At 41.0% G+C, this 62,134-nt stretch overlaps 3 protein-coding genes across 4 annotated transcripts in view; 2 read left to right on the top strand and 1 right to left on the bottom strand.

The window, feature by feature from the left end:
- Positions 1-13,365: 13,365 nt before the first annotated feature.
- LOC310984422 (retinal Mueller cells isomerohydrolase-like) lies at positions 13,366-20,618 on the top strand (the record flags this gene model as incomplete). Its single annotated transcript, XM_083969622.1, has 14 exons — positions 13,366-13,431; positions 14,021-14,103; positions 14,654-14,804; positions 15,452-15,559; positions 16,017-16,158; positions 16,395-16,542; positions 16,632-16,713; positions 16,867-16,999; positions 17,975-18,117; positions 18,214-18,343; positions 19,268-19,382; positions 19,469-19,563; positions 19,665-19,776; positions 20,473-20,618. The coding sequence occupies exons 1-14, from the start codon at positions 13,421-13,423 to the stop codon at positions 20,616-20,618; spliced, it is 1,599 nt and encodes a 532-aa protein (XP_083825748.1). The 5' UTR covers positions 13,366-13,420.
- A 1,048-nt stretch (positions 20,619-21,666) lies between these two features.
- On the bottom strand, positions 21,667-31,845 carry LOC310984420 (methylcrotonoyl-CoA carboxylase beta chain, mitochondrial). The gene is made up of 12 exons (XM_083969619.1): positions 31,723-31,845; positions 30,186-30,350; positions 29,875-30,071; positions 29,025-29,203; positions 28,835-28,915; positions 28,309-28,487; positions 27,363-27,582; positions 27,127-27,218; positions 24,212-24,368; positions 23,987-24,109; positions 22,585-22,857; positions 21,667-22,476 (listed from the first exon to the last, which is right to left on the bottom strand). The coding sequence occupies exons 1-12, from the start codon at positions 31,740-31,742 to the stop codon at positions 22,390-22,392; spliced, it is 1,773 nt and encodes a 590-aa protein (XP_083825745.1). The 5' UTR covers positions 31,743-31,845; the 3' UTR covers positions 21,667-22,389.
- Positions 31,846-34,082: 2,237 nt separating this feature from the next.
- Positions 34,083-62,134, top strand: part of fnbp1l (formin binding protein 1-like) — a 51,936-nt gene continuing 23,884 nt past the window's right edge. For both annotated transcript variants that reach the window (XM_083969621.1, XM_083969620.1), the window contains exon 1: positions 34,083-34,215. In XM_083969621.1, the coding sequence (XP_083825747.1) occupies positions 34,192-34,215 (24 nt within the window). In that variant the 5' untranslated portion in view covers positions 34,083-34,191. The remainder of the gene's footprint in view (positions 34,216-62,134) is intronic.

The raw sequence follows: 62,134 nt of genomic DNA, 5'->3' as shown, positions 1-62,134 counted from the left end.
TCCTTTAAAGGAAGGCTTTCATTGTGTGTTTTCTTCATATTGCATTGCAATATCCTGTTTAAAGTGATCATATAATAAACAACTAATCAATACTGTATAGATAGCCTACAGTAAATGCTTTGAATCTCTTAGATATAGCTGTGCAGTATCCTTAGTAGACCGGATAGCAGCAGATGATAGAAGGGTCATTACAACCAGAAGAGACAGGAGACTTTTATTTTTTAGAGACTTGAGACTTGACTTGGACTCGTGACCAAAGACTTGAGACTTGATGAAGTCTCACCCCTCAAAGACTTGAGACTTGACTTGGACTCGTGACCAAAGACTTGAGACTTGACTTGGACTTGCAAAAAAAGACTTGTGAACATCTCTGCTCTCTACTTTGCATTTTGGCCAGATGCTGGCAAATTAATTATTGCTTTCCTTTCTCTAGATTAAGTTAAATGAAGTTCAGTTTAGTGTTTATTTGTGACAGAGTTGTTTTCGAGGCAAATGCAGAGACTGCTTGCTAAAAAACTGCTCCTGACGGGAACCTGCATCAGCGGTTTTGCATGAATTTACCTCTAAAACAACTCTGTCTGGTAACATTACGTTATTATCTCATAGCGTGGTGAATGTGCAGGTCACAACTTGTCCACCAGAGCGTTTTGGAGTTGTTGGATTGTGTATTTGATGAGTTTGATGAGGGAAACCAAGAAATCCCATTAGCCTCCGTAGCGTAGCTCTGTTCTAAAAAATAGCTTGCACCGACAATTAAAGGTAACGAACCTACTGCTAAAACTACAGGGATTATGGCAATGGGCCAATTTGCCAAAATGTTGAATATCCCTTTAATTTAGACTTCAGAAAGGATTCATCGTGTTCTCTTCTTTCTAAAGGATGATTAAAATGTGTTGCTGACATGTGAACTGTCTATTACATTTATATTTTCGACCAACAGTACCTCATCTAACCTTCCTCCTCCTTCTCTCCCCCAGTGCCGTGCACGCCCACCAACGTGAAGGCGTCTCTGCGGTGCCGCTCGAACTCTGCCGCTGTGACGTGGGAGCGAGCGAGTGGTGCAGTGTCGTACCTGGCGGTGGGTGTCACAGCAGACGGCCGTCACCGGACTGAGTGCAACAACACGGTGACGTTCTGCGACCTGACGGACCTGCAGTGTGGACAGACCTACAACGTGAGCGTGTTCGGCCAGGATGAGTTCTGTTCCAGCAAGGAGAGCGACAAGGCGTATGTGCGGACAGGTACTGTAAATAAATCTTATTATCGTTAGATTGGCAGAGTCTAAAAGTTGTCATACCTCAGTGTGACTTAAAGGGATATTTCCGCCTCTTTGGACTTGGGTTGTATGAGGTGCAAATGGCCATTAAGTATAATATCTGCTAGGGCTGGGACGATATGCTTTTCTCCCGATTCGATTCTTCTACGATTTTTTGGATGGCGATTCGATTTAAATTGCGATTCTACGATATTGCAGATTCTCTCGATTTTTAGTCTGCATTTTTAACATTTATCTGCACACAAATACTGTAGGAGCCTATAAATTAACATAGCCTACTCCATTATAAAGTGAACTTAAACCCTTTTCAAAACCTGTACTCTCTGTATGTAAAAAAGGCTAACAAATGCACATTGCACAATATTAAAAAAAATTCCCCCCCAAAAAGAAAAATCGATTTAAAAATCGTCAAAAAAGATATCGCGATATTTATGTGAATTGATTTTTTCTCCCACCCCTAATATCTGCAGTAGAAAGGTCTCTGCTCCCCCACACTGAGAAACATCGGTGCATCGTGCTACGCTGAGACACCTGCAGTACACTGTTGTCAAAAAAGCTGAACTATCCCTTTAACTTGCCAGTCTCTCCTCTCTTTTTCTCCCCACAGCCCCTTGTGAACCCCAGAACGTGACCGTTGAATCACAGTGTGCAGAAGATGCCATCACCGTGTCCTGGTCTCCCAACCCTGACGCTCAGTACTTCCACGTGGCGGCGATAAGCAACACGATGGCGAGACTCTACTGCAACTCCACCGGCGCCGCCTGCACCATCAACGACCTGCCGTGTGGACGGACGTACAACGTTACTGTGCTGTCTGTACGGGACGGCTGTGAGAGCCAGAAGAGTCCTGTGATACAGACCTCCTCAGGTACTGACTGTCAGTTGTTTGTTCAGATCCATTGATCACGCAGGTATAAATTTGTAGCTCAACCTGCCTGAACGCACTTGTGTTGCGATTATGCTAATTATCACGTCTGAACAACTCATCTAACAACGTTTTTAACCAATAGGGTGTCATGTGTAAGTTGAAACACAATCGGAAGTGACACCAAAGTTACCATCAAATATAAGATGAAAAGCAAAAGAAAGAAACAGCAGCTACAGAGTACAAGTGTTTCAACAGCAGTTTTTTTAGTTCTTTTTTTATATCAGGTTTTATAAAAGTAACAGTTCAACATTTTGGAGATACTTATTTTATACTTTTTTTTTTTAAACTTAAAGGGACAATGAGGACGAAAACATTTGCCAAGAATGTTTTCATTGATCAAGAATGAAAGTCAGAGATTCGAAGACGATCAGATACCGTCGTAGTTCCGTTATTCCCATGACCCACCGGGCAGCGTCCGGGAAACTGAAACTCGGAAATTCTGGGCGAGCCGACCACTAAATAATAATAACAAAATAACGATAAAGACAAAACGATATATTTATCGAAAATGGACCCATTAACAAGGGTGGGTAACGTAGATTCATCCAGATTAATATGAGACTCTTTTATAACCAAAAGCAAACTCTTCGGGGTCTCATTAATTTTTTTACAAGGTTACACTTTAATTTGTTTATATCAAAAGAAATTAAATGTTTTTCTACATAAGGTTCATTTTCTGGAATATGATGAATTAGTGCTTTATTCAAATATTGATTGTTAAAAAAGTCACAAGCTAACACATTGTCATCTTTGGCCCTTGCTGCTGTTGCTGCCATTGAAACAGAAACCTTATTTTTATGTCTCTAGAGATAGAGAATGTTTTCAAATAGACAAAGGAATGCAAAATAATTGGTGAAGATATGAAGAGAGAAACAATTTGATAATATCTGCAAACAGCAGACAGGGTCAAGTGATCACAGCGACATTGAAGTTTGCATTTGGCTCGATCTTTGTGCTCAGTCTTTTCCATTTCCCCCTCCTCCACAGTCCCATGTGTGCCCAGGAACGTCAACGGCTACCTGGACTGCGTGACGAACTCGGCCTGGGTGACGTGGGACGACGCAGAAGGAGCCCTCAGCTACTACGTTCACGCCGAGGGGGAGAACGGACACAACTCCAGCTCCGTCTCCGCCTCCTCTCCCTGTAACGTCCCTGATCTGAAGTGTGGGGCGCTCTACACGTTCCACGTCACTGCTCGCAACAAACACTGCAGCAGTAACTACAGCAGCACCTTCGACCTCGAAACAGGTATTCAACAGGATTATATAGATACTAACTATGTGAAGAGTTTATTATCTTTGATGTCAAAATCATCCAGCTGGTGTTTTACCACATGACGCATCTGCATCAACCAAACTCTAAATCTTGTTGGGCACAAATCTCCTCGTTCTTGGCTCAACCCTTTGAAACGAAACACTGTTGAGCTGCAAAACTGTGATGCATTTCAAGATTCAAAGTGTTTATTGTCATTTGCACAGTACATAAATGCCAACATACAGTAAGCAATACAAAAACGAAGTACAAAAACAGAAAGACAACTAAAGAGTAACAATAATAATATAGTAATACAAAAATACAAAACTAAAAGTAACAGTTGGCAGTAGTAGAGGTGTTTTTTTAAGCACTTTATTTGTAATTTTTCAATTATCATAAACAATCATATTCTCTGTTTTACAAATAACTGTAGAAAAACAGTCCCGACAATAAACAGAGACAGATCAAACCCAAAATCAACGTGACTAGTCATAGACAACAGACAGGCAAAGACAGGAGGATAAAAAACAACAACTAGTGCACCTAATACTTGCAATAATGTGCAATTTGCATGTGCAAACTGAAGGTGCTGTTACATATTAGTGGTGTGGACTCTCATTCATCAAGTGATTTTCCACTCCACAAATCTCTGATTGTTTAATTTGAATATTTTTTAGGAATAAAACGTTTCAATACCTCGCAATAAGTAAAGATTAGTGTAAAAACGGCAGGTATTTGTGTAGGAAAACAAGCATTTAATAGGTTTAGTGTTACAGGACAGGGTGTAGAAGTTACTCTGACTTGTACAACTTTGTACATTAAAATGCATGAAGTTATTAATCATATATCTCAACACAGGAGCTCAGAGTCAGAATGAAAGTAACATCAGTGAAATACAGCGTTGTCTCATTATCGACTCTTCTTCTAGGTCCTTGTGCTCTGACGTCCATCAGTGCAGTGACACAGTGCCACAGCGACACCATCCTGGTTGAGTGGGAGATCACTCTGGACACGCCCCTCTACCTGGTGACCGCCGAGGGTCACGACCAAAGCATCATTTCCTGCAACAGCTCCTCCAGTTTCTGTGAACTCCAGGACGCCAGCTGCGGCATGCAATACAGCATCATCGTATCAGCTTCCTCCGACAAGTGCAGCAGCCTCAGAAGTCCACCCAAGAAGATCAAAACAGGTGCTTTTTTCTTGTTTGCATCTCATTAATGACAATTTTTTTTAGCAAGATCAAAACTTTAAACCAAGGTTATTATAGTTTTAACATTTTCATTAGTTTTTATTTTTATTTCGTTTTTTTGGTTTGCTTTTTTATTTCAGTTTAGTTTTAGTTAGTTCAACAAGTCATTAAACAGTTTTAGTTTAGTTTTCATCTTTGAGGAATTAACTAGTTTTTATTTCGTTGTAGTCTTAGTTTTAGTTTTTCAGGTTTTAGGAGAAAGTCTCTAAGACCTCTGAAGATGACCTTCCAAATTTGTGGGATTTTTACCTTTAAGTTGCATCCCATAATGTTCCCATCAGTCCTACATTCACTCTTATCTACCTGTGGGTCGTACTGTACTCCAAGTCGTTCCATATTGAGCCGTGGCGTTTTCTTCCTGCAACTTTAGACATCTCTAAGAAAACTAAGCTGTTATCTGATATTCAGTTTAGTTTTAGTTAGTTTTGCATTGTTCATTGCAGTTTTTATTTAGTTCTCATTTGCTGAAAAAATTGTCGTTTTTATTTTTATTTCAGTTTACTAAATTATTTTTTCACTGCTAGTTTTAGTTTTAGTTTTAGTCTTAGTTTTAGTTAACTATAATAACCTGGCCTTAAACTAATTGACTCTGCCTCCCTCAGCTCCCTGTGTACCAGACAACGTGACGGTGGTGCAGCTCTGTGAGGAGCGCGGGGCGGCGGTGGCGTGGGCGCCCTCCATCGTGGCCACGTCGTATCATCTGACGGCCACAGATATGGACGGGAGCGTCTCCAGCTTCAACACCTCGGTGAACAACCTCACCCTGGTCGATCTGCACTGCGGCCAGTGGTACAGCATCAGCATCACCGCCCGGGGAGACAACTGCACCAGCGAGGCCAGAACCTCGTCTTTCAGAACAGGTCGGGACACAATGAGACTTTATTTTTTTTCTGTGTTTGTTTCACTTTTCACTTCAGATCAGTTTGATCAAGTTCATTTTCACTGTTGCAACAGTTTTTGATTTGATGAGTCTGCAAATGATTATGAGTGATACAGTTTAAAAGTAGTTAGTGGATTGAATAGAAGATCAACAACAATTGTTAAATCATTTTTGGTAATTTTTCAACCAAAAAAGTATCAATACTTTGCTTTGATTCTCAGATGTGAAGATTTTCTTCATGACTTTGTCCGAATCTCTAGGACTGGGGCCATTTTTTCAGACAAAACAAATGCAAGATGTGTGTTTTTCTGAATTATTTCAACTTCAACTTCAACTTTATTCATTATGTCCCCCAGGGGGGCAAGTAATTCTGCAGTAGACAAGAACATAAAAATGACATATACCCTGTAACAGACACAAATCAAGAATTATTATTATTTGACACTGAATTGACAAAGTAGCTGCGTTTCCATTACAGATTTTACAGATTTTCGCAAAATAAAAGCGATATTTCTGAAACTTCGAAAAAGTGCAATTGCTACAGTATATTTGAGAGTTTTTTCGAAATGTAGGTGTTTCCATTACTAGTTTTTCATTTCGATATTTAGGTTTTGCGCATTTTAAGGGGTAATGGAAACGCACCTAATCAGTTAATTGATAAAATATGAAATTGTATCTTGCGCCCTGAAGAAATGATAGAAGAGAAAGCTTTAATTTCATGCAATAATTCATTACTAATTAGTGTTTGGTTAAAAAAGTAGCGTTTCCTGTTTGTGTTGATTTTATTGATATAACAGGCTGAGACAACATTGTCCTCAACATCTATAAACTGCAGCCCAGCTCCACGCCTGAGTCTCTGACAGGAGTTCCTCTCTCTTTCCCCTCAGTTCCCTGTGAGCCGTCTGTCCTCGCCGTGGATTTCGACTGCGAGACCAACTCCGCCTTCATGTCCTGGAACGCCAGTGAGGGCGCCGTGGAGTATTTTGGCTGCGCTCGAGCGAAGGATGGAGAGATGCTCTACTGCAACAGCACCGAATCCCCCTGCACCCTCGAAGGCCTAGAGTGCGGCAAAAAGTACAATTTCACCGTAGAGGCCTCTGATGGCGTCTGCAACAGTTCGTTCAGTGAAACTCTGGAGGCGGGAGCAGGTAAATATATAATCTGAGTCATTAAATTGTGCAGTCTAGGGCTGCAACTAACGATTATTTTCATTATCGATTAATCTGTTGATTATTTAAACGATTAATCAATTAGTTGTTTGGTCAATAAAATGTAAAAAAATGTTGAAAAAGGTCAATCAGTGTTTCCCAAACCACAAGATGACGTCCTCAAATGTCTTGTTTTGTCCACAAACTAAAGAAATTCTCAGTTTATTGTCGTGAAGAAACAAAGAAACCAGAAATATTCACATTTAAGAAGCTGAAATCAGAGAATTTTGACTTTTTTTCTTTAAAAAAAACTACCCAAACCAATTATTCAATAATCAAAATAGTTTAATTTAGCAATTTTTTTGTTTAATTAATTTAATAATTGATTATTGTTTGATTAATCGTAGTTCTAGAACATGCACTTCAACTGGAAGCAGCGAAGTCTGGTATCTCTTGAGTTTTTACTCAACCTTTGCTTTATTTTTTGTTGTGTTTTATCATTTTATATCATTGATATTATATCATTTTAGGTTATGTAAACTGCTGGACGATCTGAATTTCCCTCCTAGGGATTAATAAAGTATTTTCTGTTCTATTTTATTCTAGTTGCAGCAATCATAACAACACTTTTTGGGGCCTATAGTATTCCTAATCACGACTCCTGAAGAACTAATCCCTGTTATAAAAATAAGTTTCCTTCCTCCTCAGGGCCGTGTCCACCGACTACTCTCAAAGTCAAGATGCAGAAGATCGGCCAAAATTACTGGGCCAGGACGTCATGGGACAGCGTCAATTGCTCTGATGTCGAGTACCTGGCAGAGGTGACCGGTAGAATCGATAACAACCCTCTGACCCAGATGCACGTGGCTTCCTACTGGCTGCCCAGGAGATACTTTGAGTTCCCGATGCCTTGCAGCACAGCTTACAACCTCACTGTACGCGCCAGGAACTCGGTCGGGGTCAGCGCACCTTCCAGCGCCCACAGTGGAATCACAGGTAACTAATACTCATTCAGTGTTGTAATTAAGTAGAGATTTTAGTGGCTTTTACAAGTTTATGTGAAATTCGTATTACTTTATGTGTAGAAATTGAAATTTCCATATATAAACAAGGCATGTTTGGCCACATACAGTACGTTGTTGCAAGATTAACTGACTCTCAGACCCTTTTTTTTTTTTTCAAAGATCAAAAAGCAGCAAATACGTACACCCCAAAAATTCTACTTAATATTTAAAATAAAACACTTGTCTCTCTGTTTGTTAAGAGTATTTTCTCTGTTTCCCTCCCAGCCCCCTGTCCTCCACAGAATGTGATGTACAGTGGCAGCGAAAGGTCTGCAACGCTGTCCTGGGACGCGTCAGTGTTCGCCACCAGCTACACCGTCTACAGTACAGAAGGAGGAAGCCGCATGGAGCTCTGCAGCACCACCACGCTCTCCTGTCAGCTGACCGACTTCAACGCCACTACGACCGAAGTGACGGCCAGTAACGATGTGGGAGAGAGCAACCCGAACAGAAATATTACAGGTCAGACAACCTCATTTGCTCTGGAAGTAATTGTAGGTCATTACTGTATGTAATCTAGAAAAGACTATAGAAGAATAAACGCTGATAGCTCATGTTTTTACTAATGTCAGGATGGTATTTGACTTGTTTTCCCATTAAAGTAGAAATATATTAGTATTATATATTGCTATGGTTTGAAATCCATTTGTAAGATGTTGTTCTTATCTTCCTTAGGTCCAGTAAATGCTCGCAGAAGAAGAGATTTGCGGGCCACTCAAGTCTACGCCCATTTAGACAGAGGTAACTTAAAAATGTTATTATATATTACATATTGTATTACACATGTCACGATTATACATTTTCTTGGTACAATTATTGTCAGAGAAATAATCACAGTATTACGATTATTATGCATTAATTAATTTCACAACACTATGAGTGTTTAAAATCAAATATATTCAAAAATATAATTACATTACTCATTGTTTAAACAAAATATTTCAAGTATTTATTATGTCATATTATATGACCAATTATTAATCCCTTGAAAGGAAGTGTTTGAAATATTCAGGTCATAAATTGTTATTTATACCAAACGTTTACATTTATTTTAATAGTTTTTTGTTTTGTTTTGTTTTTTTAAATTACAAATGACACGCTAACATTTAAATTCCTACCAATTCAATGTTACGTTAGTTAAATGGACCAGTATCTGTGCAGTTACCTCTATTTTGGCACACATCTGCAGCAACATAATCTTTTTTGGAAAGTAACGGTATTTAGGAATCTTTACGATTCAATTAATTGTGGCATTTAATACCACGATTAATTGTGAAAACAAGTAATCGTGACATCCCTACGACCTATAGATGAGTGTTATACACATTAATCAATCAAATCCGACTGCATATTCATCACCAGTTCCTCTCTCTCTCTCTCTCTCTCTCTCAGAACTTGAAACTCCGAAGTTGCTGAGTGTAACAGTAAGTGAAGTTTCCCTGAGTGTGAAGTGGACGACGGTGAGCGGTGCAACCGAGTACACAGTTGTCACCGTGGAGGAGGGGGCCGCCGAGCCGCCGAGCGTGAGAACCGTGGAAGGTGATTACTACGTAGAGACTGATCTCAAGCCCTGGACCACCTACTGCGTCAGGGTCGCAGCCAAGAACGCCATCAACCAAAGCGCCTTCTCCAAGCCGGAGTGCAAAACCACCGGTGTCTCCTAATGAAATAGCACATGTGTCCTCTTTTTTTTTTCTTTTTTTTTTTTTTTAATGTACACTGGACTCAGAAGAAATACCATCATATGAGTTGTGTGTTTCGTCTTCTCCACTCTTTAGCGTCCGTATCAGAACTGGTTCGAGTTCAGTCTCTAAGAACTGTAGGGGGAAAGTGTGTAAAAAAATAAAGTAATAATTACAACTTTAGAGCTATAACAGACTTCTTATGTTTTGGGGGCGTCTTACACGTCACAATTAAATTATGATCAAATCTTTATATTTGGATGCTTATGAATCTTTGTTAGCAATAGCTTGTATACATTCTCCTAATTGTGGCTGGTGTCATACTGTAGCATCATGTGGCTTCATAGCTGTCTAACAAAGTGTTGCTGAAATAATATTTATCAGAAATGGATTTATTTTTGAGATAGTTATATTAGATTCTCTGGATGATTGTTAAAGTAGTGTAAACAAATAAACGGATATTTATCAAGCAATATTTTTAATACCATGCAGTATATTTTCTTTAAGATGTACTATATTTCTTTTCATTTTGTGTACACTTTGACAGATCTTTTTTTTTTTTTTTTTTTTTTACCAATCCCAGAAATGAAGGAATACAATAAAATCTGTCAAACATTAAAACACCACTTTGTGTAAAAATAACAGCTGGAAACTTTCCTTTTTTTAAAAAAGAAAAAGAAAAAAAAAGATCTTGACGTGTGTGTGACTGCTTGTTTAACTCATTGAGTCCCAGCCCTAAAATGGTCAGTGCTGTGTGCCAGCGTTTTGGGGCATTTTGAGTAATATTTCAAGACCCACAGAATATTTTGTACTATGACTCTGAAAACACAAAACTCTCTATTTAACTAGGGAAAAACATTAGTTTGTACCTTGTTCCATTCTTGATATATCTTAAAGCAGAAGTAAGCGATCCGGTCGTTTTGGCTAATGCTGCGTTCCAGGCAGGCTTTTGAAACCGTTACAGCTTCAAGTCACGACTTACGACTTTGTAGCGTTCCAGGCAACCCACTCGTGTTTTTCCGACCTGTTTTACCTGTGAAAGTCACTATAACGGCCACTCGTAACTTCCGACCCGTGAACTCGCACCAGATCGAACTGGTACGACTTCACAGGTCGGAAAAACACGAGTTACTGGTTGCCTTGAACGCACCATAACGTCTTGTCAGCCGATGGAGTTAGCAGCCCCCGCCCTCGTCATGGATCTATTGGTCCTCGTCCCTACGTCACCACATTCAGGTGCATCCATTGGCTGCACAGTGTGCACACACAGCCCTGCATGCCGTTCTCTCTCCTCATTGGATAAAACTTGTAGGATACAAGAAAAGTTTTCTCCTCGGCTCAGAGGAGAGCAGAATGACTGAGAGACCCGTGTTTCGGTCCAAACACTCTATGTAAGTGATTGCTGTCGGAAGATATAACTATTTAAGACTTATATTAACACAAAAATATCGCTTACTTCTGCTTTAAGTTGAATAGAGCCTGGTTGCACCAAAAAGACCACTTTTTTCTAGAAAGCTGAGAAAAATGCATTTTTGTGAAAGAGAGTCTCTCAAGAAAAACAGTGATTTGTCCGTTTTAATTTTGGCTTCAAAAACATGTAAGACATCTGAAAATTTCATTTCACGTGTTTTTTCATTGTACAAAAAAAAAAAACACAAAAAACCCCCAACTAAAATACAACAAGTAGGACTCCTACTCTGGGAAACCAAGAAATCCCATGAGCCTCCGTAGTGTAGCTTTGAGCAGCTTGCGGCTCTGCCCCGCCATTCAAAAAATAACTTGCACCGACAATTAAAGGTAATGAACCTACTGCTATGACTATAGGGATTATGGCAATGGGCCAATTTGCCAAAATGTTTAACTATCCCTTTAATATTTTAACTGTTATTACATTAGTTATATAGGTGCGTCTGTGAGGTTGTGTTTTACAGCCTTCATACTTCATATGAATGTATGGGAGAATGAGTCTGAAATATCAGTTAAATAGTTGATAAATTGCAGAGAAATGGGAGAACTGAAGTTCAGAGGTTCTGTCTTTGATCCTCTTTACTTTTTTTGAAATGAATAACAAACTAAACTAACCGTGCGTACTTATTATAAGGATGTAAATTACTGTTAATTCACCAACCACAACTGTGACTTTGTGTGAATATATTTTTGCTTTGCTGTGGATTATTGTGAGTTTATCGTGCTGCTGTCACCAGAGGAAGTTGACGACCTGAACTGCAAGACTCAGGTGAGGAAGAAACGAAGGCATCACCAGCCTGCCGCTAAAAAACGTGTAAAGCTAAAGGAAACATGGCTTAGGGGACCGTCCACATGAATACACGGTCAAGTTGTGTTTGGTTTTTGTATCGTCCACATTTGTTGGCTAATCTATAGACATGTTGGGTAATATAAAGAGAAAATGAAAATCCTACCCCAATACCCACTTGTAAATCAGAAATGTAAACCAGTCAACAAAAAAATGTAATATAAATACAAAAGAGGTAGCTAGACATATTCTAGATGGGTGTGTCTTGAACAACAATGTTAAAAACCATGACAGGAACTTCAGAGGCACTATAGCACTAGATGCCGGGGCAGAATCGCTTGTCGACACAACACGTGAGCACTCGCATTGACCAAAATTGTAGTTTTACCACAAAAAATGACCCAAAATTGTTGTTTTACTACAAAAAAATTACCCAAAAGGTAGTTGAAATACTTGACACAGCACAAAATCTGAATGGAGTTTAACTACTAGTCTCCCCAACACTGTGAGTAAGTCGTCGTAGATAGGAAAAATAAACACAGGACAAGACTTTAGAAGAATTTGGTGCCATGGTCTTTGTATACATGGGAGTTGTTGAGTCACACATTGTACAGACAGAGCTAAACAGTCATTAATCATCTCACTCTGTTTAACCGCTGACATGAAGAACTGTTTCGTTAAAGTACAATAAACTGACATATGATTCATATTCAGTACATTTCCTACATAACTACTCAATTAAATTAAATGACACGGGTTGTTTCGTAAGCACAGTGGTTTCAGTTCTGTGCGGATGCATGATTGCAGTTCAGATTTTCTATCAAACATTTGTTGCAATCAGCTAAAAAAAAAGAGTTTGAGTAGCATTTCAGACAGTTTGGCCTCCTACTGTTTGTTTTGTTGAGAGAAATCAGCATCAGTTGTCTTTAACTTGCAGCATCCAGACAGATCCGATGACAGATTACTTCATTTTTAAACCCACCCTTTCATCCTCCTATTCAGCATTTAGCTTTCATTTGTCAAAATGACAGTGGACAAAAAGGTAGACACTGTTAATCATTCACTCTCCCCTTCTCCCTCCCTGCCTGCCTGCTTCTCCCCCTCCCCCTCCAGACTTAGCCAATTAAAATACTTGAAGCTGTGTTTCTAGAAGCTGTCTGGAACTAATTAGACTGGATTCTCCCTCTACATGCATATCCACATCCAAACAACACCAGCACGCTGCTTTTAAAAGCCGACTTTACTAGTTTGACCCACATCATCAGTAGGTGTGTGTGTGTGTGTGTGTGTGTGTTTGAGTTTCCCAGGTTGACAAAGAACTTGTTCTGGGGCCTGGAGAACATTTTGCATGAGGCTGAGGGCCAGGCGGCTGAAAGGAGACGAGACAAAGCTGGCTTGTTCGGCTCGGGGTTAAGACCAGAGGAGGAGGAGGAGGAAGTGTAGAAGGGGAAAAGAAAAGAGGGAGCGGGGCAGCAAAAGGCATGAAAGCAGTGAACACAGACAGAGGGAGTGAGGAAGGATGGAAAAGGGGAGGAGAGACGGAGAGAGGAGGGGGTGGATGGGGGAGAGGAGGAGGGTTCAGTTTCCATCTCTCACCACAGGAAATATTTGTGTGGTTTAAATGCGAGCTGGAGTCTCTTTGACCAGCGACTTGAGAGCACAGAGTGTAAACAGCAAACAGCAGCATGGCCAGCCGGTGAGTACGACCCTCGCTCTCTCTTCTCTCCAATGATTTTACATTTTTGAGGATCAAAACTTCACTTTTTTTAAAACAACTTCTTCACTGCTTGAATTTATTGGGTTCCTAGGAATGAAATAATAGGAAGCAGCTTGCAGACGCCACTATGTGACTCTGGTTGTTTCACTGTAAGGGACTCAAGTCCTAATGAGTCAGCTATGTAGGTTTCTGTTTCTGATGATGCATGATGAGTTTTACACAATCCCGGAAAAACAGAGTGAGTTTCAACATGAAATTCTGAGAAAGAAAGAAGCTGCTACGCACTGGAAAAAAAAAACTTGGTTAAGTAACTTGGAAAGAGTTTCAACTGCTGTCTCTGCTCTACTCAAATGTCACTTTTATGTCATCAACTTTAAAGAGACCAGAGCAGCTGTGGTGTTTCATAATCATGTTTCATAAAGTCAAAATAAGGCAAATAATTGGCTTTATTCCCCCTTTATTCTTTCTTTCTTTTTTTTTTTTTACAGGTTTATACCCATAAACACAGTCTGACTAGACTATGTTGCAGAATTGTACTTTTAAACTAGTTCTTTGTTTTCCTCTCTAGTGTGGAGCATCCTGCTGCCGGCTATAAGAAGATCTTTGAGTCAGTGGAGGAGCTGAATGAACCGATTCCTGCAGAGATCACAGGTAGGACACTTCAGATAACATTGTTTATCTCTTAAAGGGCAATTCATTTGTTGGTCTCCCAGTGTAAACAGTGCATTAATGCATACAATGGACAATGCAATAATTAATTAGAGTGCTCGAATGCCTCCAAACTGAAAATCAGGAACAGATACATAGAAAGCACTATAATATAATACAAATAATATATGTAATTTGGTTTGTTTGTTTTATTTTTGCCCCTGTATTTTTATGCACTTTTCCCATTCTTTAAGTTTCTGCCATCGCAGGGTCATCACAAACATTGTGAATGTATGTAGTGCTTTAAATTCACTTCAAAAACACTTGCAACTATGTAGTAGTTGTTAGGTATATTAGAGTTAAAACGATGATGTGTATAAACCTTTAGACTTGTTAACACATTTTCTTGATACACGATGATATGCGTTTGTATTAGGATCAGAAAACTGACTGTTTTGTCATCAATTGCTTTGGTGTGTGTGTGTGTGTGTGTGTGTGTGTGTGTGTGTGTGTGTGTGTGTGTGTGTGTGTGTGTGTGTGTGTGTGTCTGCAGGAGATCTACCATCCTGGCTGGGCGGCAGTCTTCTCAGGATGGGTCCAGGTCTTTTCGAGGTGGGGGATGAACCTTTCTACCACCTGTTTGACGGACAGGCTATGATTCACAAGTTTGACCTGAAGAACGGTCAGGTGACCTACTACAGGAAGTAAGAGTCCTAATTATGACCTTAGACAATCAAACACAATCAATCATGTTTGTCTCATTCAGAAGTTATTCAAAATGATAATTCAAATTCACAGTTTTGATCTCTTTGAAGCATTTTGTTTTTCCTCATTCATTTTTGTTTCCTGCAACTAACAAATTGCAGAGAAGCTGGTGTGTATGTGTAAGTGCGTGTTAGTGTAAGTGCTGTATCAGGTGTGATTATATGGACACAGACAGTTTCTGACACAGAGGTAAAACTGTCTCCCGGACAGAGAAACAGATGAGCGAGGTTGTAGCCTATGGGAGCGCTACAGCCTCTTGTGGCCAAAATGAGTATTACAGTAGACAAACAGCTGGGGAAAATAAATCACTGGCCTTTCAAAGCTTTTTGTGGATTTGTGAATATTTTCTGTATTTTCCCCTGACGACAAAAAACATTACAAGTGTTCCCTTATTTATCACTTTTCACCGAGGACAGAATTGATGATAAATTATACTGAAATGAAGAGTGGAAACCAAAACAATAATCAGGCCTTACTGTGCAGAATCAGTGTATTTCTCAGATTTCGCATCTTTACTGGCTATGAAGGATTTCTTATGTGTTTATTTTTTAATAATTCATCACGTGTGTGTGATCTTTGTGCTCAGGTTCATCAGGACAGACGCATATGTCCGAGCCATGACTGAGAACAGAGTGGTCATCTCTGAGTTTGGAACAGTAGCCTACCCAGACCCCTGCAAAAACATCTTCTCCAGGTAAACCTGAGGCCTGTACATTGAGAATGTGCTCAAAAGATCAAATAAAAAATAGTGATTTATACTATTTGGTTGTTATTTCTGCAGTAATGTGTACATTTAATTTCATTTCATTTCGATTTATTCCATTCATGGTTTACATACTTAACATGATTGCACATATTTACATGATGAACACATAATCACCATAAATGAAAAGGAGCAGGATAAAGAAAAACGTATGGTTCCTGCCCCTTTCTATAGATATAATTGCATTGGCTTTGTATCAACACCAATATTACACACTATTTCAAAAAGTTAAAGATGATGAAACATATAATAATAACAACAAGAAAACACCTGCAACAGAAATCATGACAATAATTTATCTGTGATTAGAAGTAATCATGATATATGATAACACGCTGTTTTATTTTAATGTGTCATTATTACTTAGTTTTTCTCTGTGTCTGTTCAGATTCTTCACTTACTTCAGAGGCATCGAAGTGACTGATAACTGTTTAGTGAACATCTATCCAATCGGTGAGGACTTCTACGCCGTCACAGAGACCAATTACATCACCAAGGTTGATCCTGATTCGCTGGAAACGTTATCGAGGGTGAGAGCTGACTGGTTGGATTTAGCAATTCTATAAATAGTGTCAAGTTTTGCGATCATATTTTTCTGTGATGTACTTTTTGATTAGTTTTTCTTCTCTTTATCCTCTATTTGAGGTCTTGATATTGACAATAACAAATGATGAAGCCAGTTAAAGACAGTTTATACACCATTGTTTACGTAAACACAACTGATTGTCTCTTCACCCTCTGTCTTGTGTTTGTGTGCTGACACCAGGTCGACCTGTGCAAGTACCTCTCGGTGAACGGTGTGACCGCTCACCCCCACACCGACTCAGATGGTACGGTCTACAACATCGGAAACTGTTTTGGCAAGAATATGAGTCTGGCTTACAACATTGTCAAGATCCCACCTGCAAAGAAAGGTGAGGTCACGGTGTGTCACAAACACTCAGAGTCACTCAGGTTGATATTTAAATACACTGACTCTCTCTGCATCTCTTTGTGTCTCCAGATGAATCCGACTACTTTGAGAAATCCTCTGTGGTGGTTCAGCTGCCCAGCAGTGAGAGGTTAAAGCCGTCCTACATGCACAGGTACCGAGTTACCCCACAAAATACATCCACCAAACCAGCTGTGATGCTTTACGTCAATATAAACTGTGAACTTCTTCTGTATTTATATTAATGTGTCTCTCTCTCTGTGCCCTGCTCGTCTGTCTGTCTGTCTGTCTGTCTGTCTGTCTGTAGTTTCGGTATGACAGACAACTATTTTGTGTTTGTGGAGCAGCCGGTGAAGATCAACCTGCTCAAGTTCCTGTCGGCTTGGAGCATCACAGGAGCCACGTACATGGACTGCTTCGAATCCAACGACAGCATGGGGGTAAGGCTGGCAGAAAAAACACATGAACTTCACATGTGAAAAGTTTTGCACATGGGAAACATGTTATTTGCACATGGGAAACAAGTGGTTTTGGCCCAATTTTATGTGAATTACATGTGAATTCCCACGTGAACCGATTTTCCACATGCGATAACATGTTTTATACATGTGCTCTACATGGTAACACATGTAAAACCATAGATCACATGTGGAAAATGGGTTCATATGGTAATTCACATGTGATTCAAACAAAATTGGGCCAAAATCACTTGTTTCCCATGTGCAAATAACATGATTCCCATGTGCAAAATATATCACATGTGAAGTTAAAGGGATAGTTCACCCAAAATTCAAATTTCACTCATTATCTACTCACCCTCATGTCGACTAAGAGCTGGGAGAATTTTCAGAGTCCTCCGTTCCTTCTCTGAGTTACGGGGGGGTCCGTGCAGCAGTATTTGTCCATATAATGGTTGTGAATGGTGCTCACTTTTCTTCGTCCAAAAAGACACAACAAAAAACATCCAAATACCTCCATACTGCTCGTCTGTAATATCCCTCTTGTATTGAAGCCCCGACATGAGAAATTGTTCCGCCGGTGATTTGCACTGACACAGGAAGAGCAGTGAACTGAGACATAGGGAGCTTCCGCTACAAACAAGCTTAAAATATAGACTTATTTAATTTTTTTCGGAACAATTTCGGGGCAATGACAATGTCGGGGCTTCAATGAATGAAATTTGAATTTTGGGTGAACTATCCCTTTAATGTGTTTTTTCTATAGGGCTCCCCCAATGAGATCTGAGGCACAAAATGAACACAAAGAAACATAAAATGATCAGAAACAGACATAACATGAATCTGTGCCCTGGTCTGGTCGCTCATTTAGAAATTCTGCCTTTTACATTTCTGCTTCATGTGCACTGTTTGTGTGTGTGTGTGTGTGTGTGTGTGTGTGTGTGTGTGTGTGTGTAGACGTGGTTCCATGTGGCCACTAAAGAGCCAGCAGGTTATCTGAGCAGCCACAAGTTCAGGACGTCGGCCTTCAACCTCTTCCACCACATCAACACCTACGAGGACGAGGGATTCATCGTCGTCGACCTCTGCACGTGGAAAGGGCGAGTATGACCCCATGTGTGTGTTTGAGTGTGTGTGTGTGTTCTTTGTGTAATCATCCTGACCTCTCTTCTCTCTCTTCTCTTTCTACTCTGCAGTCATGACTTTGTGTACAACTACCTGTACCTGGCCAACATGAAGCAGGAGTGGGAGGAGGTGAAGAAAGCAGCGATGAGGGCTCCTCAGCCCGAGGTCAGACGATACGTCCTGCCGATTGACATACACAGGGTGAGCACACACACAAACACACACACACACACACACACACACACACACACACACACACACACACACACACACACACACACACACACACACACACACACACACACACACACACACACACACACACACACACACACACATCTTATAGGTATCACTCATTGTCTAACTAACAAATTAACCATCATTACACAGCTAAAAGACAGATAATGAAGGGGGCAGTTGAAGTGTAAAAACAACAAGTTGAACAAGTCTCTCTGGACCGTTTTAAACTATTCAAATAAACCACACCTCTTTGACATAACAAGAGTCTTTATTTATGTCCTATTGCCTCAACAGTTTCTACCCCACAGCAATAGCCACACTCAATACCACCAACAGCTAATCACAGTGCAATATGAGATGCTGTGCAATTCGGCAAACTGAATGTTGTGTGTGTTTGTTTTTGTTTTGTTTCATTATTAACATTATTTATTCTAGCGATTCTTTTTATTATTTCTTTCATTCTTTATATTATTTATTATTCTTTTTATGTGAATTTTTTAACTGAAATAGTGCGATGCTTGTGGTGTGTACTGGGTAGGCTACTGTGTACTTTTTATTCAGAGACATAGAGATGTACTTTTAATGGTGATATTTATTAGAATTTATTATTCCTCATGAGGTATTTATTCATATTCTTACATGTAACTAGCAGACTTTGCACACAGCTGCCAACCCTCTCTTTTATTTCCAGGTTTCTCTGTTACGTTATGTGTTTGTGCAAGCCGCCAAATGGAATTGCCCTTTAAGGGATTAATAAAGTAGTCTTGAGTCTTTTTATTATGGTTGCACCGTCTGGTTTGGCATTTTAATTTTCATTGTACATGTGATAATGACAATAAAGGATAATCTGTTCTATTCTGTGTGTGTGTGTGTGTGTGTGTGCAGGAGGAGCAGGGGAAGAACCTGGTGTCTCTGTCCTACACCACCGCCACCGCTGTTCTTAACAGCGACGGGACCATCTGGCTCGAACCTGAAATCCTCTTTTCTGGACCAAGACAGGGTGAGACACTCTGTACTCTGGACTGTAAACCATGACCAGCACAAAAACTAACTATTTGTTACATATGAAATGATTGTCTCTCTCAGCCTTTGAGTTTCCACAGATCAACTACTCTCGGTGTCGTGGGAAGAAGTATTCCTTCGCCTACGGACTTGGACTCAACCACTTCATCCCTGACAGGGTAGGACTAGGAGCTTTTTAACCTCCAGCTCATGCAGAGTAACTATGTGATGGTGTTGTAAACTGCTGCAGTTGATTCCAGCTGTTGGTCATTTGTTGTAGATAGTCAAGCTGAACGTTCAGACCAAAGAGACCCTGGTGTGGCAGGAGGAGGAGTGTTACCCGTCAGAGCCGCTGTTTGTCCCCACGCCTGGTGCTACAGAGGAGGACGATGGTAGGACGCACACACACATCATGCATACGATCGCTCAGAATTACACCTGCATTTATATATAACCTGAGATCTTAAAGAAAAGGCCTAAAAATGTAGGTTAAACTCATGTATTATCAATATCAGTATTCACCTAAATAAATGTAAGACCCAAATTAAATTAACTAATAAAGAGATGCAGCTCTTTTTTCAGCTCTGAATGTATTTTTATTATGACACAAAATTATATTTATCAAACAAAAAAATAACAGAGACATCAAAATGTTAATTTAACCCTCAGCCTAATAAAATTTCTATTCAAAGGGACACTAGAGTGATTCACAGTCGTATCTAATCTTACTTCCATAAACTCATTTAAATTAAACCAAGGATGGTCCAAACTGAAGCAGCAGAGACCAGAATATCAGAATATTTAAAACAAACTGTGTCTAATAGTAAATCTGTATAATGCGCCCTCACACCTTAAAGGTCCAGTGTGTAATAATTGGCAAGGTTTATTGGCAAAATGAACATAAGTGTATAAAGTAATCGCTATAAAATACAATTTTGATTTCGTAGGCTTATAATTAGCCCTGCAATCTAGAATCTGAATGCAAAATGTCCTGGTTTTCCACCCATTTTACACACTGGACCTTCAATCAAACTCCTTAATTTAAAGTTGAATGTACCCGACTGTGAATATTCCTGTCTGTCTGTCAGGTGTGCTGCTGAGTATCGTGGTGAAGCCGGGTGCAGAGAGACCGGGTGTCCTGCTGGTGCTGGACGCCACAAACCTGACGGAGCTGGCCCGGGCCGAGGTCGACGCCATCATCCCCGTCACCTTGCACGGCACGTACAAACCATGAGCTCGACCGAGACACATCATAAAGTACCTGAACCCTTTCAATTAGAGATGGACTTCGTTTTTTCTTTTCTGCCCAAGCTGCTGCTTCAGTGGCTCTGGTCAACTTGTACACCAATGTGACTTTATTGAAGTTCCCATATTACATAAAGTGAGATTTCCATATCTTTTGATTATAAAGGAAGTTTAGAATCTATATTAACACTGTGAACATATCAAAGCACCAGTCCACACAGCCTGTATTCAGAAACTGAGCCTTAAAACCAGCTGTCAAAACTTCTGTCACTTTGTGATGTCACAACAAAGCAGTCACCACTCTGTCATGCCCTAAGCCCCGCCCACCGACCTAGAAAATGGCAGGATTTGGTTTCTCTGAGTATTTTACCTGTGTTTTTTATTTTTACTTCATCTCTCAGAAACCAATCGGAAGAGAGGCTCAGAGCCTCCTCTCTTCTGATTGGCTGACACCGACCTGCTTGCAACCAGAGCTCCAGGGCGAAAATGTAAAACTATAGTCGAGGCTTTTTTTCTATTCCTCTGTTTGATTTTACCTTTAAACTCATCAAAAATCTCAAAAGTCACAAATTATTAAACATTAGTGGTATCACAGCTATTTACTAATGATTTAATGTTGTGTTTTTGGGACATACATATATACACATAAACACATCATACATCAACATGGTGATAATGTTGTTTCTATTGTGTCTTGGACTCAAGTTGCCTTCGAAGTGTCTGTCGATTGTTGTGTAATATTGTCAATAAATAAATTCAGTCAATCATTGTGTCTTGTGGCTGTTGGTGAAAAAGTCCCAGAGAGTTTACAAAAACAACCCACATTCACTGCACCAAAAATAATATAATTCATCATTAAAATGTTATTTGTGAAAACATCCATTTGAAGTAAGAGTTACAATTAAAAACAGACAATAGTTTTGTGATTTTAAAAATGTATTCATCTTTTTTTAATCATCTTTTATACAAAAAAAACTACATTACAATAATTATTTCACATTTAGTAATTACAGAGCACAATTTTTTACATATGTAATATGATAAGGAAATCAGAGCTATTTGTCAAAGCTCTGATAAGGTTCCTCTGAACGGCAGGTTTTAATTTTACGTCATAAGTTAAAAAAACTGAACTGAACTGAGATAAGGCTAAAACAGATCAGTAGTCTGCTGCATGAAAAATACCCAGATGACAACTTCAAACATTCATCTACAGAACTTGTTGTAAATAAATCAAACAAGAAGCAACAACTGGTACCGAGATCCTTTGGACCTGCACCTGAGACATGATTCAAGAGGCACTTTTGCTTCTGTAGCCACAAAACACAGGTCACATGGTTAGAGTAGAAACTGTCAGTAAAACGTACATGAACGTTCATCTTTCCGTCACAGAAAAAAGGAGGAGTGGTGTCTTTTGTACACGGGTGTAGGCACTTCTTATTGTGTGCAATATAAAAGTCTTTGTGTGTGATAATTATACAAATGTGTAAAAAAAAAAAGCAGCCATGGTGTTGATTATCTGGTCTACACTGTTCCCAGTCCAAGAGAGTTTATGTTGTTACTGTGGTTAAAACTAAAAGTTACTGGCTCAGGGTTTTATGTTTCCATCAAAGTGCGTATTGTGAGGTCACCGTTACCACGACCTTTGACCTTTGACCAGCAAAACTGAACCAGTTCATCCTTGAATCTTAGTGTTTGATATCGTATCAGGCAGCTCTGGTTGGCACTGGCATGGAGGTGTGAATGAAAGTCCACTGGTGCCTCTAGATGCGTAGAAGCGCTGACTGCAGTTTTTCTGTGGAGAGCTGATAGTGCTGCTGTTTGATGATGTCCAGACAGTCACTGAGAACCTGCACGCACACACACACACACACACACACACACAGATTCATATCAAAACAACATAAAAGGAAAAGTAAAGGTTGCACTGAGTTGATATTGGCTGGGTTTATTTTTACCTTCCTGGTGTCCTGAGGTAAAATCACTCCGTCGTCCCACAGCCGGCCAGAGGAGAAGAAAGCTGAGCTCTCCTCTTTTAGTCTCCTGTTCAACTTCTCCTCCTGTTCCCTCTTCTCCTTCTCCTTCTTTTTCTGCTCCTCCTCCTCTTCCTCCTGCTGCTGCTGCTGCTCGCTGTCGGCGGGGAGCAGAGAGGCAGCGTGACCCGGCGCCGTCATCGACACTCTGGCGTTCGGCCACAGGAACAAGAAGTTGGGGTCAAAGGCTCGTCCACACTGGAGAAGGAAACAAGATTCAAATTGTTGAGACAATAACATAGGTACACTTTGAAATGGTGAGGAGGATTATATCATTTCTGTAGCCGCTTGGTGTTTACATTTGTTCTCTACAACCAACAAACCTGTTGTTAAAGTAAACTGAAAACCACTGATCCTGAAGCTGCAGGATCAAGATCTGTCACATCATTTCTATTTTTGTTATCAGCATTTTAATTAATAACTTTATCAATCAATCAATTTGTTTATTTCGGGCATGTCAATTTAAATAATCATCATCACACTTCATCTTAGTTCAAATAATACAATACACATGGCCGAAAGGGAAAGCGGGAGAAGCAAAAGCTTATCTAGTCCCGCCCCCATTACCCACAGAATAATGTTATTATCCTCTATTTTAGCTATTTTGGGGGGCATGACAGGATATTGATGGACAGAGAGAAGAGAGATCGAGAGCTGCTCAGAGCTACGCTACGGAGGCTAATGGGATTTCTTGGTTTCCCTCATCAGACTCATCAAATACACAATCCAACAACTCCAAAACGCTCTGGTGGACAAGTTGTGACCTGCACATTCACCACGCTGTGAGATAATAACAGAACGTTACCAGATGGAGTTGTTTTCGAGGCAAATTCAGAGACTGTTTTCTGAAAAACTGTCCCTGAAGGCAACTCGCATCAGCAGTTTTGCATGAATTTACCTCTAAAACAACTCTGTCCCATAACGTTCTGTTATTATCTCATAGCGTGGTGAATGTGCAGGTCACAACTTGTCCAACAGAGCGTTTTGGAGTTGTTTAACCTTAATTTAACCAGGAATAATCCCATTGAGATTCAGAATCTCTTTTGCTCTTTTGCTCTTTTGCCCCCCCCGTTTGTGTATTTGATGAGTTTGATGAGGGAAACCAAGAAATCCCATGAGCCTCCGTAGCGTAGCTCTGAGCAGCTCATGGCTCTGCTCCGCCGCTCTAAAAATAGCTTGCACCGACAATTAAAGGTAACGAACTAACTATCCCTTTAAAAACATCTCTTCAGTACTGATAATACCACCTTCAAAGTCAAACAAGGTAAACGTTTTTTTTGTCGAGAGATTTTCACATAACTGCAGCTTTATTTACTGAGGTACTCACCATGGCGTAGCTGTCAGCACCATGGCAACCACCGATCACCACGGTGATTTTGGGGACGGAGGCGCACGCCACTGCGGACAGCATTGAACCCTGAGCCTTCAACCGGTTACTGTTCATCTCTGCCTATAACAAACACACACACGCACACATTATTATTATTATGTATTTGCATTAGATCCATGATCCAGGTCCAGAAACACCATTTTATCCGCCACCATGTGTTACCTGTGTAACGGAGAGCGTCAGCGCCGCTGTGGGCGCCGTGTTCTGGAGGAAGAGCAGTGGGACGTCTCGCTGGTCGCACAACTGGACAAAGTGACTTCCTTTCAGCGCCGCCTGGTTCGACAGCTCACCGTTGTTGGCCACTATTCCCACCAGATGACTGTGGAAGATGAAAGACACGTCAATGTGTTGGTATTGCTAAAATAGTTCATTTAAAATATCTTGAGCTCCAACAATTAACTGATTAATTGCATATATAATCGATTACTAAATTAATTGTCAACTATTTTGATAATCAAATAATCGGTTTGAGTAGTTTTGTAAGAAAAAAAGTCCATATTCTCTGATTTCAGCTTCTTAAATGTGAATATTTCTGGTTTCTTTGTTCCTTTATGACAATAAACTGAATATCTCTTTTATTTGGTTTGTGGACAAAACAAGAGATTTGACTTGTGGTTTGAGAAACACTGATTGACATTTTTTAATATTTTATTGACCAAACAATCCTTTACATAATGGACAGATTAATCGATAATGAAAATAATCATTAGTTGCAGAAAAAATATCCTAAAAATATCTGTAGTTATTAAAAAAGTACAAGATGGTTTATCTATGGTTGATATTGTACTACTATCAGGGATGCAAACGGGTCAGGACCAAAAAAGAGAGGAATTGTTGTGGGGGGGGGGGCTCACCATTAACAATATCACAGAAAAGTCTATTTCCAGTAGTTCAACCCCAACCAAGTATTGAGTGCATATAGATGGACAGTTTTCAGAAGGCCAACATTTCTATATTAAAAATGCTTTAAAAAAATAAAAACCTTTGCAATATTTCAATTTTGGAGATACTGATTTTTAGGTCTTCACTGAATGTTAGTCATAATTATTACTATTAAAATGAACTGAAGAAATAAAGACATGGGATTTAACATCCCATTCAGTGTGTAATGGACATATAGGCCTATATAATGTGTTAGTTTCACTTTAATTGAACACATTCTACATCGCGGAGGCGACGTCTCTCCTTCACCTCTGAAACGGGGCAGAGCTCCGTGGGAGACACCTGCCTGACACAGCAACGGACATGCACGGGGGGGGAACGGCGGCGCCGTCGCACCGAATGCACGCGGATACGCGCCGCTTTGGGTAACGAGCGCGCACGTCGCGTCTACATTGGAGGTGAATAGGAAGGCTCTGGGACTGATTGACTGTGGACCACCACCAGTCTGATCAGGTCCATCACAGCACAGCAGCTGCAGCTCTGCCCCGCTGTCACATGACGCATATCAGCGCAATCTGTTTACATTAAACCGACATCAGGAGAATAATGAGAATTATGATTAAAAAAAATATATATTTGTTTCGAATTTTGGCCCCTGGATCATGATTTTTTTGGGCGCATTCTTGGTAAAAAAAAAAATCCTCTAAAAAAAAAGACAGTTGGGATGCATAATGTGTCTCATAACAGTATACTGTGCGTCACGTTATCGCCTCAACCATGGTTGGTGAGAGCAGAAATGTTGTTGTAGGCCTGTGCATATTCTCATTTGTCCAGGTCATAGTATTTCAAAGGAGGTTAAATCGAAAGCAACTGGACTTATACTGAGTCTCCACACCAGATAGTTGGACCAGTCCCAGCCTGGTCAGATGCTACATGAACTGATGAAGCCTCTTGGATGAAGGTGAAACGTCTTCTTATACTTTTTTTTTTCAAAAGAGGTTAAATCGAAAGCAACTGGACTTAGTTATAATAAGTAAATAACTAAGTCCAGTTGCTTTCGATTTAACCTCCTTTGAAAAAGAAAAAAAAAAAAAAAAAATTGTTGTAGTGAAATTTTTTTTTGAAACGAGTGAAAACGAGCGCTAAATCGCGTATCTCGCGTATCTCGCGTTTGGTTGCGCGTAAAAGCTCGAGCGAAAAAAAAGCGTTCCTCGTGTTTGAGTGGGAAGCCCCTTTGGGTCTTCCCACCAAACACGATGAATTAGACGAAGACGCGAAGGTCCCGTCGCCATAAAAGAATCGGGTGTATTGCGTCGCAAAAAAAAAAAAGTCGCGTCTACCGCGTCTCGCGCCTAATCGCGTCTTTGCGTCACGGCCTTTTACACCGCGGACGTAACGAATAAACGGTGACGGTGTGAATGAACAACATAGAACAGGACCAGACGTGGCGTTGTTTCCTCTTTTCACCGACAGCTCCACTCTCCCTTACTTACACTAACTACTGTTATTGTTGAGGCCAGAGAATTGTGGGATTTGTAGTTTTTGACCAATCGCAGGTTGTGCTCTTTCTTTTTTGTGATTTTCCTGGTTAACACATGTTTTTTTTTTTTTAGGGGCAAATGCGAGCGAAATGCTCGCCCATGGTGGGCATACGAAAATTTAAGAGCTGTCTTATTTAAGTCTTGAACACAATAATTCAACAAATTTAAGACATTTTAAGGCCTAAAAGTGTGTAATGGACATATAGGCCTATATAATGTGTTAGTTTCACTTTAATTGAACACATTCTACATCGCGGAGGCGACTTCTCTCCTTCACCTCTGAAACGGGGCAGAGCTCCGTGGGAAACACCTGCCTGACACAGCAACGGACATGCACGGGGAAAAACGACCGAATGCACGCGGATACCACGCGGATACGTCGCGCGTCAACATTGGAGGTCGGCAGTTATCAGTATAACCAGAGACAACCATGAATGAGTTCGCCTCAGTTTCACGTGATTGTCACTGTCAGCCTGTTAGAAAAACATTTTACTGACCCCAGCTGAGACCCCCCCCCCCTCCCAAAAACAAAAACTCTTCGGATCTGAACGATTCACACAAGTCACCTAATTGGTCATGAAAAAAGCGAGTTTCGCTTTTCGGCGCGCTGTTTGCATCCCTGTACTATGTGTGTGTGCTGCTTGTTTCTTTTACCCATGAATCTTTGCAAAGCCAGTGACCAGTGTGGTGCCGTAACGAGCTTTAAACTCCTGGAAGCGACTCCCGTCTGTCAGTCGACTGATGACCTGAGACAACAGACAAACAGTCACATTTTATTAAAACTGAATCATGCGTTAGTACAAACCGGCCGTTTATCAGCTGCCAATCATTCCCAAGAACTTTGAAACAATAATTCCTTAAACCACTTGTGAGTTGTGTGTGTTTCGTACCATCTTGACATCCAGGCTGTAGTTATAACTCTGTGGCGCGAGGCCCTGAAGCTCCTCTGACCGGTACAGAGGCTCCTCCTCTGCTCTCCGCTTCCTCATCCTCTCCTCGTCCTCCTCCTCTTCCTCAGGCAGTTGGAAATTAAGGGTGGAGATGATGTTTCTGGTGTAATTGTACGCCTCCTTTTCTTCCCAAGCGAAATGGTCCACACAGCCACTCACTCTGAAACCAGAAGAGAAATTAACCTTTTCATGTATCTATACTTTTAGCTATTTCTTGCATAAATATACACATTTTTAAATTTTATTTTTGGAGATGTAAACCTCCAGTAATCTAATGTGCCTCTCACAGGGGGTTAGTTTTTAATTTGTTTAAGGAGAACAGTGCACATTAATGAACATAATAAAATGTAAAAGTGCCAGTGTTAGCCAACGGCTAGTTTCAGACTGTAGTCCTCCTGGCAAGGTGTTAAAAGCCATTAAAATGAACAACAAGGACATAACAACATTCATAATAATAATAATAATACATAATTCATATAGACAGGAAAAACACAAGAAACACAGAAAGTCAGTACACAAATTGGAACATATCTAAACAGATAATAAAACTACAAAGAGAGACAGTTAACATGACACTACTATAAAAGACAAACAAACAAAAAAAAAGAAACAAAAAACAGGAAGTATAGTGCAATTTAGTAAATTTAGGTGAGATAGGCTGTTTACAATGGATAAAATGGATGGAGATGCAACAATGCAAGACCAGAACAGGGTTTATTGATGGAGTTGTGCTAGGATGGGTTGAGAACACAACGAAACCAAATATAATACAGTGTGATAAAGTGCTACAGTGCGCAAAAAAAAAACTGGGATGGGTAGATGAAATCGGGGGTGCAGCAATGCAAGAACCAGAGCAGGGTTTTTTGTTGGAGATTTATGGACCTACTCAGCGTGCAGCCTGGCTCCTCCCAGGTTCTCCGGTGTCACCTCCTCTCCCGTGGCCGCCTTGACAAGCGGAGGTCCTCCCAGGAATATCGTCCCTATCCGGTGCACCATCACCGTCTCCTCCGCCATGGTGGGGATGTAAGCTCCGCCCGCCGTGCACGACCCGCACACCACTGACACCTTGGGGATGATTTAATTGCGTTTTTATGTAGGCACAGTTTTGATTTTAACGTCTCTTTGCTGTGTGAATGTCCCATTTTTAGACAAATACTTTAACATTTCATACGGCAACAGTAACAAATCATGGAATTAAAAAAAATGGCCTTAAAGTTTAATATACATCTTATTATTTTTAGGTATTTTTACATTAAATCTGTCAATTCCATGAACAAATGAACTTAAAAACACAGCACATCATACTTCATCTGAATATATTGTATATGCTAAATCCTATTGTGGTTATACTTGTATTATATTATTATATTATCAGCAGGTAAAGCATGTCTGGGCTTCTTCTACTTCTCTACCTGTGGGATCTTCATGGCGGACATGATGGCTTCGTTGTAGAACGTCCTTCCTCCCTGGTTCTTATCCGGGAAGATCTCAGACTGGATGTTTTATACACAAACATGGAATTACAAATTAAAGCAGCAGTGACTGTGATTCATCTAACATCCATCTCCTAAAACAAAACCAAAGGTGTGTGTGAACTTGAACCTGCAGCGGTAAGAAAGCTCCTCCAGAGTCGACCAGGTAAACACACGGCAGCCGGTTCTGAATCGCCACCTCTTGCGCTCGGAGTTGCTTCTTCACTGTGATTGGATACGCCGTGCCGCCTTTCACCGTGGCATCGTTGGCAATGAACATGCACCACAGACCGTTGATCCTGCCGATGCCTGGTAATGGATACACAAGGGATAGAAATTAAATGCGGAAGAACTGTCTGAAGAAGAAGAAGTCTGTAGAGCAGCAAAGTTATTATAGTTTTAAAAGTTTTTATTTTGATTTAGTTTTTCAGTTTGCTTTTTTATTTCAGTTTAGTTTGGGGAGTTTTAGTTTATTTTTTATTTTTGAGGAACTGACTAGTTTTTATATAGTTTATATACGTATATACAGTATATAGTTTTATAAGTTAGTTTTTCAGGCCTTTGTGAGACCTCTGAAGAAGAACTTCCAAATTTGTATGATTTTTCCCTTTTAGTTGCATCCCATTAACTTTCCCATCAGCCCTAATCACATTACGTTCACTCTTATCTACCTGTGGGTCGTACTTAAAGTCGTCCCATATTGAGATGTGGCGTTTTCTTCCTGCAACTTTAGCCATCTCTAAGAAAACTAAAACTAATCTACTGTTATCTGCAATTCAGTTTAGTTTCAGTTAGTTCAGTTCTTGTTTTTGGAAAAACATTGTCATTTTTTTTTTTTTTTTCAGTTTACCAAAAACTTTTTTTCACTGCTAGTATTAGTAATCTTTAGTGGTCTTAGTTTAAGTTAACTATAATAACCCTGGAGTGCAGTGAGTAAACTGAAGGTGTTGTGATGGACTGTGGGTTTAGTGGGTTCTGACCAGTCAAGCAGCCGGCTGATGGGATGTCTCCGTACGGTAGACCCAGGCCGGCGAACGGTGACAGCTCCAGGAAGTCGTCATCGTCCAGCAGGAGACTGAGACGATCCCTGACCAGCAGCTTCTTGTTTCTCTTTGTGTGTCTGGCGACGCCGCTCTCCCCTCCACCTCTCCTCACCTTCTCACTGAACTCTTCAAACCTTAGAGAAAGAAAGAGGCAAACATTACAAACTGCATGAATTATAATGCAGTCGAGGAATGAAGTGTGTCTGTGTGTGTGTTTGTGTGTGTGTGAGCTGACAGTCAGGACCTACTTCTTATGGCAGGCGTAGCTGTTTCTGAGGTTGGCTTCGTACACGTGTCGGTGGATGGGCTGCAGAGGCTGCTCCAGCACTGGGAAGGCGCTGGGCAGAGATCTCCTCTTCCTGGCTGCAGAGCTCGCAGAGCGGACTGAACACGGCCAACGCTGCTCCGCCAACCTGTCACACAAGAGTCACACATGACATGTCTGTTCACAGCATGGTAGAAGAAATAAGATCTATCGATGAAATGTGAGAGTCAAAAAGTGTCAAAAATAAAGTGAAGATGATGATATTCTTTGCTGGGGTCTGTATATTCGAGCGTCTCTGTAGTACCACAACTCTTCATATACTGTAGTCGATTCTTACACATTTTACATTACAGCTCCTGCAATTTTTGATATTGCACTTTGCAGTCATAATGTGATTATTATTATATTTTTTCTTTATGGTGCAGGCAAACATGGATGTATCTGCAATAATAATCTCAAAGTCTAATATTATAACCTTCAAGGACATGGACTGAGCACTTCTATTTCATATTTTCTGACAAGTCACTACAATTTATAGGGAAACACTTTAATTCTGCTACATTTACGTTACGGTTACAACTATTCAGTTAAGATTTTTATATAATTAAAATAATTTGGTAAAAAAAAATATGTAGCACTTAAAATAATCAACTACAGCAGTCAATTGTTTCTGTCACATGAATGCACCAGTACTTGTACTTTTAACTTGCTCATAATATTTACATACAGAAGCAAAGAATCTGAATAATACTTCTTTTAATTATTATTTTTTATTATTATTACAGTAGGAAGTAAATATAATATCCTAGAACATGTCAGACTAAAGTACAACAATAATCTTCCTCCAAGACATCTGAATGTCAATTCTGAATGTCAGGGGTCTGATGTCTTCAGTGTAGCTACCTTATATTTTCCTGAATACTTCCCAACCACTTCCTACCACTTTAAAGTAGAGAAAGAGCAGTGTTAATCAGATTAATTAGGTCATCAAGCAGACAGTAGGCTACAGTATATTCTCCACCCTGCAGATCAGTTGTCTCTATCTGGTGCTGGAGTCATTCATGGTCACTGCAGCAGCTGCATTTTACATATCAGTGATACCTGTCAGTACTTTTTTTTAAACTCACAGACATTAATCTCTCTGTGCCTCATTGAGGTCACATTCACCCGCTCACTTTAATTTATAAAACTTTGCATAATAATGTAATGGCAGCATCCCTTTCTGGCTCAACTGGAAACGTATATATCCATAAATAAACATAGTAATGTTAGAAACCTACTGTAATATAACGTGTCTGCATGAGAAGACTTACATTACTCATATATTACATATAATCTTCATAATCTTCATCATATTAACGTGTTTACACTCAGGTATAATGTATATTGATCTTTGAAGTTTAATAAATCGTTAGCTGACTGTGTTTTTACTATGGGAAATGAAATGTTGGTCAAAGGTCAAGAGGTTTATCTGCGTAAATCTGCGGAGTCCTGAATGGAAACAACGTGTCGCCTCTTACCTTCTTATGCAGCGGTACATGTCTGCTTGTGTCCGTCAAAATAAAGCGAATTAAACTACTTTATCAGGCAGAAAAGACAGAAACAGGACTGAGCTACTCCATTGTCGTCCACTAACCCCCAAAACAAATTCTTCTTCGTCTCTTCTGCAGCAGCGGTGGCAGCGAAACTCACCACCGCCCCCTACCGGAAGCGGCGGTGAACCGCAGGCACAAAAACAGACAGACAAACTAAATTTGATATGTGTTTCTTTATTTTATGTCTACTATAATCCAGAGGGACTCGTCAATGAATTGTTTAAGATCTAATAAGTAGTAATAATAAATATAATCCTGCATTTAAACAGCGCGGCACACAGTATGTAGGTTAATATTAATTTATAAGTGGTGATTCCAGTTGTAATGACACATCTTGGCCACTCGAGTGAGCTGTCCATTCACCAATTCATGAACTGTCCTTCTGGTCAATTGTTTTTTTTTTAAGGGTTAGAAAAAAGAAGATATTACGAAAAATAACTGCACATGTTATTAAAAAAACTCTTCAGCAGGTGTAAAGTCTGTTGGCCTGTAAAAGCAGAGTGAGCAATCCAGACTGCTTGGCAATTCCTTATAGCTAAAAACTAAACAAACATGACTAATTCACTTATAAACAATTTGAATAATAGAAAGGAATGGATCATTTGTTATAATGGGGGCTCTAATAACCTCACAGAAAAGTAGCCTAAATTACAGTTTTATCAGAACTAACAAAAAATAAATTATTCTTCAATGTTGTTGTTGATATGAAAACAGATACTGACCATTTATGAGGGGGTTAAAAACTACATTTTAATTGTTACATTTGTTTTGTTTAGATTTCTTTGATGAAGTGTATTTCATGTTATGAAAAAAATCTTAACTGTTCTATTTTTTAAGATAATGCATCCTTATGTCGATCATACTTTAATTCTTGCCAGCTTGGGTGATGTTTATGTTTTCATAATACTGAACATTAGCAGTTTTAAGAGAATAAATAGTCTTGTACTAAACTCTCTTTTTAACCCAGAGGCACAAAACTGGTTTCTCAAAAGATAAAGCAGTCACAGGGGCTGCAAACCCAGCTGATACCAAATTACATGCAGCTTTTAAAAGGCCAGAATCTTGGTTTGACTTGAACATTATAAGTTCATATGAGGAAGACATGGATCCAGTAAATGTGATTATTTCCCGAATGGAAACAAGCTAAATTCATTGTTTTCTCTGGAGCCTGAGGAACAATGGTTTGCATATTACATACACCAGATGTTTTGTTTTGTTTTGTTTTGATGTGTATAAATACCTTGGAATCTGGTTGGATCAGAAACTCACATTTACATTTCAAAGTCATGCAAATATATCATTTAGTGGAAAAAAGGAGAAGTAAAACACAAACTATTTCTGTTGTTGTGCAGCAAATACCTGAAACATTTTTCAACACGTGTGGAAATATAAAATAAGTGGATCTAACTTTAATGTCAAACTTGAATGTACCCGTTTTAAACTGTTTCCTCCTTCTACTTTAGATGTTGTCTTACCTGTAAAGCATTATGTTACCATTATATACATTTTCTTTGCATCGTCATTTCTGGACTTCCTTTTTGTCTTGATGTAGCCTATGATATGCAGTGTCCCTGATAGTTGATTTTAACAAAACAAAATCTTAAGGGCTTGATATAAGTAAAATCACAAGATATTATATCCAATCCATTTCATTTATAGAGCACATTTTAAAACAACCAAGTTGACCAAAATGCTTTAAAAAATAAATAAAATCAACATCAAGTAAAATATAAAAACACACCAAATAAAAGCAATATAATAACGGATGAGTAACAATAACAATGTTTTAAAGTCTTAGACCGGTTTATTGTCATTTCTCAGTACAGAGAAACAAAATAGTGTTTCTCTTAAACAATGTGCAGTGCAGATAGAAAAGTTAATATAGGCTATAGGCTACATACAATACACTTCAATAAACCATAATAAGACATGCTAAAACATCATAAAAAAGATCATTATACATTTGTTTAAAAATTAGCAAGAGTTGCCAACATTTCATGGTATGTGCAATAATAGCTGCTGTCATTTAAAGTCTTGTTTAGGTATTTTTTTATTAGAGCTAGTACAGTTTCCAGGTGGTGTGCAATTATTTTAAATGCAGTAGGCCTACTTTTTATTTTTTATTTTTACACAGCATTTTGGTCAAAAAGTCTCGGGGGGCCTCTGAGGTGCAGCAGGGCCCCCGGTTTGCGCGGCCCTGCTGACTCTGGAGAAGGAGGAGGAGGAGGAGGAGGAGGAGGAGTGTTTGTCGGCGGCGGCAGCAGCAGCAGCAGCAGACAGTCAGCCAGTCAGTCAGGCAGGCAGGAGCACCAGAGTCCCAGCGGCAGTTTCAGAGCCTGTGAGTGGGGAAAAAACTGCGTCCAATACGGGATAACTCAGAAGGAAGGGTCCGACATGAGTTGGGGAACGGAACTATGGGTATGTAAATGTTTAAACTCATTTAAACTGTTATTATTTCCCTGTGCTTCGGTTTTTTTTTCTTTGACACGGGCGACAACACCGACTTTAGTGGTGGAGCAGCAGCAGTGGAGGAGGAGGAGGAGGAGGAGGAGCAGAAAGGTGCCGTGTGGTGTGTTACCTTGTAGCAGCGGCGGTGGCTAACGCTGATGCTAACCGGCTAACCAACCGGCTGCGGAACAATAGAGGGGCAAGTCTGCAGACAAACAGCCGGGGAGGGAGGGAGGAGGGGCGGGCAGCGGCGAGGGGTCACACCGCTTACACCACCACCACCACCACCATTAAAACAACTTTAATCAAACGTTTGCATCTGAAATTTGGCTTTTTTATTTTTTATTTTGGTTTGGACTGGCAAGTTTGTGCATGTGTGTGTGTGTAGGCTATGTGTGTGTGTGTCTGTGTGTCACACCCTGTTTCAAAGAGAAGCGGGCTGCTGCTGGAGAACCGGTGGGATCATCTGGGGGGAAGAGAGAGAGCAGAGACCTCGGTCCTCTGTTGTGGAAATAAAAAAAATAAATTAAAGCAGCAACAACAACCATGAGCTTTATTAGTTAACTGATTGGCATAATATTGTGTCTCTTTTGTTGCTGCCAGTTGTCCAAAAATCTTTTGTCTTTAACCTCCATGTGATCAGAGAGGAGGAAGGAGAGGGAGGGGGGACACATGCTCCTATTTATATTTATATTTATATTTATATTGTAGGCCTACTTGTATGTTATCTGTTGTAGCCTATTGTTTTATTGCTCAGTTGTTGCTGTCCTCATTCTGTATGACCTTTAATATATAGGCCATGTGTGTGTGCAAGCAAGTCAAATTCCTTGTAGCCTATGTCTGCATTCTGTTTCTATATGAACTAAACCAGCCTGTATATAAATATATAACACACCCAGCCACGCACATTTACAGCTGTTTATACTCAACCAGCAGCTAAATAATAATAGTCATAATAGATTTTTTATTATTACTGCTCAAGTCACAATCTGCTGCTCTTTGTCAAACACATCCCACCTCTGCCTATAATGGGTTGATGTTGTTGTCATCGTTATTATTATTATAATGTGGATGAATTGTTTGCTGCAGCTTTGGGATGGTTTAGTGATGGATAGTATTTAGATTTTGAGCAACGAGTGACAGGACGTTGAGATCCAGCCTCTGTTTTTTGGGGTGTTGGCCATCACAAGCTGTTGTAACCAGAGAGGCAGCCGGCAGCATCTCTCCATGTGTGTGTGTGTGTGTATATGTGTGTGTGTGTGTGTTTGTGTGTGTGTGTGAGGAAGGAGATGCTACTCCTCCAGTTGACCTTAGTGGTTATCTCCAGTTTTTAAAATAAGCTTTTCTCTTCTCTTCTCTTTTTAATGCTTGCTCAGCCCTCAAATGTAACACGACCATGCTGCTGCTGCTACAGGAGAAAGAAGAAGGAGAGATAACTATTTGCTTATGTGTGTGTGTGATTCAAAAGGATTTGGAAATAGTCGTAGACACATGAACACACACAGACTTGATGTGTCAGGATTTGCTTTTCTTACTTTTTTCTTTTTCTGAACTGCAGTCTCCCATTCATGTTTTCCATTCAGTTTTTCTTTGTGTCTGAGCTCTAAATATGGAGATAGAGTAGTAGAGTCAGCAGGGACAGTTTGTGTTCCCAGTTCAGACAGATGGAGAGACTGGTTTGTCTTTGAGAATACAGTATGTTTTTTCTTTACCAAAGTCTGTTCCTTTATAGATGTTTGTTTAAGCCTGTTCTCAGTCCTCAGTGTGGCTGCAAACTACAATTTTAAAGTGATGTTTTCAAAAATAATCAATTCATAGTTTGAAACAAGTAAAGCAATGCCTCAGGGGTGTTCAATCTTTTAATGATGTAATGGAGAAAACCAGCATTTGGGAAGTTTTTTTTTGCTTAAAACCTAAAATACTTATTGTTTCTAATGATTTTTTGTTGATTAATCATGAGTTAATTGACAAAAAATGTCACTTTTTTTGGTTTGTAAAGGGTGTGCAAAGATGTATTACTTTTGAAGGCATGGGGATTTTTTTTTATAGTACAACTCAACATCACATCCAGATTATTTCAGGACCTAATAAACAAATGTTTGAAAAAGATTTACATGCAGATAGTTAAAACAAAGACTAAAATCCACCATCAGAAATCCAATAAGATAAATCCAGAGGATGACATCACATCGGTGAGAGTGAAAATGATGGACTAAAGAAATTCAAAGTGGTAAATCGTTGAACAGTTTGAGTTCGTCTCGTCTCTCATTGCGTCGGGCGGAGCAGGCTGATGATCTGTGTTGCTGAGTGTAGCCGTCGTCTGACAGACCGTCATAATCCCCCTCTGTCCGCTGATGAGATTAATGTGCTGGCCGTCTGATGTCAGATTACACATGATTGGCTGTCTGATGTCAGATTATTTACAGATTATGGTCCGGACCATAAGATGTGAAACTGTTGATTGGCTGTTTTCGTTTCACATGACGTAATGCCAGTCAGGATCTGTCTAAATTCATGTTATAAACCAACACCTGGAGCTTCTTGGTGCCTTTAAATCAACTGTACCACTCCACTTAAGACTGCATTTATAATGATTATCTTCATTATTGATTAATCTGGCAGCAATTTCCTTGATTCCTCTATAATTTGTTCCGACGTTCTGCCTCCTCTCAGCTCCTCATAATGACATTAAAGGGATTTTCTTTTTTGTTTTATATGAACAATGTCAAATAAGGATAAAGATTGAGGCAAGTCTGACAAATTTCCTTTTCCTGCTCTTCATCTTCCACGCTCCCAGGTCACAATCCAATGGACTAATCGATTAATAAACCGTATACCGAGCGTAGTTCCAGTGTCTAGTGCAACATGGCACGGTGCCTTTTCTGCTTCTTCTCCGCGCTCTGGCTCGAGCCTGGGTCTTTGAGACATTACAAAGCAAGCGAGGAACATCCTATTACCGCGCTGGCTTCCTGCCCTCCCAGACACACACATGAAGTAGGAAGTACTCGTCTGAATTAAAGCTCTGTCTGCTTTTTTTTTTTTTTTTTTGCGAGTGCACTTAGTGCCAGGATGCTGCCATGCTGTGCTCCGGTCTGCCCGGTGGAGGTGAGGCTGAGGCCAGCGATGCAGAGCAGAGCCGATCCGAGCCGAGCCGAGCCGAGCTGAGCTGAGCAGCCAAGTCTGACTGAAGGACAAGAGAGTGACAGGCGGTCGTCTCTACTGGTCGGACAGACTGAAAGACGAGGGATAAGGGGGATAGAGGAGGAGGAGGAAAGAGGACAGGCTGTAAACGGCTGGCTAGATTTGTAATTTTCCTTTTTGAAGTCTGTCTCCTGTTTGTCAGGTGGAGAGTAGACCGTCGTTGTTGAACAATGGTGGAAAGTCCGATTCAGAGCAGTGAGCAGGTTTTTATTTTATCCTCTTCCAAATCAAGGAGAGCTTTGCTTTGCTTTTCTTTCTTTCATGTGTTTTTGTGTGGATTTGGAAAAGGCTTATCACCGTGTTCCCTCAGGTGTGTGTGGAGGTGCTGCTGCAGGTCGGGGTGCTATGGGGTTTTATTTGTGGAACCGTTTGATGCTTGGAAGACAAGTAAAAGGATTGTTTGTATTCCTTCCTGGCATCAGGTGGCGATCAGACTCTCGACAAGGCTGCTTGTTATCATCCCCCCACTACTGTTTGTGATATTTATAGACTGTAGCCGACGGTATATCAGTGGTTTTACTGTAGGGAGGCTCCTGTGCTGCTTTTAAACCGTGCTGAGGGAATATCCTCTCAGATAGGTATCAAGACTTGGCAATATACTGAACGTTGAAGATTTAGTGGAGCCACCTTTTGGGCTGATGCTCACAACCATGTTTCGTCAATAATATCTTATACTATATTGTCAATAAAATGGTAATTCACAACTCTGAACTCTTGACTTGTAAATAAAGGAAACATGACGACAATGGTTACTGCTGGGAAGAATTATAGAGAGCGGCAGATGATGGGGGAGAGATTTAGTTTGTGATATAATCCCTCTGATACACACAGATGGCTCAGCTTCTACAGACACATTGACAGCTCTGTGGGACTTAGAGCTGCAGTGACTGACTACTTGTCAATTCGTAAGACTTATTATTATAATTTTTAAATCCCAATGTAATCAAAATTGCAATATAAACAAGTGCAATTAGAAAATCCCAGCGTTTTTTTGGTAACACACTGTAGGTAAAATGTGTCACATCATTGTTGTGCATTGTCATCATAAGTGTTGTGTAGATCCGATCATATTCTCCAAAAGCAGACATATTTTTTTGGTACAAGACCAACAAAAACACATAATAATTAAATATTATGTATATATTCTCATGTGAAAAGTGAAAACTTCTAATCCCACTGAATCTGCAATCACAATGTCTTCCCGCACAACTGCAGTATAATGTTTTATCTGCATATCCTGCAGGCTGAATCATTAGGGCTGGAGGATGAGACTGTTTTGTGAATCAATTAATAGTTTGAGCCATTTAAAAAAAACAAAAAAAAACAGAAAAAAACTAAGCTAGCTTCTCAAATGTGAGGATTTACTGCTTTATGGAACATCTTCTAGGTTTTTTTTAATCTTGATGAAATGAAATGCACAATTTGATTAGATCTACAAAGAAAACCAACATTTTATAGATAAAATGATGAACTGATTTATAAGCAAACTCATCAGCAGGTTAACTCGATATGAAAACGAGTGACTCTTTGTTGTGTATCTGGGGTGGGAGGCTCTTGGAGAGAAGGTTCCTGTTGTCTAGTATAGGGCAGCGCTCTGGTTCCTCGCAGGTCACAGCGGGTGTGAATGAAGTCATGTCGAAGCTGAGGGCACTGGCCTGCACACGACAAGCTGTTAGAGCCGCTCCGGCCAAGCTTGTCAACACATTGTGTGTGTGTGTGTGTGGAAGGAGGGGGTGTGAGCGAGAGAAGATGTTGTTTCCAGGCCGGGTGGTTGTGTGAGAGTGATAGCTGATAGGCCGCTTGATGTTGTTAATGTCCTGCGTGTGAGGGTGGATGTCTTTCTTAATTAACCAAATTGTGCAAACTCACATCTCCTGGAGACTGGGAGTGGAGATAAAGATGGAAGGAGGTGTGAAAGAGCGATGGAGGAGAAGGAAGAGGAAGATGAGGAGGGAGGGAGGAGGTTTTTAATGACAGGAGGAGGACGAGGAGGGAGGGAGATATTTCTATTTTCATAAGGATGGAGGAGGTGGATGGATGGAGGCAGATGGAGTGATGGAGATTTTCACTGATAATAATGGATTAGATGAAACTTTAATGATCCCAGTGGGGAGATTGGCTCCTGCTACAGTAACAGGATACATGAAGAGTGGACAGGCTGTCAGTCAAAGTCAAAATGAGTTTGTGCTTTTACACCTTCATAAACATAAAATCTAATTTATTTAAGTAGCTACAGTACGCCTGTCTGTGTCCATTAAAGGGATAGGTCAACATTTTAGCAAATTGGCCCATTGCTATTAATCCCTACAGTCATAGCAGTAGCAGTAGGTTTGTTACCTTTAATTGTCGGTGCAAGCTATTTTTAGAACGGCGGAGCAGAGCCGCAAGCTGCTCAGAGCTATGCTATGGAGGCTAATGGGATTTCTTGGTTTCCCTCATCAAACTCATCAAATACACAAATGCAGAGACTGCTTGCCGAAAAACTGCCTCCGACGGGGACGTGCATCAGCGGTTTTGCATGAATTTACCTCTAAAACAACTCTGTCTCGTAACGTTCTGTTATTATCTCATAGCGTGGTGAATGTGCAGGTCACAACTTGTCCACCAGAGCGTTTTGGAGTTGTTGGATTGTGTATTTGATGAGTTTGATGAGGGAAACCAAGAAATCTCATTAGCCTCCGTAGCGTAGCTCTGAGCAGCTCACGGCTCTGCTCTGCCGTTCTAAAAAGAGCTTGCACTGACAATTAAAGGTAACGAACCTAGACTATAGGGATTATTGCAATGGGCCAATTTGCCAAAATGTTGGACTATCCCTTTAAAATAATGACGATGATTTGCTTTGGCTCAATAAAAAAACACTCAAAAAAGACATCTGATGCCTTTTTGAAGCTGTAATTCTGGTCGGCACCCTTTTACACTAATAATATCAGATGTGCTTCTCTTATTGGAGTAAAATAAATGAGTCTCCTTTGACTTTGTTTGCAGCAGACACTCTTACAGCCGGTCATAATTCAGGTTTTTCATTCAAATTAAGTGCAAATTTCAGCTGTCAAAACAAAATGAATGTGTGTTTTCATCTCTTTCTCTGTTGTTAGTAATAGAGGAGCTGGTTCCTCTCACCTCAAACTGTGTAGAAAACAGGACGGTCGGGCGTATCGCGCCAACATTTCACTCTCAGGAAGTCGTACAAAGTCACCCTCACAAACACTGAGTTGTTGCCTTTCTCCTCTTGGTGTTTTTTCAGTCCCCCACTCCTCCTCCTCCTCCTCCCTCGATCCTCTCTCCCTCCTTCCCCCTCTTCCTTCCTCTCATCCTCCCATCACCTCCCTCTGGATGCGGTCACACAGCTGTATCCACCCAGCCAGATGTTTGGCAGTCGAGCTCCTTCTTCTTGGACTCGGACACACCATCACACCTGTCCGACTTTTCAGATCAGTGTCGTGACCCCCAGTGTGTGTGTGTGTGTGTCTAAATGGGTCAGCGATGTGTTGGCTCTGTGATGCTTCGCTGCATCTGTACTTGTTGATAATAATAAGGGTATTAAACTGTAGCATCACTATTTGTACAGTGCAGCAGCAGCATCAGGGGTTATTTAAGGTCAATGTTGGTGTCATAAAAAAATCTGGTGGAAGTGCTGCTTCCAGTTTGAGAAGAAGAGTGAATGAACTCTGGATTATTCTTAGATATATCTTTGTCTATTTTGAATTTTTGCTTTCGTGTTTTTCCAAGTCCATATAAACCAGTATTATTGTTATGTTTATCTATTGTAGCAACACCACCAGTCTTTATTATACTTTTTCTTTCCAGGAAGTAAAAACTGAATCACCATAATAGAGACAGAAACAACGACTCGATGCAGGACTTTGGTCAGTCAGAGCTGCAGCTGCTGCTCCTGCAGGAGTCAGACTGTCAACTGTTTATTAGTCAGTTACTTTATTAGCCAGAGGATAAAAAAAAAAAAAAAAACGCAGGCTTTGTGGGATACGTGGAAAATTGGAAGATGCTGGGAATTTTTCTGGTGAATTTTTTTTCCTAGATCTGCAACCCAGTCATTACGCTAAAACCTCTGCTGGATGGCTGGCTGCTGTCAGTCTCAGCCAGGCCTGCTTGTCTAACATGCTCACACACACACACACACACACACACACACACACACACACACACACACACACACACACACACACACACACACACACACACACACACACACACACACACACACACACAGTGGTATAGACTCTACATACTGATGACTTTACCTTTTCTGCACCATGTTGATTCACTTTGACGCTCAGAGGAGGAATGTACATAGGAAACATGATGACAGTAGTGGTGGTGTTTATAGAGTAAGATATCTCTGATAATGTGCAAGTCAGTGAGCAAAACTTAAAGGGTTAGTTCAATATTTTGGCAAATTGGCCCATTGCCATAATCCCTATAGTCATAGCAGTAGGTTTGTTACCTTTAATTGTCAGTGCAAGCTATTTTTAGAACAGCGGAGCAGAGCGGCGACCTGCTCAGAGCTACGCTACGGAGGCTCATGGGATTTCTTGGTTTCCCTCATCAAACTCATCAAATACACAATCCAACAACTCCAAAACGCTCTTGTGGACAAGTTGTGACCTGCACATTCACCACGCTATGAGATAATAACAGAACGTTACCAGACAGAGTTGTTTTAGAGGTAAATTCATGCAAAACCGCTGATGCGCGTTCCCGTCGGGGGCAGTTTTTCGGCAAGCAGTCTCTGCATTTACCTCTAAAACGACTCTGTCTCTTAACATTCTGTTATTATCTCATAGTGTGATGAAATATTCTCAGTTTTTTAATCAGTTTTACGCAGAATATGCAAGTTAGTCAATTAATCTGGAGGTAGTTTGAGTAATTAATGAATGTGTTGAATCATTTTTCAGGCTAAAATACCAAAAAGGCACAGTTTCAGGCTCTTAAATGTAAGAAACCTGCTGTTTTTCTTCCTTTTATCCCACTTGTGTAAATGAATCAGCTTCTCTGTTCAGATTACCTTGTGCTCTAGTCTACAGGGCTGTGGTGGTAAATGGTGCTGGTAATTTCTCCCCATTTTTCTGATGATAGGCCCAAAATAATTGTTTGATTGACAGCCCCGGTGCCTCCCTTTAATGTTGTTTTACAATCCGGCAGTAAGGAGATCCTGACCACTGTAAGGTTTACGGTTACAGAGGCAGCTCAGAAAATATTCCAGTGGTAGAAAAACGTGGAGAACTCGTGAACATGCACATCAGTAGAGAGAGGAGAAGAGGAGGAGAGGAGCTTGGTGATAAATGCTCAGTCTCTCCGTCTCACCGTGCTAATCGCTGTTGACTGTTTTCTTCATGGACCTCACGGTAAATCTACAGCAGTACAGTATGTAGCGTTGGCGCCTGAGCAGTGAGTGAGATGCCCTGCAGCTGATGTCCTCTGGTGACTGTGTGTGTACTAAACACACCAGTTGCTAAACCTGTATCACCTCCGCTGAGCTGATGCTATCTGCTCTGTGGACGGACGGTGGTGGGCCGACACACACACAGCACAGGCTCCAACACAAAACAGCAGCTGACTCGCAGCAGGTAGACACAGGGTCAGCACACACACACAGACACACACACACTGGACCTTTTACTCGGAAACCAGCTCAGCTCCATGTTTCAGAGCCGTGCTCCTCGGTCGCTGCAGCACCATGACTTCCCTTAGCTACCAATGTTGGAGCTACAGTATAAATCAAGTGTGAATGAATCAAGGGCCTTTTTGTTCCCTGTTTCTCTGTGTGTGTGAGTGTGTGTGTTCATGTGAGTAACGACCAGTGTGTGTGTGTGTTTGCCATGTGAGCAATGAACATAAACCATCAGCTCTTCTTATCCCATTACAGAGCTGGTAATTGCTGCTCCTCTCCCTTCCTCTGCGTCCTCATCATCAGGCCAATAATCTTCATCTCCTCCTCCGCTTCTTCATGTCCGTGTTGACCCGCGGGGACGAGGCTGGATTCTCCAGCACAGACAACATTTATAAACGGGTTTCCCACAGGCCGAGACCAAATGGGAAGGATGGTTTAGAAGAAAAAAAATAGCTTAATGTCACACAGAGCCTCAAATAGACTAAGAGCTGCTGTTTGAGGCTACTCTCTCCCTGGGGCCTCATAAGGGAAGATGTTTTAGTTTGAGTTTGACTTAAATGGGATATTATAGTGGTTTAAGTGAATCTTAACAAGGACAATAATAGGGGGAAGATCACCTTTTGTGTCCTCTGAGATTTTTATCATTTTGAACTGAACTATTTTGGTGAAATGGTGAAATTAGACCAGGTGTTTTCTCGCCTCTGTGCCTATTATAGTGTATTTTTTCTGACCCAGATTTTTGAATTGTGAATATAATGTGAGTGTTAGGAGTTACTTGAGCTAATTGTAGGTATTAAATATTAGAGAAGCTTACTATAAGCCCAGGAAATGGTAATTTGGACAAAAATAATCTTAATTCAAGGTACACTTGCTAGCATTTCTGGAGCGTTCACCTTCATTTTGTCATTTTCATTGGCAGTCTGTACTGGAACTAAAACCTCTCTTGGTTATTTATTATTTTCTTAATGGATTTTTTCATGCAAGTTGTCATTTGTTTAGTTTATAGAATAGGGACATTTGTGAAAAACTGTTCATTCACAAATAATCATCAATTGCAGGATAGTAGAGTAATCCTTTTAAATAATTTTCAAGCAAAAAAGCCTCTAATGAGCAGATTCACTCCTTCTTTGTGAATATTTTTGGCTTCTTGGTCTGCTTGATGTTTGATGACACCCCTGGCTCTGTGAATGATGGGCATTGATTGGATTAATCACAAAGATAATCATCAGATTAATAGATACAAAGATAAATGCTCCATTTTGGAAAACTAGCAGGAGCTGATTGAAAATGCTCTCAGTGAATCCCTAACTTGATTAACAGGAGATAGCTGGGCTTGTTTTACCACCAGTTCAGTTTTTCTCTATAATTGAAATGAGGAAACTAGAAGTCTTCACATTCTCCCGTGACTGCGAACGCCACATGGGATCATGACCTCAAGGTTCAGAAACTCTTCTGGAGCATTTGGACTTTTACTGGAAGCATGTGAAGTGCTGCTGCTGCTGCTGATGATGTAGCTGTTGGCATCGCACACAAGAACACAAAAGCAAAATTTTTATGACGCTGCCTTATCAGACTTCAGGGAGTCTTTGTGCTGCATTTTTCCGATATTTGTGGGAAACGGTGGCTTCTGGCGGGAATGGGCAGGAACAGCGCGCGGCCGCGTACCGTTAATACAGACATCATGTGTAGAAAGCGTATGTTACATGGGACAAGCGTAACTAGGACAGCCCCCTCCCCCCCCACTCCCCCTCCTCTCACTTGTCTCCCATGTTTCCTCTCTCCGTCTCCCTCCCTGTCCCACATACAGCCGGTTTATATACAGGGAGACAATGTTCATTCCAGCAACACAGGAGTTTTCCCAGGGTGTTTATTTGGCCGATGAAGTTTCAGAGGCCAATAAAACGGCTCCATAGCTGCTCATTCACACACACACACACACACACACACACACACACACACACACACACACACACACACACACACACACACACACACACACACACACTAGCTGCTCTGCATGGAGGTTGCTGGTTACCTAGGTAACCTGCATGAAGTACAGAGTGTACCCCCCATTGGTTACCGCAGCTACCCCAGGCCATAATATGTCAGGTAGTCACTAGAGTGCAGGATAAACAGCAGCAGGCTGCTGGTTGTTGTTGTTGTTGTTGTTCTCAGAAATGTGGAAAGATAAAAAAGATAAAATAATGAAGTATTTGTCGTCCTGTTCTTTGGAAAGTGGGAAACATATTTTCAAAGTCTCAACAGGCTTGTTCGGCCGTCAACGCTTCGAATCGGCCAAGTTTAAATTACAGAGACTTACAGAGGAGAGGCCTTTTCACAATAAGACGACAGGACAACAATAGTCTCAGAACAGAGATTTCTGCAGTTAAACCAAACCAAAGCTGAGACCATTGTCTCTTTAACAAACACCACTCTGTCTGTGCTGCTCTGGTCTGGACGACAGGATGCTACAGACCCACTGCAGCATGGACATAATGAGTCCATGCTCAGAGATGATGATGATGAAGTGCTGTAGCAGCAGGAAGTCAACTATACCAGATATCGTATTAAGAGGACAGTACTGTAGCATCACACTGATTAATTGTGATGAAATTTGGTGTAATTAAAACCTATGATGCCTGGTGGATGACTTGTCATACCTAGTAAATTAACATGTTAACATGCAAATATGCAAAAATAAAAGTGAATATGATGAACATCCATCCATCCACTGGCGGTACAGTTTTATCTGTGCAGGGTTACCAATCAGGAATGAATAGATTGAACCCAGAACCTCCTTCCTGTGAGGGGATACAGTGCTCTCCACTGTACCATTGTGCCACCCCATAATGAACTTTACATGCATGTAGACCAGTGCTATTCAATAAAGAATCCAGTTGAGCAGCAGGTGATGACAGATTTTAAGCTACAACAAATGAAAAATAAGTAATGTTTATTCATGTTTCCCTTTAATATTTGACAGAAAGTGCCAAGAACCAATGAATAAAAGCTTTAACTGAACAGAAACTGGGGTAGTAGCAATACATAACTCCATTTTTGAAATAAAAAAATAAACATTTAGGACCTAAAAATGCATAAAAAACAAAATAGTGCCAAATATTAGCAATAACTTGCTTCCCTTATGAATCAAAATAAACATTTGCTCATACGTAAACCCAGGCACAACTCAAAGTGCATCAAGAACAAATTAGTATCCACAGCCTGTACCACTGTAGGAAGTCCTGAAGGCTCACAAAATGTGATTTGCTCAGGTTTTGATTACAAGCCGGGCCACTCGGAGGCTCCTTCTGGGCCCCATGTGGCCCCCGGGCCACCCTTTGAGCCGGCCTTATGTAGACATGTGCATGCAGACTGAGATCCTCTCTGTCACCACCTGTCACATGATGAGGGGCAGTCATGCTCGTTCGCTCCCAGCAGGAAGTAAAAGGGCATCTCTCTGAATCTACATGCTTATTTATACCGTGGTAAAGACTTATCTGAGGAGATGTTTCCACTGAATGCAAGCTGTTATTGAGTTAATGTACGCTATTTGGGGGGGAATTTCCACTGGATATAAGGGAACATTGTAGGAAATCTTCCAATGACAACACGGAGAACTGAGACGCTGCTGAGATTTAAAAACAGATTCATACAGGATGATGAAGGCCACTGATACTTTACTCTTGTCTGAGAGTCTGTTCACTGGGATGTTGAAGGATGTTGAACAGTTCTGGCAAATTTGCTATTTGGCTTTGACTTCCTTGGTGTTGGATTGAAAGCACTTTCATATGTGGAGCTACACCCAGCTGCTAGTTATCGTAAAGCTTTGCATAACCCTGGGACACAAGGACACAGCCAGTCTGGACCTGTCTGAACTAATCTGCAGCTACCTTGGTAACTGATATCTGAGTATCTCTGGGTTTGGACTTTCTGCTTTTCAGGCACAGCAAGGCATTTATGACACTGCCTTGGTCTTTTGGAAGCTGTGATGGATCTGTTTCCTGTCGAGTGATTGAAAAATTGGCAGATGAACTGATTGTCAGACAGGGTGTAGCCTATTTGTTTGCTTTGTTCCGATTTATGAGGCTTATACCATTGTTAGTAACAGACCCAAACGGTCCAAAATTGTAAACAAATGCCATGCGCGAACCAACTGTTCTCTCATTAGTCAGAAATCCAGAAGGAGTCGGAGGAGGAGGTAACCCAGGAAAAACAAAAAACCCTGGGATAGAAGTTTAAACAGGCCTGAAAGTTAAAACCCAACCCAACCCAATCCGAGTCATTTGTATATATTTTTGGCCTGAACCATAGCCTGGCTAACCACCCGTTCATTTTTTCGTATTTGAGGCGTGGTTTACGAAAGCCCAGAGCTGTTTATTGGGCGCTACGAATGTCTATCAAATGCGTCTGTACGTAGCGTATAGCCAGTTGTATCAATCATACCCGATGACGTATGTAGAGCGACAGAAATGAGATGAGGAAAAAAATGCTAAACGTTGCTCTTTTTTCAAAATAAACTTGCGGTCTAAACTACTTAAAACACTTTCTAACGCTGCATTGAAAGGTAAAGCATCTGCCGCCATGTTGGCTCGACAAGCTATCCAAAAAGTGATTGTGCTCCTTCGTTGAGGGAAAAGTCGGCCTGGCCGGGCCAGTTGAGAACCACGGAGCATCAGCAGCGTGTTGCATGTTGTGTCGGTTGCTGAGTCGCTTATGTTCTCATTGCTAACCAACCTGCTCCAGGGCTCGACTGGAAGCGAGCCGAGATGAGACCAGCCCTTCTTGACAACCTTGACCCGGCTTGTTTTATTCCACATCTGAGCGCGATTGAACCGATCTTTGGGGGTTAAACGCTCCCTGTTTCAAAACAGCTGCTCCGAACGAACCAGGTCTGAAGAGACCCTCTGTACAACTATCAGCTCCTTTTAACTCTCACTCACAAACATGTTTTGAGTTGGTTGTTTAATCCATGTAACTGGACATTTTTTTAATAATTTCCCACTAGAGGTATACACATTTTTTTTTTAACATTATCCCACAGATTTACAGCTAGTTCTCTTGTTGCTGCTGTTGAACAAACTAAAACTGACGTGTTGTGCTTGTCGTCTAAAAATAGTTCCAGCTGTCAGCAGCCAGCAACCGAGTGTCGTAGCCCAAAGTCAGCCGCACTAACCAGTGTGAACAGTGTGAGGAAGAAGGTGTCATGGTCAACACACACACTCACACTCCCTGACACAGCTGGGAGCCTCATGCCAAACCAGGACCCCTCTGTGACTGTGGCATTTGAGTCAGAGCTTTGATACATCAGGGATCCTGTGGCTTTTTTTTTTTTTTTTCTGGGATGAATGAGCTGTTTATGTTTGCGTGTGCGCAGGCATGCACATATGGTCTGATGACACAGCTCAGTGGCTCGCTGAACAGATACAGTAACCATCACATCCTGCTCTTTCATATTGGAGACACACACACACATGAAACACTGCGGTTAATAATGTGGATAACCACTGAAACTGATTGTGCTAAAATTAGTCATCTGTGTTTGTCTGTGTGTGTGTGTGTGTGTGTGTGTGAGTGTGTTTTTGTGTGTGTGTGTGTTAAAGGGAACTTGTGGGGACAGATCCCAGACTAAAAGACCAGTTAATTGGGGACAGCTTGTCCAATTGGGGACAAAGGCCGTGTCCCCAATTAGGGGGGAAATCAGATTTTTGGCTCAGTTGTTGGGGGGTTGGGGTGAGATAAGGTTTAGGTTATGGTTAGTGCGAGGCAAGTAGGAGTTATTATGGTTTGTAAACCACTAATTGTTTCACGGAGAAAATCATCAGCAGATTATTTGACATGGAAATTGAAAGTTGTGGCAAAGCTAAAGAGTCGCTACATGTTCTACATAGACTGAATTCACTCTGAGGATTTTTTAATGAAACAAGCTCTCTCAGTTCTTTGTTTCCTCTGTTGCTCCCTCGGAGGATCAGATAGTGACCCCAGGAAATCCGCCGGGCGACCTCGGTGTCACAGGGGTCGACCCCGCAAAGCAACCCCGGTCCAGATCAGGGTTGAGACAAGGAGGAGGGTCAGATGAGCCGAGGGGTTCTGATCAAAGTGGCGCTCTGACATTTACAAACAAGAGGGAAGAGAGGGAATATGTGGGAGTATTCAGAAGGAAAGAAAAAGTTAGCGGGAGTCTTTTGAAAAGCGGCGCAGGACTCACAGTCTTAACTAATTGTGTAAACAAAGCGTCTCTGAGACATGTTGTCATACAAAAATAAAGACTTGACCTATTTTTGTAACTTCGACTGCCACATAAAAGTGAAGTCGGCTTCCTTTCAAAATAAACCACCAACTGTGACTTAAATCCAGTTGTTCCCAGCTCTGATGTTAGATTTCCGACCTTTAATGTCTTATATTTTTGAGATATTGAAGCTTATTGTTGGTTGACTTTCATTTTTTTTTTAGGTGTTACGTTTCGCTGTGCTCACTCCATGTGCAAACATATCCCTGCAAACTTAAAGGTTAAGCTCCCTTGGCGTGTCTTAACAGGTGTATGTTTAATATTGTGTCGCTATAATCAACTAAAACTTGACAGAGGTCCTCACGACAACTCTCAGATTTCACTGAACTGTAAATTGGACGATGGATTTGTCGACTTTTTGACCTTTGGACAGAGACTGATTTGCGTTTCAGTTTCGGGTGGATCTGTCGGCCTGGTTGAGACTCAGACAGACAGACAGGCTGCATGATGAGCAGCTGAAGCAAACAATTGAAGTTGACCAACAACATGTTTGTGATACGACAGACTAATCAACTATCAGGTGAGTCCGGGCTCAGCGCGCCGGTCTCGCTGCCTCTCGTCCAACCAGTCTGTCAGGGTGTGTATGTGAAGCAGTAGGGAAGTAAGACAATAGAGTGGATCATGTTGCTATGAAACCTGACTAGCTTGCCACAGATAGGAGTGCCCAGGTGTGTGTGTGTATGTGTGTGTGTTTACAACATGCAGGTATTACATAAAGTTGGATTATCCTCAAATCAAACCCTCGTTTTCTTGGGAGTGAGTGTCCGAGGAGCTGGGATCAACTCGGCCGTTATTACAGCTGTCACCAAGACTTTAATATTATGTAATAGGCTGTTCTCACCCTGGTTTAAGGTGATCGTGTCTTTTGTTATAGATAGTTGTTGCCTCGTCGTGGACACACACAGGATGTGGTTCCTGTGAGTCCTGGTGTGGCCGACCTGCCTGTGATGCTCGATGACGTGGATTTTGACACTGATACATGTGTCAGACCAACAGAGGTTACACTGATGGACCAATCAGAGAGCTGTTCACTAAAATGTCAACACAGACATGTCTTTTCTCTCTAACTTCTCTCTTTTGGATAAGATGACAAATATGTATGTATTTGACTCTCAAATTTTGTGGCACTCAGTCAAATCTTCATCATACTTCTTGTATCCAATCCATTTTTTTTTTTACCAGCTGCTGCAGGACACAGTCTGCTTCAGTGCCTCCTCATTTTGCAAACGTGTTGGCATGCAGCACAGCAGGTGGATGGGTTTACAAGTTTTTGCTTACGTCATCTTGTACAGTATATACATCCTCCACTTCCAGTCATGACACTGCATGAATTCATTACTTCTTTATTTCCTTGTATCTGTTTTGCATATGTCCCCACTCAGCCTTAAAATAAAAAGCCATAAAAAGTCTATAGAGTGAAAAACTTAGGATCTGATTTGAAATATCATCACTTTGTGTGGGGTCAATTTTAGCTTTTTATAAAAATGGGCACATAAAAGATTTTAAAGAAGTTGCTGTGGCATTTAGTTGGAGAGAAATAATGATCATATTGTTGTCTTTCACCTAAACTAAACAGTGTTAGCCTAAATGTATTGAATTGTTCATTGTTCTGTTAATATGGCCGACGTACAGAGAGATGCTGTGTGTGTGTGTGTGTGTGTGTGTGTTTGTTGTGGTAAAGGAGGTCAGATGATGAAGTTGCTGTCATTCATGTTTTATTATCTACACATGACACACACATGTTCACTCCTCTCTCTTCCTGCCAGTTAGCCTTCAGTCCTTCCAGTCAGCAAAAAAAAAAGAAGTCAAAGTTATGCATTGACGAACATGTGACCGGTTAAAGTGTGACTGTCACTGATTTACAGCTGCAGCGTCGTCGACATGGTTGAAGGCAGCAGCAGCAGAGATCAAACTTTAGAGTCAGATTTTGTCCCAGGAAACAAGGATGAATCTTGCAGAGTTAAACGGCCCACACACACACACACACACACACACTGTGATTGTGGTTATTTAGTTTTCTACGTCCAGATTGTGTTAATGTTTGACTGACCTGCTCCTGACACCTCCTGATGACTCCTGTCTGTGTTCATTCATTCAGACATCTCCCTGTTGAAGCTCTAAAACAGTTATGGTAAAGGCTGAGTCATCCTAGAAACTGGTAAATGCTTGGTTGGAGAATAATAGCTCTTCTGCATTAAGATTTGTTTTGCAGCAGACACACTTCTGCAGAGCAGGACTGCAGCTGACAATTATTGAATTATTCTCAGTTCATGCGTTGGTCTATTAAAAAATGGTTTAAAAAATGGCCGTCACAGTTTCCTAAAGCTCATGGTGATGTCTTCAGATCTCTAAAACCTAAATGTGTCCTGTTTTCAGAGTTTAAAATCGTGGAAAAACACATGAAACCCTCACATTTAAGAAGCTTAAACTAGAGAATAAATTGGTGTTTTAAAATAGCCTCCGAATTTCCTTTCTAATTGTTTCGCTTCTAGATGAAAGTGGCTTCTTTTAGAACGACTTCTCTGTTTGTGTGAGTGTGTGTCCTCTTTGTTCGTCACAAAGGTGAAATCAGTGGACTTGACCGTCGTTGACATTTTTGCACCCGGCATCTGTTCCAACTTTCCAGTTGCCAATCAAGTGTTTTTCGGTGTTGAAACCGGTTCAGTGTTGAAACTGGTGCAGCGTCTGTGCTTCAGGTATTTATTAGCAGCTGCGATGCTTTTTCCATCTGCGTCCTGTCTTCTTTTTTCTTTTCTTTTTTTTGAGCTTTAGGGAAAGAGTTTTGATGTTTTCCCCTGAGCTGTGTTTGCTGGCGCACAATGAGCACAGGTTCTTGTTGAGTTGCCCCGTGGGCCGGCCGATGATTGGACGAAGCATTTGACTGGTCCGCCCACTGAAACAAATGGAAAGCAACGCATTCCAGTGCAAGACTGTCAAGGGAGATTACTAGATTACAAGACTTTCAGGCATAATATTTCAGCATTTTAGCTTTGATTTTCACTCAGATACATGAGATCTGTGACAGAGATCTGAAGCGTATGAATAGTTTTCCCCTTAAACCATTGTGCAGCTGTTGATTGAGGTGTAAATCAGTGCTCCCTGTTGGAGATAGTCACTCAGCCTAACAGTAAACAAGAAAGAATCTCAAGCTATTGCATAAGAGGAAGAAACACCCATTTATTCATTTCAACTGAGACATTTAAACTGATGTAAACAAACACAGACTGTCACTGACAATACTTAAAACACCTCCCACGCAACATTTAACTCCACAATAGGATGCACACACACACATACCCAACATACATATGATTCAGTTTCAGTGCAAACATGTACTTATAGAGTGACTCCCTGACTCACTGACTCAGAGCTGATCCATGATGTGACCACTCTCTGATTCCTCTTAATCCACTCAAATGATGTATCATTTGAAGAGCTATGAATCACATATTTCCTCTACAGTTTGTCTGGTGAACCAGGTTCATGTGTGTGTGTTTGTGTGTGTGTGTGTTTAGCATTGCTACAGTCATGCAGTGGTTTCTGTTTCCGCAGGGGGAAGAAAGAAACATTAAAATAGTTATTTTAAGGCAGAACAAATGAGTGTGTTTGTGTTTGTTTACAGGGCGTGGATTAAAAGAGTGTGAACTGATGATTGAAACTCTTCTCATTCAGTTACTGAATCACTAACACCAAGTTAACAGTCCGATCAGAGCATTTACAGCTACAAAATGGGAATTTAGCACTTTTTAAAAAGGTATGTGAGACTTTATTGCGAGAACAAAACATCATATATTTTATTATTTAAAAATCTACTTGCTTTTTTTAATAAGCAGCAGGTATACTTTTAGACAATAAAACACCAGAAAATTGTGGTTAATCTGCATGACAAGATTTCCTGGAGGCTAAAATAATCAAATAGTTTCTTTTTTATGTCAGAGGAACAGTCCCATAAAGGTTAGAGTGTTATTACACAGAGAAAAGCAGCTGGTTTGGAGCTTTGTTTTGCCAAACATTTGTTTCTCATATGTGAGGAATTCATGTTTTTCTTTGTCGCCTGCCACTGCTAGCACAATCGCTGAATATCTTTTGATTTGTGGATTGCTGACATTTAAAGATAACACCTCGCTCTGTTTTTTTTATTGTATTTGAATGTCTTAATAAGAACTGATCAATCTATTGGGAAAACAAACTGCAGTGTTTGCAGCCCTGTTTTCCATTAAACCGAACAGAAAAACAGGCTTTAATTCAAATTTGCAGCTTTTTTATGCACAAACCTTGCGGTGATTTGAACAGCTTTTACTCTGAAGTCACCACATGAATGCAAGTGAACATTTGAATTCATGCTAGAAGCAGGTCTACGTCTGTACTTGACTCTGGTGGTTTTTGCACTAGGAGTCTGTGCAGTGAGGGAGTATGAGGAGCTGCAGGTGCTCATGTAGGTCAGACATTTATCAAACGCCTCCAACTCACAGAATTAGGCTAATGGGATTGAAGGACTCCCCATCGAAAGCTCTCTGGAGAATCTGTGATGAAAACAGTCATATTACGGCTGAAACCTGCAGCAGAGCGTTCGTCAACCAGCTGAAGACGCTGGCGGTTCCTCCTGCCTGCTCAGTGTGTGTGTGCGTATGTGTGGGGGGGTGAAGTCCACACTCAGCATGCCAGTGCTCTTGTCTGTTTTGCCCATAGATGGCAATTGGAGACTTTTCAACACAACAACCTTTTAGCAACAAATCCAAGTCTATTCAAATCCAGATGCGCACGGTGAGGTAGAAGCAAAGTGTGTGTGTGTGTGTGTGTGTGTGTGAGTGATCTACACAGGTATAAACTATGTGTATTTACCTCCTGGTGCTTTGGCCTCTGCTCACAGTCCAAATCGATCCAGGTCGACTCTCAGCTGTGACTGAAGTTGATTTGTTTTCTCTGACCAGCAGTACAAACCCAAACAGACTTGTTGAATTTGTCCATGAACATAAATATACCGTATAATTTTCCTCAAACAATAAAAATTATAAGTCATTGTTGGCATAAAAGGTTTTATAGTTTGATATTTGTGTCACAAAGTATTATTTATAATGTGATTTTGGCTGCATGGACACAGATTATATTCCCCCTTTACTGTCTAAACCATGGTAACTAGACTATTATTGTAAATCAATGCAAAGCAAAAGACTGCGTTATAGTTTAATCAGTACATCTTTTGATTTGTCATGTATTTAATTACCTAGATCAGCCAAAAGCATAGTACATTCCTGTTTGCAAATTTCACCCTTTAGTGATTTCTTAATTGGATTTCCAGTTCATATCATTCCCCACTGGTGGTGTCATGATATGAAAATGGATACTGTCACATTGCTGCTTGATATCTGCTGAGATGGAAACGCCTGTTAGAAAAAAGAACAGCTGTATGATGTGTTTGATGTCCGCTTTAAGGAAACTCTGTTATGCAATGTGTCCAAGAGTTAAGAGGTTATAAAGCAACACAGGTGACGGTCTCATAAACTGTCCTGACATGTAGTTTGCAGCATATTCACAACATCTGTGAAGGATGAAGGAAAAAAAACGACATCTTAAGGCTTCACGCTGATCTTAGTTCTGTCTTAGTTTGTGTTTATTGAAGAGATTTTTATCTTTGCCTTTGAGTTGTAGCAGCGACGAGTGGAATAAACAGTGTGTGTGAAGTCCACTGCTGCAGAGTTTACACTAGCCAACAGCTGTCTACTCTGCAGATATCACTCTGTCTGATGTCTTGTCAACACAAACGGTGCAGGTGGGTTTAGTGAGCAGAGCAGACCGTCTCTCTCTCTCTCTCTGCCTTGTCGCTGCTCGGATGGATCATATAGGCTACAGACACACAGCCTGACTCAGCACCGGTTCTTTGCTTTTCGGCCGCCTAAGCACTGACTCCTTGCTGCTCTAGAGCCAAGAACAGATTACACCAGGGAATGTGGGTGGGGTTTACCTTAGAAGACCACTGCAAAGATATTTTATTTTATTTTATTAAAGGTACAATGGAGTTTTGTTCAATGCAGTTTGTAAACAAAACATTGAAACTCGGCCCCCTCCTCTCGGGCTCAACTGCGTAGCCTCCTAATGCCCCGACAGCAGCAGTTGTCAGGACCGCAAAGGAAAGGAAATTCAGTGTTGTGTTGTAACGAGCAGCAGAGCCGTTGTGGTGAGCTGGGAAGCGGGTGTAAGCGGCAGATGCTAACCATTACCGCTAGCCGAAGTTAGCATCGAGCTAGCTCACCACAACGGCCCTCATACTTGATACCAGTCGAGGCTTTAGTTGGCGGTGACGGCCGGGAATCGGTCCACGGCTCCAGCGCTTCACTCAGACTGTATTTCTTTTTCTTTGCGGCCCTGACTGCTGCTGCTGAGAGAGAGAGAGAGAGACATGCTAGCACTCGCTAACATCCGAGGACAGCTACTGTAGTGGCGCTAGCAGCCCTGAGCTCTCCTACTCTGCTGCACGTAGCTTCACCTGAGCTCCGTCATTGGCTGGAGAGAAAAAAAAACGACTCTATCGCTCTCCACCCAGAAACGTCCCAGTGCACAACAAAACAAAGCAAAAGACCCAAATACAGGACTAGAAGCCCATTGGTGATGATTAAGACGGATTTCATTTGTGTAAATCTAATGTTTATTTTTGGGCAAAAAACTCCAGACTCTACCTTTTAAGCTTATAGACAGTGTACACAGACATTGAACAAAATAATGTAAAGATGCGTGTACCAGATTTAGCAGAAAGCTAATTTCCATCTGTAGTTCATTACATAAACACAAATTCAGACGTCCCAGACCCTAATACAATAAAAATAGTAATATACAACATCTATACAACAACAAGAACACAGAACATAGAGAGACCCTCCAACCCTCCATAGAGAGACCCTCCAACAAGATACTTGATATAAAGTGTGTCTGTGAGGTGGAGATTTGCTTAAATAAAGTGGTTTGTTTGTAGAATTATAGGATACTACTGTTTGGCTACCAAAACAAACAAACAAAAGACTTTATCAATATTTTATTACATTGGTTAAACTGCAATGTAGCTGTGCAAGGATAGTCGACGCTGTGAAGAGTGAACGAGAAAAATCCAAGAGGCAGCGTTGGTATTTATCTGATACAACCGGATCATCAAAATTAATCAAAAATTACTAGATTGTGGACCGAAAAGGGAGATCAGTGCTGATATCCAGAGGGGCTCACCGGTCAGAGGCAGGTGATATTAAAACCAACCAAACTCCCCTCCAGATAAATAAATAAAATCACCTGCATCACAACGGAGCTTTAGACAAAATGAAGGTGCATCACACAGACACAGGCCTCTGCTCCTGTCCAATTTTCTTCCTGCTTTCCTCTTGTTTTTCTTACCTCCCCTCTCAAAATCTCTCTCTAAATGCCAATCTTCCCCTCCCTCGCACTCCCTCACACACACACACACACAGAGTCAAGAAGCCCGTCTCCTCTCCCCCATCACATTCTTGGAAGAGACTTTTTTTTTTCCTGGTTGTTTTCGAGGAAGACGACGGCAGACGCAGTAAAACACACACACACACACACACACACACACACTGCAGACTGAGCCTGGGGGTCTTCATACTGATGCCAGTGTTTCAGACAAGTTGACATTTCCCACCCAGGCTGTGCCATGTGTGTACTGGTGTGTGTGTCTGACTGTTTCTCAGTGTGTGTGTGTGTGTGTGTGTGTGTGTGTGTGCACTATGCTCTGGAATGCACTCAGTGTAATTAGTCTATTGTCCTAGCAGCGTTTTCTATGCTAATTAACCATTGCCTTCTTTTTCGTGGAATGCACCCAGGATGTCTGGCTCTCTCATTGGCCGGGGAGGGGGCCGTCCGGCCGTCTGATTGGTTATCTGGGGTGTTTCTAAAGAGTCTTCAGCCCCCCCTAGTCTGGGAGCTAAATGTCTAATTTATTCTCTCACCCTGCGGTTGGAGCTCATTAAAGCAGAGCCGTGGCTTTGTCGGTGGGAAACGGACCTGTGACCCATTTTTTTGGGGTTTGAATCTGGGCGCAGGAAACAAATTTTCTTTTGTCGACTGGCCACAGTGTCATGTGGCCAATTAGGCATGTGGCAGCAAAAACTGGAGTCATTCATGGCAACGAGGGAAAGATGAACAGCTTTAAATGCAGTTATGGTAAAGAGTGAGTCAACAGAAACTGGTAGATGCTGAAGTTGGAGAAAAATATTCCTTTACTTGACAGTTAAGCCACCACCTGGTGACAGGCTGCAATTGACAATTATTGAATTATTCTCAGTTAGTTCCTTGATATATTGAATGTAAAATGGTTAAACATGACCATCACAAGTCCCCAAAGCTCAAGGTGATTTCTTCAGATTGGTAAAAGCCAAACATGGTCTGTCCTCAGAGATTAACAGAAGCTGAAACTAGAGAGTTATTTGGTTTGTTGTTACTGCTTTTCCTACTGTGACGTGTCAAAGTGATTCCAGTGTAGACGACTGTGATGTTCAGCCTCATAATTTCATTCTTAAAGGGACTACGAGGAGTTTTGGAAAGCAAAGTGTTTTCACACTACATTTCCCATGAGCCTCTGCGCACACGGTGAAATTCTTGAACGATATATTTATCGAAAATGGACTCATTAACAAGTGTGGGTAACGTAGATTCATCCACATTAAAATGAGAATTTTTTATGACCAAATACAAACTCCTCGTTGTCCCTTTAAATTCTGTAAAATGTGGCATTTAAGTGATGTATATTTGTGTTGTTGTGCAGTAGTGATGGAGCACCCAGTCGTACTGTTTTGTTTGAGGACCCCCCCCCCCCCCCCCCCCCCCCCTTCCTGTGATTGTGATGATTATGTGACAGGATGTTGTGTTACTGCTGCTGATAACGTGGATATTGCTGCACGTTTCTGTGCTGATCAGGGATCAGTTGTTGACGGGTCTGTTGTCTGTTTTGCTGCTAGTTTGTTCATCTATGAGGTTACATAGAAAGTACTGAGTCACTTGTCACCTATAACCTTATGGAGACCCAGGTCCACATCAGTTATTATGAGTTTGGATGTTTTCCTACTGTATATGCAGTCTGGTATAAATGTTGTTTGACCTTTTATGTGAACGTATATTCAAGCATGTTGTCTGTTTGCATTCAGCATTTTTAAATATTATTTATCTTGTAGCCTACATAAGTTTGTTCTTGGTACAAGTGTTTCCTTTATTAATCCCATGTTTAGGTGTGGACTCTGTCAATGAACAACCAAAGCAGCCAAGCAAATAACTTAAGTGGATCTTGTCATTGTTTACCTTTTTTGAGATCATTCAGTGACCACAGCCAGAATTTAAACCTTGTGTAAATGTTTTTTAATGGGTTGATGGATTATCTTGTTATTGGAAACCTTGTTTTATTAATTGCAAAACCTATAGTGACCAAACCTATTTGATTTTGTTGCACATCACGTTTGGAAACGAGTGCATTTATTGAGGTGGAAACCACATTTCAATAATGTGATTGTTTGTGTGTAAACTCACCTGTGATTGGTTTTATGGGAAGATAATGCAGAGCTATCGTAGTCGTGGGCGTGGATGCCAGAAAATAAGATGCTGGATTGTGTGATTGATTGGAGGTTTTTGTTGTTACAGTGTGTGTGTGTGTGTGTACGACTACGAGTGCAGACCTTGTTGTAGCTCCCAGATGCAGCCGTGCTGTAACCCTCATCATCATTCTCATCCTCCTACTGTTTTTCCTGCGAGCTGAAAAAAACCAACAAAAAAAACCCCAGAGCCCAAAGATGCTGTCATTTCCCAAACGAGCCCGAGTCTGTATTCAGCTCCCCACAAACTACAGGATGAGCTCATACCCTATTACTTATTCATGGACACCGTCACACAGGCTGACGCAACCAGCAGGCAGCAGACACGCTGGCTGGAAGGAGCTGGACAGGCGTGGATGCACACAGACCGACCTGGCTGGTACAGCAGACCGAGAGAGGGGATGCAGATAAGAAAAACAGCAGCCGTTCAGATTTTAGTTTCAGTGCAACATCCTGCAGAACAGCTGCGTCTATCTGTAGCTGTTGAACATCTTGGCTGCATCTTTGAGCGATAAATCTTTATGCTGTGTTAAAAAAAAAAAAAAAATGCTTGAAAATTGGCAGCTTGGTCTTTTCTTTGCTGACTGAAATTGGCATCGGGTCGGGGAGACTCTGTATTCTGCCAGTCCATGTTTCACCCGGTCACAGCGTAGTTTAACATGCTGCTGGAGTCCTTTTGTTTGTCTCAGTGGTTGCACTTAGTCAGCATATATCACTCACCGAGGGCTGTTCTCCGTCTGCAGGCGCTCTCTTGTTTTCCATTTTTGAATCGGCTTTCTCTCCCAGATCACAGTGGAAATATGACCTGGAGTTACAAGCTCCACTGATTCACTCAGTGTGGGCTTCATGGGCAGTGGTTGCATAAATTAAATTGCACAAAGAGTAACTACTGGATGAGTGGATGTTAACAGAGTTATAGCTTATTTATTGCTCATATTCAGAGACATTTCAGTTTGACAGACATCTTGTTTTCTTTTTTCTTTTTTTTGCACCAAATGGCTCAATTTCTAGGAAAAGTAATTAAAAAAAATAGTGGACCCAGATAAAACTTGAGACCAAACCTTGGTTCTTAAGTTAAAGGGATAGTTCAACATTTTGGCAAATTGGCCCATTGCCATAATCCTTATATTTTAGGAGTAGGTTACAGTAGTTACCTTTAATTGTCGGTGCAAGCTATTTTTAGAACGGCGGAGCAGAGCCGTGAGCTGCTCAGAGCTACGCTACGGAGGCTCATGGGATTTCTTGGTTTCCCTCATCAAACTCATCAAATACACAATCCAACAACTCCAAAACGCTCTGGTGGACAAGTTGTGACCTGCACATTCACCACGCTATGAGATAATAACAGAACGTTACAAGACAGAGTTGTTTTAGAGGCAAATGTAGAGACGGCTTGCTGAAAAACTGCCCCTGACGGGAATGCGCATCAGCAGTTTTGCATGAATTTACCTCTAAAACAACTCTGTCTGGTAACGTTCTGTTATTATCTCATATCCAGCTTTAGGTGTTGCTGAAAAAGCATGTTTTTGTGCCAGTATTGCTCTTTAAGTAGTCTCCACACCCCCCTCGTCCCCTTACACAATAAGCCACCAAGAGTTTAAAAGCACAATGCTGCTCAGCAGTGCTCTTTGAAAGCCTGCCTCCTGTCTTTGTGTTTGAAGAAAATGATAACTGAAGGAACAGGGAGGTCAGCTGTCTCGCACTGTCTCGTATTTCCCATGGTGACCCGTATTTGCTGCGGTCCAGGGCCGCGGTTTGTGTTGACACCCGCCCAGAAAGACACACATAGACGGAGAGAAGCTCACAGGACACAGCACTTGATGGATATCAAGATTTCAGTTTCCACAGTTAAAAAAGAATAGGACTCTGGCTCATGTCCGCCTCCTGAACCCCCCCTGCCCCGCCAGTGTTAACACCGCTGTGGTGTCTTAACAAAAGCATTTAAATGACCAGCGACTGCAGCAGTGGGCGACAGATAAGACTGTTTGTCCTGGGCAGGTTCCAGGTGTGAGTGTGTGTCTGTGTGTGTGAACCAGTGCTGCTGAAAACCAACAATGGTGCAAGGTTTTAAAGAAATCTTTTGTGAGTTGGGCTTTCTTATCACAACAGAGCATTCAGGTTTCACTTAAAGCTGAAGTGAGTGATATATTTGTGTTAATATAAGTCTTAAATAGTTATATCTTCCGACAGCAATCACTTACATAGAGTGTTTGGTCTGAAACACGGGTCTGTCAGTCACTCTGCTCTGAGCCGAGGAGAAAACATTTATCGTATCCTACAGTTTTTATCCAATGAGGAGAGAGAACGGCATGCAGGGCTGTGTGTGCAGCCAAGGAACACCGTGAATGTGGTGACGTAGCGACGAGGACTGTTATGGTGCGTTCAAGGAAACTCGTATTTTTCCGACCGTGAAGTGGTACCAGTTCGATCTGGTACGAGTTCACCGGTCGGAAGTTACGAGTGGCCGTTATAGTGACTTTCACCGGTAAAACAGGTCGGAAAAACACGAGTGGGTTGCCTGGAACGCTACAAAGTCGTAAGTTGTGACTTGAAGCTGTAATTTACGATTTCAAAAGCCTGCCTGGAACGCAGCATTAGCGAAAACGACCGGATCACTCACTTCTGCTTTAATATGAGTTGCCCATGGTGGTTGCCTGAAAAATTAATATTTTTTTTAGGTTAAGTTACACAAAGCTGTTTAGGGCCCGACTAATTTAAATAGTCTGAATTGAGCCTGTGTTGGCTGATAAGAACAAAAACCAATATCAACACCGTTTTTGTGCCTTTAGACTTTGCAGATGAACTATAAACCGTGTGTGTTTCATTTTATGTTGAAATGGTGTAAATGTGTGTTTCTATGAATATCGGTCAATACTAGATTGGTTTTCAAAGTGTCTTATTCTGTAATATCGATATTGGCATCAGCCCTAAACAGCTGAGTGCTGCCGGCGTGCACGGATCATTTGTTCTATTTGTTTTAAGTTGCTCCAACATCTAAGCACTGAAACTTGGCCTGTGGAAATGGACGGATGAGACGTAGTGTTGAAAAGAACAACAATAAGCTCACACAGTGACCAGCTCCCCGCAAATCAGTCAGTCAATACAGCGAGCAGATGATGGAGAATAGTCCCGGTCATTCATTCATTCATCATCTGCTGTGGGAAATCTGAGTTTTTGTTTCATAAAGTGCCT

The sequence above is a fragment of the Trachurus trachurus genome (assembly GCF_905171665.1).
Source record: "Trachurus trachurus genome assembly, chromosome: 4".
Lineage (NCBI taxonomy): Eukaryota > Metazoa > Chordata > Actinopteri > Carangiformes > Carangidae > Trachurus > Trachurus trachurus.
This window is presented reverse-complemented; position numbering and strand designations above follow the sequence as displayed.

Bases quoted from the DNA above. Each gene is read 5' to 3' on its own strand.
- LOC310984420 (XM_083969619.1), bottom strand. From the start codon at position 31,742: ATGTACCGCTGCATAAGAAG. The intron at 30,072-30,185 runs GTAGGTCCTGAC...TCTTTCTCTAAG, and splicing joins AGCTACGCCTGCCATAAGAA to GTTTGAAGAGTTCAGTGAGA. The intron at 22,477-22,584 runs GTAAAAATAAAC...GTGTGCGTGCAG, and splicing joins TACCTCAGGACACCAGGAAG to GTTCTCAGTGACTGTCTGGA.